Consider the following 72,089-nt stretch of genomic DNA (forward strand, 5'->3'; position numbering starts at 1 on the left):
CCCCCCCCCCCCCCCCCCCCCCCCCCCCCCCCCCCCCCCCCCCCCCCCCCCCACCCCCCCCCCCCCCCCCCCCCCACTTCCTTTCATTTTATTTACTTTGCATTTGCCTTTAACTCTTCAAAAAAACTTTCCTTTTGAAAAATTGAGCATCTCTTGAGATTCTCGTTAGAAAAACCAACGACAATGTCTCAATAGTCGCAACTTTCACACGCCACTTGACAGACCCCCCTCTTCCCCCCTTTGGCAGCTGGTGGTCGTGTGTAGCTGGCACTCTCTCCCTCCCTTGGCTTTGGCCATTTGCATGTGAGTCCTCCCTTGCCTCTCTCTCTCTCTCTCTCTCTCTCTCTCTCTCTCTCTCTCTCTCTCTCTCTCTCTCTCTCTCTCTCTCTCTCTCTCTCTCTCTCGCCTCCATTGTCTTTTTGCCCATTTCCACTTCAAAGGATCTCCAACAAATTCGTGTTAAAAAAAAATGCGTACTCCCCTACTCAATGCCTCACTTGCCTCCATGTTGCCTCTGGCCTCATTGTGCGCCACCTGGTTCTCCAAAGCACCTTGCATGTCATGCGAAAGCATGATTGCTACTCAACTCCTAAACCGTCACTTGCCCTTCAATCCATAGTCGCTTCCTTGGCTTGCACGACACCTAGAAACCCCCCTTCCATTTAACTCTTTAAAACCATTAGAAAGTAAAAAAAAAAGACCCTTAGAAAGTAGACTCAATTACAACAACTTAAAAGATTTGCCTACTCGATCCCCTTTCATTAACTAGAATCTTTCCCAGATTCTACCTTCCACATTAGCGTTCCATGTTCCCCCTTCGCCCCTTCCAATGCTTTGCCCCCTCCACCTCACACCTTGCTCTCCTACGACAACCTGCAGTATCCCCTGTCGGACAGCTTGCATGCACGTCCTACTTAGCTTCCAAGAGGGTCTCAACAGCCTATGATTTTGGACACTCCATTGGCCACCTTCCCTTTGCCATACATTGATCTCTCTCTCTCTCTCTCTCTCTCTCTCTCACACACACACACACACACACACACACACACACACACACACACACACACACACACACACACACACACACACACACACACACACACACACACACACACACACACACATAGATCAAAGAGTACTCTTCAAGATGAGCAATGACAAAAGAGGAAATATGGCGTGTGGCATGTTTCTTCTTGTTGGGCGCAAGCTGGCGGCCAACTGAGGGCCCATGCTCTGATTCACATGTAGGTCGACGATCTTGCTCATACACCGCAGTTTGCTCTGTATTCTCATTAGCGTGGCTACATACAACTATGTATTCTCTCTCACACACACAACCTTATGAAGCTCTTCCCCATCGTCTGACATGCAGAATGAGAGAGAGAGAGAGAGAGAGAGAGAGAGAGAGAGAGAGAGAGAGAGAGAGAGAGAGAGAGAGAGAGAGAGAGAGAGAGAGAGAGAGAGAGAGAGAGAGAGAGATTTTATTATCGTTCTCGGAGGTCAAATATGACCTATGGGACCAAAATTACATGTGATGTAGTATGTGTATGGCTGATGAGTGACTCTCGATGCTCCAAAATTGTGGTGATGAGTCGCAATGGAGAGCCCACACTTTGGCTGGGAGAGGAAAGTGTGTAGGTCTAAGTTATGGCTGAAAATGATACTTGGATGCACCTTTGTCTAGCCGTACTCATTCAGGTTCTTGCCATGCTTCTTATGCATCAGATTGTTATGATTTGGTTGTGTCTAGCTTATGTGATATAGAGGAACCTCTATCTTTTGATGAAGCACAGAACTCAAAAAATTGGATGGTTGCCATGCAATGAGAATATGATGCATTTATAGAAAATGACACACGTACTTTATGTGATTTTCCTCTTGGCAAAAAGGCCATTGGTACAAAGTGGGTTTACAAGTTGAAACGCAAGCCGGATAGTGATGTTGATCGCCATAAGGCTTGACTTGTTGCAAAAGGCTATGTGCAGTAGAAAGGCATAGATTATGAAGAAACTTTTTCTCCCACTTGTCGTATGACTACTGTTCATTTTCTATGTGAATTGGCAAATCATTTTGGCATTTTCTATGTGCATTAGCATCTCATTTTGGCATTTTCTATGTGCATTGGCATCTCATTTTGGTTGGGATGTATATCAATCCGATATTGTTATTGCTTTCTTGAATGGTGACATTTTTGAGGAAGTGTGTGTAACGCAGCCTCACGTTTTTGTCCAGAAAGGACAAAAGGACAAAAGGACAAAGTGTACAAATGTAAGAAGGCATTGTATGGGTTGAAGCAATCTCATCGTGCTTGGTATGAGAAAGCTGACACTCACTTGGTCAAACGAGGCTTTCGTAATAGTCGAGCAGAAAGCACATTGTAGGTCAAGCGTGAGGGTGATATACTTCTCATTGTTGTTCTTTATGTGGATGATTTGCCGATCATTGGGCCCAATGAGGCACATATTGCTGAATTTAAGGTTGATTTGAATGCTTCTTTCAAGATGAAATATTTGGGGCTATTGCATCATTACTTGGGCATACAATTTAAGCAGTATGACGGTGGTATTGCCTTGTGTTAGAAAAGTTACAGAGAGACATTGCTATGCAAGTTTGGACTTGAGGATTGCAAACCTATTACCACTTCCATGGAAACACGTTTGAAGTTGAGTCTACATGATGCTGGATATCTTGTTGATGTCACTCTTTACCAAATTGCTGTTGACTGCCTCAGTTATGTATGCAACACGAGGCCGGATATTCAGTTTGCAGTCTCATAGGTGAGCAAATTCATGCATAGCCTAGGGTCTAAGCATTGATAGACAGTCAAGAGGATTTTTTGCTACTTAAGTGGCACTTTGCATCTTGGCTTGTTTTATCCCAAGGGGGGATTATTGCCGTCAAATTTACATGCTTTTTTGGACTCAGATTGAGCTGGTTGTTATGAAATGCGAGTGTCCACAAGTGGTTTTTGTTTCATGCTTGGAAGTTCATGTATTTCATGGTTGAGCAAGAAGCAACCAACTGTGGCCACTTCCAGTTGTGAGGCTAAGTACAGGGTAGTCTTCATAGATATGATTGAGAGTTTCTAGCTTAGACGCCTTATGGTTGATTTGGGTGTTTGACAAGACATTGCCAACATCATCTACATTGACAGTTGCGATGAACCCAATTTTTCATGCTCGCACAAAGCACATTGAGGTGCATTACCATTATGTCAGGGAGAGGCTCTCAGCAGGAGAGATCAGCTTGGCTTATGTGCCAGCGCAGGACAACCTTGTAGGTCTTTTCACAAAGGCATTGTCTCGTGAGAAGTTTGAAGCTTTTTGCAAAGATTTGGGCTTGCTCCCCTTTGTGGATTTATCATGTCCTGAGGGAATGGCACTTACCTTTACTCTTCGTGCCAGCCCTCGTTCACCACATCAGTCCCAGAGGGGATTTGTTACCATATAAATGTGGAAGTGATGTGTGGGAACACTAGGACCACTGAGGTATTTTTTCCCACTTTAGGAGGTTTTTCCCCCCTTGAATTGTATATACGCCCATCACTCTAGGGCTATCTATCTTTCCATTGCACACTAAGTAATACTCTCTTTGTTGTGTGCCTTGAGCTTCCTTCATCTTCAGTTTGGACTTGAGGATTACAAACCTATTACCACTCCCATGGAAACAAATTTGAAGTTGAGTCTACATGATGTTGGTGATCCTGCTGATGTCACTCTTTACCAAAATACTATTGGCTGCCTCATTTATGTATGCAACACGAGGTTGGATATTCAGTTTGCAGTCTCATAAGTCAACAGATTTATGCATAGCCCAGGGTCTAAGCATTGGCAGGAAGTCGAGAGGACTTTTTGCTACTTGAGTGGAACTTTGCATCTTGGCTTGTTTTACCCCAAGGGGGGATCATTGTCGACAGATTTACATGCTTTTTCGGACTCAGATTGGGCTGGTTGTTATGGCACACGAGTGTCCACAAGTGGTTTTTGTTTCATGCTTGGAAGTTCATGTATTTCATGGTTGAGCAAGAAGAAACCTACTATGGCCACTTCCAGTTGGGAGGTTGAGTACAGGGCAATCTTCATAGCTACGGCTGAGTGTGTATGGATCAGACGCCTTAAGGCTGATTTGGGTGTTGGACAAGACATTGCCAACATCATCTACACTGACAGTCAGAGCGCAATTGCGAGGAACCCAATTTTTCATGCTCGCCTAAAGCACATTGAGATGCATTACCACTATGTTAGGGAGAGGCTCTCAGCAGGAAAGATCATCTTGGCTTATGTGCCAACACATGACAACCTTGAAGATCTTTTTACAAAGGCATTACATCGTGAGAAGTTTGAATCTTTTTGCAAAGCTTTGGGCTTGCTCCCTTTTGTGGATTGATCCTGTCCTCAGGGCATGGCACTTCCCTTTACTCTTCGTGCTAGACCTCGTTCACCACATCACTCCCAGGGGGGAATTGTTACCATATACATGTGGTAGTGATGTTGTGTGAACAAACTAGGACCGTCGGGGCATTTTTCCCCGCTTTAAGAGGTCTTTTCCCCGTGCATTGTATATACGCCCATCACTCTAGGTCTATCCATCTTTCCCATTGCACACTAAGTAATATACTCTCTGTTGAGCGCCTTGAGCTTCCTTCATCTTCTCCAAGCTGTGTGTGTTTCCCTGCAATCGTAATTCTAACACACCATGTATAAATTGTGTATATCGCATGCATTCAAGGACTCTTTCTAAAAATCCTTCTCTGTGAATTTTTGACAAATAAATATATCCTATTCCTATTCAATCTGTATTTTTTTTTCCAAGATCATTTTACGGTACCCTTTTGTATGTGAAAATGTGAGAAAATATGAAATTTAATAGCCCCATCTGTTGCACTCACGTGAAAGTCACATAATTATTAAGCGACTCCCCCGAGAGAACACTACAATAGTGATCCACCCCCATCTACTCCACCAAAGGGTATGTCAATGTACTCCATATTTTTAAGGCTTCCATATTGGAAGTACTTAAACGTTTAACACCTCTTAGATCCCATGCACATATTCAAGAATGTTTCTGACACCCTTTGGAACCGCATTACAAGAAAAAGGTACTCATTAGGGTGAGGGAGGATTTGAGCGCCTTGAAATGTCTCCCCACATGTGCCACTCCACATCAAGGTCCCAATGGAAATATTGTGTTTCCTAAAGCCCCATGGATTCTAATCAAAGATGAGATTGATCAAACAAATGATCCCATCGGCCCTATTTTCAGTCCAACAAGATACATGAAATCATTAAAAGGAGATTTCACAAAGGCAAAGAAAAGTGGAAGCGTTTAATTGTATGGATTGAATTCCCACAATTGGCACAATATGCTACAAGTAATTATTCAAAGTTATGTTGTCTCTCATTTACTTCAGATCTTGAATTTTATGTATGACTAAAAAAATATCTTGTCATAATCTTTTGACATTGTCGTTCATGTTGCCTATGAGTATGTGCACATACTAGGAAAAGAAAGTGAGGGAAGCTATTTTTGAACTTGGTGAGTTAGTAGGATATATCATATCTCTATTCCTTTAAAGTATTATATATATAGTAAATCATCAACATGCACTTTATAACCTTGTAGATTTGTAAGATCCAAAGAAATCGAAATAGATGCTATCCATGCTGCTCAAACGCTCGTCATGTAAACAATGTGTGTCATTGAGGATGCATTTTCTCAAATTTTTCTTGTTAGTCAAGTACACCTCTTGGTTCATGTGGTCAAAGAGATAGCTATATATGGAGTAGTGCATGCATGATGGATGTTCTTTTTAGAGGGTTTTAAAAAACTCTCAAAGATTTTGTTGAACTATGGGCCCAATTAGAGGCATGCATGTCCGAAGGATGGATCATGGAAGAGGCATTTGTATATATTTTTTAGAGTGTCTGGCTTCTATTGATTCCTCTATTCCTTGCATGTGGTTAGATCCCGGGGGATTCACCATGGAAAACTTACTCCACTAGGTAAGTGCAGGGGAGGGAGGTTTCTTACAAGTTACATAAGTGTATAAGTTAGGGACATGCCCCCAATAATTTATCTTTCAAGATTAAAAATAATGGAGGGGGGTATCATACTTATGGGGGAAGAACCTGACCAAACTTGATTACTTGTAATGATTGATGGATACTTGTATCATACTTATGGAGAGGGGGAACCTAACCCGAGTCAATAACTTGTAATGATTGATCACCGGTGTGCACCAGAACTCAGATGAGTTTTGGGAAAGCTTTTTGCTAGGTCACACATCAAATTTTGTATCAAGTCGGTCATAGATAAGGACTGATTTGGAGCACATCAAGGGTTGATTTACACTAGCTTTAGATGGGTCAAAATTGGATGAGTAGCCAGAGTGCAGGCTAATCGAGCACATAGTTTGAAAATCAAACTAAGAAACATTGTGGGTACATCTAGTTATCAATAGAAGTGGTTCCTTTGCACATTGCCAGTCACTATGCTACACACTCTTTGACTAGTTTTACTTAGTTAGATCATGTGAGACCTATATTTTATATGTAAGATAGGGGTATGATATTTTCCTTCATGATTGTCATATAAGCATAGAAAGGGAGGTCATATTCTCGAATATGAGTCATATATAGAGGTTTTATCAAAGTTGTTCGCTCGCAGATGGCGTCCCGTTTTGTATACAGAATGAACCCCCGGGGGTTAGATCAGAAGGATGCAAGGATGAATTTCTAGAGTGTTTGCTTCTATTTATTCCTCTATGCCTTGCATGTGCTTAGATGAGGAGGATGCACGGATGAATCTCCAAGTGAAAAGGAAAAATAACTTAACATGGACATGGATCTATGTTAAGGGGTCAATAATTTTTGCATCCTCAATGCAAAGGTTATGACCAAGTGGATGGAATTTTCGACAATGGAAAAGTCAACACTGGTACAACTAAAGTTGGTCAATACTATGAAGAGTGAAATGCAGCTATGAAGATCAAGGGCAAGAAAGGAGCAACGAATATGTATGCTTGATGTGGTTTTAAGGGCCAAAAATGATTCGCTATGGTGCCTACCATAGGTGGATGGTTGAAGTGTGGAAAGTGCAGAAATGGGAGTGCCAAATGTGGCCCTCAATATGGTCTATATGTTGATTTTACAGATCTTCAATCAGAGCTACAGAGCGAAAGTTATGGCTTAAAGCTTGAAGTGGTTTGTAGATCCTTGCCAGATTGGGTAATTGCAGATGGGTGGTTATTGTTGGAATTAGGGTTGCAGAGAAACGCACACAGCTTGGAGAAGACGAAGGAAGCTCAAGGCACACAATAGAGAGTGTGTTACTTAGTGTGCAATGGAAAGATAGATAGCCCTAGAGTGATGGGCGTATATACAATGCACGGGGGAAAAAACCTCCTAAAGAGAGAAAAAATGCCCCGGCGGTCCTAGTGTGTTCACACACATCACTACCACATGTATATGGTACAAATCCCCCCTGGAGTGATGCGGTGAACGAGAGTTGGCACATGAGTAAAGGGAAGTGCCATGCCCTGAGGACATGATCAATCCACAAAGGGGAGTAAGCCCAAAGCTTTGCGAAAAGCTTCAATCTTCTCATGAGACAATGCCTTTGTGAAAAGATTTGCAAGGTTGTCCTGTGTTGGCACATAAGCCAAGCTGATCTCTCCCGCTAAGAGCCTCTCCCTGACATAGTGGTAATGCACCTCAATGTGCTTTGTGCGAGCATGAAAAACTGGGTTCCTCTCAACTGCCAATGCGCTCTGACTGTCAGTGTAGATAGTGTTGGCAGTGTCCTTTCCAACACCCAATCAGCCATAAGGCGTCTGAGCCATACACACTCAACCGTAGCTATGAAGACTGCCATGTACTCAGCCTCACAACTCGGAGTGGCCACAGTAGGTTGCTTCTTGCTCAACCATGATATACATGAATTGCCAAGCATGAAACAAAAACCACTTGTGGACACTCTAGTGTCAAAACAACCAGCCAAATCTGAGTCCGAAAAGCATTTAAGTCTGGTGGCAATGATCCCCCCTTGGGATAAAACAAGCCAAGATGTAAAGTGCCTCTTGACACTAAGGTAGCGGAAAATCCTCTTGACAGCCTGCCAATGCTTAGACCCTGGGATGTGCATAAATCTGCTGACCTGTGAGACTGCAAATTGAATATCTGGCCTCGTGTTGCATACATAAATGAGGCAGCCAACAACAGTTTGATAAAGAGTGACATCAGCGGGATCGCCAACATCATGTAGACTTAACTTAAAACGTGTTTTCATGGGAGTGGCAATAGGTTTGCAATCCTCAAGTCCAAACTTACATAGCAATGTCTCTATGTAACTTTTCTGACACAAGGCAATACCACCATCACACTGCTTAAATTGTATACCCAAGTAATGATGCAACAGCCCCAAATCTTTCATCTTGAAAGTAGCATTCAAATCAGCCTTAAATTCAGCAATATGTCTCTCATTTGGTCCAGTGATAAGAAAATCATCAACATAAAGAACCACAATGAGAAGTACATCACCCTCACGCTTTACATACAATGTGCTTTCTGTTGGACTATTACGAAAGCCTTGTTTGAACAAATGAGTGTCAGCTTTCTCATACCAAGCACGAAGAGATTTCTTCAACTCATACAAAGCCTTCTTACATCTGCACACTTTTTCCTCTTGTCCTTTTATGACAAAACCGCAAGGCTACGTTACATAAACTTCCTCAAATATGTCACCATTCAAGAAAGCAGTAACAATGTATGATTGATGTACATCCCAACCAAAATGAGCTGCCAATGCACATAGAAAACGCACAGTAGTCATACGACAAGTGGGAGCCAAAGTCTCTTCATAATCTATGCCTTTTTGTTGTGCATAACCTTTTGCAACAAGTTGAGCCTTATGGCCATCGATCCCACCATCCGGCTTGCGTTTCAACTTGTAAACCCACTTCATACCAATGGCCTTTTTTCCAGGAGTCAAATCACATAAAGTCCATGTGTCATTTTCTATAAGTGCATTATATTCTGATTGCATGGCAGCCATCCAATTTTCTGAATTCTGTGCTTCATCAAAAGACAGAGGCTCCTCCACATCATGTAAGCTAGACATAGCCAAAGCATAACAATCTGATGCATAAGATGCATGGTGAGAGCCTGAACGAGTACGACTAGACAAAGGTGCATCCAATTTACTGTCATGCAAAGTGTGCATCATGCAAAGTGTGCATCATCCATTTTGGCATACCTCTAGCCTGCTCATTTTCAGCCCTTTCCTCATCAAGTACATCATGTACATCTGCATTAGTAATAGGCTGATCTAAAACATTTTCAGAAACCCCCATAGGCTGTACATTTGCCTCATTGGAACTTACATTCGTATTTCCACCACTGAAAAGAGGCAACAAAGTGTCATAAATGTCATGTGAGCTTACATTACTGTCTCTAGTACATGACAGCAAGGGCTGAACAGAATCTTCCACAAAAACTACATCCCGTGAAACCAGAATACATTTTGTTTGCAGATGATACAACCTGTAACCTTTGCGCTCAACACTATAACAAACAAAAATACATTTGATAGCCTCATCATCCAATTTTCTGCGCTGCACTTGTGGCACCAAAGCATATGCCAAACAACCAAAAACACGCATCTGCTCAATAGGAGGCTTTCTATCATGCCATGCTTCATATGGAGTAATAGACTGCAAAGCTTTCGTAGGACACCTGTTAAGTACATAAGTGGCACATGTGATGGCTTGAAGTAAAAAAGAATGCGGCAAAGCTTGACTTTTGACCATACATCGTGCCATTTCACCTGCAGAAATAAGTTGCTCATTGATATCCTTGACACTAGCAAGGAAAGTGTCCATATCATCTTCCTCATGCATAATCTTTGACTCCAGCTCTTTACGCAGCAAAGAAATTTTAGCCTCATTGCAGCTTGCATAAAGACCTGCTAGAATATCCCAAGCCTGTTTTGTAGATTTTGCTGAACGGATGTGAGGAACAATGGTGCGCTTCACAGACAACGCAATCAATGCATGAGCCTGTGCATCCTTAACATCCCAACGAGCTTGTTCTGCCGTAGGCAAAACAACTCTAACAGCTGCAATCCTTGCAGCAAGACTTGCAACATCCTCAACATCGCCTACATCCTCAGAACCACGACGTACATCAATGACCTGCACAATGTTCCAGACACCCTTTGACACAAGAACATGTTGCATCATATAAGCCCACATAGGGTAGTTGTCCCCATCCAACCTGTCCTCATCAGCAAACATCTTGAACACATCTGTGTTGTTGTTGTCAACCATGGTAAATGTTGCACCTGATGTGAAAACTGCCTGAAAATAGGAGAAACGGAGCGGGAACAACCTGTGCTATATAGCACAAACCGTAGAAGACTATAAGACACCTGTTATGCAAAAAACGGCACTGACAAAAATTCTACACAAAATGACGAAATAGCCTGTGCAGTACTGCTTGTAGTGGAAACGGAGGCCGAAATGAGCCAAAATCAAAATTCTGAGCAACCTGAGCTCTACAAGCTCACCCAAAATATTTGTTGACCTGCGAACACTTGCCAAAGCTCACTGAAATCGGAGAAAGTGAGCAGGCGTGTACTGGAGTAGCTAGCGACTAAGCCCGGGAGGACGTGACCTACTTTGATACCAATTGTTGGAATTAGGGTTGCAGAGAAACGCACATAGCTTGGAGAAGACGAAGGAAGCTCAAGGCACACGATAGAGAGTGTGTTACTTAGTGTGCAATGGAAAGATAGATAGCCCTAGAGTGATGGGCGTATATACAATGCACGGGGGAAAAAACCTCCTAAAGAGGGAAAAAATGCCTCGGCGGTCCTAGTGTGTTCACACACATCACTACCACATGTATATGGTAACAGTTATAGCTGAAGTGAATACATGGACCTAAAGTGCTCATCTTGTGGTGTATTGTGGGCTTTTCAGATTGACAATCGGAGTTCCAACGGCCAAGATATTAGCAGTTTCACCAAGGCCACTTATGTGCCGGTTTGCTTGCCTCATTAAGTGTGCCATCTGGAGTATTTTCAGCTTTACCAAGGTTTATAGGGGTGATAAGCGGCATGTGGAGGCCATAGAAAGTTACAAAAAGTTGATTGGGATTTAGAGGGCGGAGATATGTCATGTTGAAGTTGGGAGCAGATGCACGATAGATGGTGCCAAACGATTTTTGCTTGTTTTGGTAGCCTTGGTTTGCGGTCCAGGGAGTCTCAGAATGTGGAAGTATCCGAGGAGCTCAAAGTTGACATGGTGGAGATCTTGCATGGTTTTGTGTCGCGAGAATTGAGCATGTGAGCAAGGAGTTACTACAGATCAAATGTGGCACTGCAAATGAGTTTTTTTAATTGATTTCAATGAGGGTTTTAGGAGCCCAAGGGGGAGCTCTATTGTGGAGCTGCTACATGGATCAAGGGTAATCCCACATGTGGTCCCGCCATGTAGATGAGTAGGCTAGTTGGATAGGAGCGTGGCCCATTTGGGGCATGAGAAGTGGAGAGAGAGGGGATATCTCTCCCTCGTGGCCATGGCGAGCTTCTTAGTGCTGCTTGTTGGGTGCTCACAGGAACTTGTGATGGTGTTGGTGACGGTTTTGTGGCTGCATAGTGGCAAAGAGTGGTGTGGTGATTGCTGTTGGAATGTGTTGTATGGTGATGATGTGGTAGGCCCACCACGGGTCAGGTTCACATGGGGGGCCAAATGGCCTCCCCTTTTGTTGAGAGAGAGGAGGGTCACTCCCTCCCCCTTGTCAAGGCGCCATATTTTTTGACAAATATGGTTTGTAGGTAACTTAGCAACTGAGGATAGTTTCTTTCTAATGAAGAGGTATGCAATGGAAATTGATATATGATTATTTTACTACAACTAATAGGTGGAAAAGCATGACCAAGCTATGGGCTATGCAAAAGGACATCACATTTATGTATATTTTATTATTTAAGTGCTCTTTATGCGCTATGGCCATCTATGTCCGATCGACCAATGTGTTTTCATTTTCAACATTCAAGAAATCTATAAATAAATACGTGCAAGAGGAAAATGCTCACTCTTGCACATACTTGTTTGGACTACTATGTTGCAGTTTCTATGACGTGAGTCATGATGGAGTGTGATCCATGTACCTTGTGAGAATGAGAATAGACTTTTTAGACTTGTCCCTTTAGGCCTCGTGAAGCTTCCCTTAAAGTTTCATGACGATTCAAGTTTGTTTAGTCACTGAAATGGCGTGATGACCTAGAGCAGTAAGAAAGGACATAGACATATTTTTTGATCATTGAGTGATGATTTGCTTGTTGGGTTCACTTCTTGAGGTTGACACCTTCAAAGAGTCTCCGTGACCCATCCGAGTCACTTCCTTGAGTATTGACATATTATTAGTGCCAAATAGCTATGCTATAGACGTCCGATCGTGGTGACCCGCTGACACTCTTCTTCTCTTTTCCTTTGGTATTAACCTGTCCAATACTACAAGGCTTAAATATCTTAACAATCACATCCCTGATATCTGTTGCAATCTTAGTCTGGACAAATTGACAACTTTCTTACACCACATCTAGGGTACTCTCCAAGCAAGCAAGCATCTCTTTGCATGATATTCATGATCCTTACAGAAAGGGCACAATATGGAATCTAGCAAGTTACTTATGTGCTAAAAACTTACCTTGTTTGTAGAGCATTGACATGTTTCACTATGTGTACCACAAATGGAGCATGTACTTGGATGTTCTTTTGCATGATTCCCAAACTTGCTCTAGCGCATTCGATTGAAAGCATCACACATTTGATTGAAAGAATCCTTGAAGTATACCATTTGGATATGGTAAATATAGAAGCAAGTATAGCACTCTTTCAATTTCTAGACAAAGAATGGCTTGAGTGTCCCAAAGGACCTAAATGACAACTTCACTGTAGGATATGTGCTCTTAAATCTTTTGTAGAGCTCCATCTATAGACAAAAATGATTCACATGAGATCTCAAAATATTACAACAAAATAATAAAGAACCAAAGTAGTTTATAATCACAAATTTGGTACTATAAACTATCAACTCATTCTAAAATGCCAAATTTGGCACTATGTTGCCAAAAATCAGACTATAGTACCAAATCAGGTGCAAAAAAGCACCAAATTTGGTTCTATGTAACCTATTCAAGTACTGTAAATGCAATAACTCTATTTTTAGAACCCAATTTGGTACTATACTACTTAGAGTAATAACTGGTGCCCAAAAGAACTAAATTGCTCAACTATGCATATAATCTTTGGTAGTATGTTGTATAAAAGCACAAAATTTGGTATTATGGATCCCCTTAGGTACTTAGCAGGCACACTAAAAGCACCCTACATAGTACTAAACTGGATCCATAGTACCCAATTGGGTACCTTTTTGTGAACTATGTAGTATCAAATTGGGTTCTTTTTTTGATACAAAAAATGCCAAAAATGATACTACGGATCCAGTTTCGTACTTGTAGGATACACTAAAAGCACCAAATCTACTTCCAAAACCCAATTTGTTATTATACTACCAAGTGTGAGTGGTGCCCAAAAGTACCTAATTTGGTACTATAAATCCCTAAGGTACTATGCAGGCACACTAAAAGCACCTTGCATAGTACCAAATTGGGTACTTTTTGGTACACTGCATAGTACTAAACTAAATCCATAGTACCAAACTAGAAACTATTTTGCAAATGATATAATATCAAACTGGATCCATAGTACCAAATGAAGTACTTTTTAGTATACAAAAAAGATTTAAAATTGATACTATGCATCTAGTTTGGTACTTTGCAGGATACACTGTAAGCACCAAATCTGTTTTCAAAATCCAATTTGGTATTATACTTCTAAGTGTGAGAAGTGCCCAAAAGTATCAAATGATCATTGTGGATCCCATTAGGTACTATAGAGACACACTAAAAGTACCCTACATAGTATCAAGTTGGATCCATGGTACCAAATTGGATACTTTTTTCTATAATGTATAGTACATGGTGCCAAATTGGGAACTTTTCTAGACACAGACAGTGCCAAAAAATTGATACTATGCATTCAGTTTGGTGCTTTGTAGGATACATTGAATGCATCAAATCTATTTCCAAAACCCGATTTGGTATTCACTATCAAGTGTGAGTGGTGCCAAAAAGTACCAAGAATTGGGATTGTGCATCCATACTTTTGGGCATTGCAACCAAAAAATTATACGTCCTGTATGGTATTGTGCAAAATCCAGAGAAGCACCAAATTTTGGTACTATGGAGGTCAAAATTGGTATCTACAATGATACTATGGAGTTGCACATTGGTACTATGGAGCTGGGAATTGGTACCTATAATGATTCATGCCCAAAAATTACCAAACTGGTATTGTATGTCCTAGAATGATTGTTGGCAAAAAACTATCAATTTGGTACTGTACTACCAAACATGAGTGCTACCCAAAGTACAAAACTTATACTATTTCAATAGAAACCAAGGCCAGCAAGGATTTCATTTTAGGAAAAACATATTACTTGAGAGTCATCTAGAAGATGTATGGGATGTTTCATGACACATTTTGCCTCGATCCTCTGCTTACAAATATCCTTTTCGTTTGGTGAAACTCTCGTCTTGGATTTCTAAAAAGTGGTCACCAAATCTCTAGTTTCGATTGTGATACTTGTACGCAGAGGAAATTTTCTATGACAAGCACTAAGTGGTAACACTTCATCTTCATATTTCATTTCCAGTCGACTGCTTGCTGCCGATATATTCCATCAATGAATACCCAAGATAGCAGCAATTTTGGATTGGTTCACTGACCTTGTTCTCTAATCACCATTGTTTAGTATCATTGTCAAAGAGGTTCTCTTCATAAAAAGATCACTTGTAGAGTGGGGTACTTTCAGCTGAGTCAATGTGTTGCAAATGCTAGAAAGAAGACTCGATTGCATATCCAAAATCCTCAACTCAAAAAATGAATGATGATGTATAAGCTACTTTTGAACTTCTTGTCGTTCTACTGTTGTTAGTCCTTGGGTTCGCCGACGCGAACATCTAGCCATGGCTTTGTGTATATTTTTCCTTGACATGGTTCTTGAAAGTTTAGCTGGCTTAGTAGAGTTGTGCTCCTTGCATCCTTGCTCAAGCTTCTTTTGTGCCCAATCGCCCCACAAAAATTCTTGGTTGTTGATAGGTTTGTGAATGCTCATGGTTTTCATAATAGTATCCTCTGTAAATGCAGGTATCCTTGACTCGAGATTGGTGAAGGGGTCACGCTCAACATCCATCATCGTGTTTGTAGATATAGTATTGGCTTGAGGTGCGAGGGATGTGTGTGTGTGTGTGTGTGTGTGTGTGTGTATATATATATATATATATATATATATATATATATATATAGAGAGAGAGAGAGAGAGAGTAGTGAAATCTACTTTCTTGCATGTTGAAAGTCCCACCTCTATGGGACGTTTTAAAAAAAAGACTAAAGTATAGTACCTCCGGGAATTTTCACTTTACTTTTTCTTCTTTATTTCCCTTTTTCCCTCTTTTACTTTAGTCTTATTCTACTTAGGAAACCCACCAAGCCTATGTCGTGTCAATGACAACCAATTTTGTACCACCACCCCTTGCTTTTAGCTGCTAGGTACTGTGGGACTATTGAAAGGATACTAAAGATCAATTTAAGAACCTTTTATATCTATATCTTCGCGTGCAAGTGATTTGTGAATGTGTCTATATGGCATGAGAATGGGATCTACATGGTGGACTCCAATGTGCATCACACAAGGAGATATGAAAACTTAGTTTTGCCACACAATTGTGAGCAAGTGAGTGATTACAAAGCTTACCTTTATTTATTTGTACCATAGTATCAATGTAACTCACTTTGAGCTTCTTTTCTACACGAGGTCATCTATATCCCATCACTACACCAACCAAAATTTTGGTTCGTTGTCCTAGTAATACCTCAAGGAAGAACCATTTTCGCATCTAATGAAGTGGAGACCATCTTCGACCCTCCCACTTGTTACGTTGGATGAGGAGGAGATTAAGGAGAGAGATATCAATGAATCAAGTCCCACTGCCAATCTTAGCAAGGAGAAGTCATGATGATGATGATGAGATGGAAGATGATGAATTCGAAGATGATAAAGCCAATACATCTACAACTGACAATTCGACTTCTCTCTTTGTTGACTTAGGAGCCATGGGTTTATATTTAGATGATGCCACTTGTAGCGATCTTTTTTAAGATGATTCATAAAGATTTTGTATACTTTATCTATGAGAGCTCTCTCTCTCTCTCTCTCTCTCCCTCCCTCCCTCTAATTTTCTTAGCAAGGAGAAGTCATGATGATGATGATGAGATGAAAGATGATGAATTCGAAGATGATAAAGCCAATACATCTACAAGTGACAATTCAACTTTTCTCTTTGTTGATTTAGGAGCCATGGGTTTATATTTAGATGATGCCACTTGTAGCGATCTTTTTTAAGATGATTCATAAAGATTTTGTATATTTTATTTTATGAGAGCTCTCTCTCTCTCTCTCTAATTTTCTCAAGTATACTATTTTATGCTAATCATATGTATGTGATTAATTTAACGATCAAATATCTACCATTTTCTTTGTCCATTTTTAAATGAGAAATATCATGTAAAAATTTATAATAAAAGAATTACCCAAATTTGAATAATTTAGCTCCAAAGTGTTACACGTTAATGCTAGAGGTAATAAATGCTACCAATAATAACGTCTCTCTCTCTCTCTCTCTCTCTCTCTCTCTCTCTCTCTCTCTCTCTCTCTCTCGCACACACACATACACATCCACCTTCACACATTTTCTTCTGTTGTTGTTCTAAAGAGTTATGGCTACAAGTGGAGTTAGTGTTTTGTGTTATACACAGGGCGAGAGTGCTCCCACTACTATAGAGTGCTATGAGGAAGAGCTCCTTTATTGTGCTCCTTGCTCAACATCTCTTCGCAACCCGAGAGCTCGCCACCAGCATCACCACTGTGTAAAGACTTTCAAAATATACAATGAATACAAGGATACAGTCGCTCGAGTGAAATGCATGCAATGTTCGGAAAAAGAGTGCGAGCCTGTTGTGCTCTGTGTAGGGTTGTCCACATCGGGCTATAATGCATGTCCCACTTGTGGGCCATCATTGGTGACAGAGCGGCCAAATGCCTTGTGCAAGCTAATCTATCCAAAAAAACCATTGTTTCCTACCTCAATACCATTTTCTTTGTCCATTTTTTAATGAAAAATATCATGCTGTATAATTCTTCTATAATGTAAAATAGAAACTACCCAAATTTGAATATTTTATCTCCAAAGTGTTGGGCGGTAATGGAAGAGGTAATCATAGTGATTAAAAATGTGGTAATAATAGCGGTAACATGTACAACAAAATACACGATACTGCTTAATTTACAAAAACACTCTTTCTCGCCCCTTTCTCCCCTCTTTGGCCACCCCTGATTTGACGTGCAAAAAGGGATGCCCCTATCACCTTACGTGCCCCCATCACCTTAGAGAGCCTAAATCCCTGTCCATTTCTCGCCCATGCGAGCACTGAGATGCCCACCTGCAACCAATTTGGTGGGAATAACACACAATGTAAAATATTGTGTTTGAAAATGGGTATCTACTGTGTAAGACCCCCTGCCCATACCAAAAGGGCATGGGTAGCCACAAGGGTATTCTATAAACACCCTTTGATTAAGAGAAGAGGGGGCTTGAGGGTTTCTGGGTTGCTCTACATCTCGCATGTTAGCTCACCCTCTCCCTCACAAATAGGGGGGCTCATAGAAGGAGAGATGTGCGAGAGCAATTGAGATCTTTAGTGGTAGGTCTTCTAGGCGTGGTGGGTGATGAGTCGCTAGCCCTCGATGTGGGATCCCGATTGCCCCGGCCTACACCCTTGGGCTTCCTCTTTGCCAAGTCCTCATTTTTTGGACCCGATGGAGGGCGCCCCTCTCGCTTTGTCAATACGATACCGAGATACTCCTTGGAGGTTTCCATCTTGATTAGACTTTTTGTTGTGTAGATGGATTTCAGTACTAGTTCATTGTGCTGATGTGAAGGATCTTGGGCTACTCTGTGGGGATGGTGGACAAGCTACAGACATGTTGGAGTTTCCCACCAGCTTTGGTGGTAGTAGCTATCTTCCTCCTCCTTTGTCCGTTGAGACTGTTGTCTGGTCTCATACTCGTCTCCTTTTTGGCTTTGTAAGGTTTAGGCTATTGGCATGGATGAACACAATTGTCCTATGTGAGTGGGTCATTTATGATGGAACCATGTCTAACTCGTTTGTGTTTAGTCGATGTTGTGGGCTAGAGGCTTCCTTGTAAATAGTCTACCTTTATGGACTACCTAATGGCTTCAAAGTAAATATATACACTACTTACAGTGTAAGGACACTCTAAATAGAACACAACCCTAAAGGGAAAATAAACAAAGAAAAACACATCACTGTGCACTCTACCCCTCTCTCTTTTCATCATGGACACATAAATTCTTTTGACTTTCCACTTTCATGGGTCTTTTCATTTCCTAAACTCACCCCTCGCTTATGCATTTAAGATCTTTTGAAAGCTCGCCCAGCCTAATTGAGTTGGTTTGATAGTGTCTTGTCCCATTTGGCTTTGTCACTAGAGTGTAGTCGATTCCATTTTCTCTCTATGTTGTACGGAAAGGCCTTGGCCTGTTGGTAGAGGCTTGGGTTAGCTCTTTGGTCGGCCTGGTTTTCCTCATGTGATCGATTTGGTGTTGTAGCAGGCTTTGGTTGCCCTGGTGGGTGCATGTGGAGCCTTCAGAAGGGGCTTGGCCCCCTAAATGGCATGAAATTGTGTGTTTGTCTGCAATTGGTTCCTCGAGTGAAGGCTTGGCTTCCAATTTGGCGTTTGGGGTTTGTTCTCGGGGGAGATTCTATGGGCACTGGCATGGGTGGTGGCACTAGGCCCGTGGTGGTGGTGGCAGCCCAATCTTTCCTCCGATCGGTCTTGATATTTGGGTTGTGATCTTGGTATCTATGATTCTGTTCTTATTTGGCTCTTGTTGGAGGGTTTCTCCGGGCATGCGGGTGGTCTGTGGCAGCGACGCCAGCATGGTGGGACCTTGGGAGGCGTCTTTCGATGATGGGTACTACAAGAGGTTGTGTGCTCTTGTGACGCTGTTAGCAACGGAAATACACTGGGTTTTTATAACCCCCGGCGTCGCTAAAACCGTCGCTAATAGCGTCGCTACGAGAGCGTCGCTATAGGCGTCGCTATAAGCGTCGCTATATAGAGACGCTCATAGCGACGGTTATAGTGACGTTTACACAGAAATCTATAGCGACGCTCATAGCGATGCTACAGAGCCATAAATAGCGACGGTTATAGCGACGCCCGAGAGAATTTTTTTTTGGTGACAGGGCATTGAATGCCCTGCCACCCATCAACCATATTGTACTTGATTCACTTTTTAAAAAAAGTGCAAGGGTAGATAATAGACCCAAAATAGTCACCCACAAGACGCATTGTTTGCAAAATTGACAAGCGTAAAATTGACAATTGTACACATCATAGGCAAAATGAATTGATTGGCAAATGTAATAATGACAATTGTACAACATCATAGGCATAAAGAATTGATTGGCAAAATGAACTGCGGTGACAAATGTAATAATATACATGGTTCAAAAAGACGTATAAAATCCGTCTCATGATACATAAGCTATGAGAAACCCTAAACTAATGCTATCTAGCTACGGCTAAACTGACGTCGTCTAGTCAGACGTCTAATCGCATCCAAGCGGCGTATCTGTCGGATTCTGTAAAAAAAGACAATAAGACAGCTTTCAATAAGTATAAACATATAACGACATTTATAAAACAATACAAAAAATAGAAAAGAGTAAACCCTAATACTAACCATGCCGCCGCGAGAACTGAGAATGTCCATCAGGGCGTTTAATCCCTTCTTGCCTGCGTACTCTCGCTCGTACGGTGTGGGATCACGTCCTGTTATCGACCACTGTCAAAACATACAAAGATTTCATTATGTTAGAATTAAAAAACTCATAAACCCTAAACTATCGAACATAAAGAGCAATGCGAAAACACTTACAAAATCGGCCTCAAATGATGCCCATCCACCGCTCCCCAAGTGGTGCGAGCTCCCTGCCTCTACTCGCGCTCTGGGTGCATCCTTTTGTTGCTTCCACTTGTCGGGATTCTCGCGCGCTGCTTTCTTCGCATTCTTCCAATCTTCTTTGGCCAGCCAATCTGGCCTGTTCCACCCATGCTTGATTGCTTTTTGCACTTCCGAACGCTTGTGTTTGCAGTATTCGCGCATTCGAATCTTCATCAGGTCTTCATTGAAGCGCTGATCCCGTGTTGGAACGGGAAACTCATCATGAAGTATGTTGATGACTATGGCTTTTAAATCACTTGGTACTTCACTCCATTTGTTTAGTATGTAGTGTCTAAATAGCTGAGAGCAAAGACCACGCATGCGCGAGATCACCTTCTTGCCGTCATCATCCATGATGATGCCGCCGCTGAAGTCGACGGAGTAAGGCAAGCCCTCTGGCCGGTGACGCGTGAACCTGGGTGTCCTGGCAGGGGTCTCTAGCGGCGTGTCGATGGGGGTACGGACGTCAGGTGTCTCCACCGGCGTCTGGGCCCTGAAGCGAGGAGTGTCGAGTGGGGTGGCTCCTGGTGGAGTAGGTAGACGTGTGTAGCTTCTAGGAACAGTCAGCCGCGCAAAACCTGGCGTAGATGGTGATGTTGTGGCTGGTGTGGGGGCGGGCAAAGAAGGGGAGGGTAAAGAGCATCGTCGAACACGAGGCGGTGTGGAGGCATCGGCGGCGGAATCCCCACAACAACCGCCACCGCCACCACTAGAGCGCCGGTGTCTAGACGAGTGTGAAGATCGTCTCGTCGACACCGAAGCTTCGGAGCGCGCCGAATGCTCCGAAAGAGAGGGAGATGCGGATGGAGTAGGAACGTGCGATGATGCGCCAGAGCGATGACGCTCCACGTACCACTGTCTCTGCTGCGGTGACAAAGAAGAAAGAAACTCCTCATCATCCATACCTGCATTAAACACACGAATATTTAAACTTAATATTGAATGAATAGAGTAGACAATGACGCAAAGAGCATTAAATACAATGACGTAATGACGCATATAAATACAATGACGCAATGAATTGAGTGATAGAAGAGGCAAGTCGAAAACTCAGAATTTTCAATCAAAAGATGTGAGCGCGAGTAGAAAAGAGAGTTATACACCATGGAAGGTACTTAGAGAGCCAGAGCTTTTACAACACGGAGCAAAATTGTTCAAATACAATATTTGTGGCTTTAAGAGATCTCTCTCTCATCCTCGCATAACTCAACATAACTTCCTATATCTATATAGAGCTCTCCGTTTAAACACATATCCTCTGTTTCATTTTGTAGCTCCTCTGCATGCACCCCATATAGAGTAGTAGCATCTTGATGCTTGTCTGGCACCACCGCAGCGGCTTCTGATTGAGCATCTTCTCTGATCTCCTCCATTGATGCCGTTGTGATTGGCACATGGTAGCCTTCATACATCCTTGCACTACGAGGAGCTACCTCTATGACGTACCACCAGTTTGATGTAGACTTTGTAGGATGAAATATTACCTGCCAGAGCCACATAACTTACATGAGAGCTTTCAAGCACATAACTTGTAAAAGGGGGATGTTAACTATTTACATACTTACTTGTTCACAATGCTCGGGTAGTACGAAAGTGTCTCTTAGGTCAGTCCATTTCTTAGTCGAATCCACTTCAAGAAAACCAAACTCTCCTCTACGCACAGTAGCGTTGCGACCCTCCATGATTATCTTGAACCATTGCACGTCGAACAAGTCGATAAAAAATCCTCTGTAATCGATCCTCAAAATCTCTTGTAGCGTGCCGAAGTAAGTGAGTTCCGCCACCACAGGATCTGCATCAGAGGAACGTCGTCGACTAGACTGTTCAAATTTTGCCATGATTCCACAATCTTGAGTAAAACGCTTTTTGTCGATCCGTTCCACCCTAAAATGTCGACCTTTACACCATGCTGCTGTGTATGACTTATACTACAACGAACAAAGATTATGAGTGGCCGTTCAAACGTTTATAAATAAAGTCACTTGTTAGTCGTACATTGCAAACTTACCTTGGTCGCGCAACCCCGAGAGTACTCCCACTCTTCCTCAGTCACTTCGTCACCGCATTGTTGTGCGCTTTTCAATTGGTTGTGCAACCATCTTAAGCTCATGAAGGTTGGTAGGCTCTCCAGAACCGCTGGATAGTGGATCGGTGGTCGTCTTCCCCGTCTCCACTCGATTCGTGCCCTCTGTCGCTCTTGCTTTGCATCCTCATATTGTGAAATCCACTTTTGCATCACTGGATTGTGAAGCATGCAAAATCGGTTGATTTTAGCCTCTAGATCTTCCGTCATCTTCTTCTCAACACCGAGATTGCACATGACAATCCCAGATATGCGCTCATCATCTATGGTTCGCCATAGCGTGTCCCGGGCTTTATCAAATCCGTCTAGCCACTCTCCAATGTACACTAGGGACTCTGATACCAACCAACCTTCTGCCATGCTACCCTCCGGACGTGCCTTTTGACGCACATATCCCTTAAGCGTTTTCATGAAACGTTCTAAGAAGAACATCCATCTGGAATGAACTGTGCCAACTATTTCCACCTCATCAACTATGTGAACAAGAAGATGCACCTGAATGGTTAGCATGGTAGTAGGAAAATGTTTCTCAAACATGCACACAAGCTCCGCAGCATTTAGTTTGGCGAATGCTATGGAGTCTACGTTGATCTCCTTTTGTGAGATCCATTGCACCAGCTTTGCAAGTTTGTAGATTGTGTTACGGATGTCGAGAGACAAACATCCTTCAATGGCAACCGGTAAAATAAACTGTAAAGTATGTGCAACAATGATATTAAAGTCCACATTTTATGCAATGATATTAAAGTCCACTATGAACGTACCTGACACATTTATGCCAATCGTGTGACTTCAAACCGGTAAGCTTTCCTTCTTTAGTAAAACACGTTCGGAGCGAGTGCATTATGCCAGTGGGGGTCCGCAAAGATCGAATGGTCTCTTTTACTTTGCGTTCTTGGGCTCCTGTGAAAATCCATGGTGCTTTAGGGAGTTTTATCGATCCATCAGACGCTGTTTGCGGCCAATATTGCTCCATACGATCCACATTTCTAAGGTCAACTCTGGCTCCCAAAGTATCTTTCTTGCCGGTCAGATGGTCCCATAGTAGATTACCCACATTCTTGAATATGTGCATTGGATCGAGCAAATGATTGATCATGAGTCGGGGCCTGTATGGTAACTCGTACCATAGAGATAGTCTCTTCATCCCTGGAGGCAATCCGTCATCGCACATCTCCTTCTGCTCTAACCATGCTTGTGCAGACATCCTTGGTGGCTCTCTTCCCAAAAAGCCGTCGCGTAACACATGATTTTCTGGAAGATACGCTTGATGACCTTCGTAGATTTGCTTCTTCAGTGAGGGCGCCCTCCGTGCATTCAGTCTAGGTCCACATGTGACACATGCTCTGTATCCGCTTGTTTGAAGCCCTGCATGTATACACATGATAATAGATCAACTATGGGAAAAAACAAGATTTACAGTGTCTGAGTGAGGAGTGTCAATAGATCACCTGAGCATTCTGTTAGCCTAGGATAGTCATGCATGGTCCACATTAGAATGCCTCTGATCAAAGCATTCCGTCGTCCTGTGTGTCGGCTTATATCCACCACCTCTATGCCAATCCACAATTGTTGTAGCTCTTCCAATAGTGGACGAAGATACACATCCATATTCTCCACTTTATATCGCCCTGGCACAATCAAGCTTAGCCATAGGTGCCCCTTCTTCGTAGTCAACCACGGGGGAATGTTGTAGTTGACGATGAAAACGGGCCATACACTGTAAAATGTTGATCTTTGACCAAATGGATTTACGCCATCCATAGCCAGGCCTAAGCGCAAATTTCGAGCTTCCCTGGTAAAATCCGACCATGTTCCATCTATATGTTTCCAGGCTGCGCAATCTGCAGGAATTCGTAGCACACCATCCGAAGATTTATTCTCCTCATGCCATGATGTTAGGGCGGCCATGGACTTACATTCGAAGAAATGCTTGATGCGAGGAAGCAGAGGAAAATGTCGCAAAACCTTTTGTGGAATTTTTGTCTCGTGGAGATCTACTCGATATCTTTCGGAATCACATTTCGGACACTTCTCCATGTCTATGTATTCCCCTCTGAAAAGAATGCAGTCATTAGGACAAGCGTGGATAGAATTGTAATCCATCCCCAAGTTTCGCAAAATCTTTCTTGCTTCATCTCGGGAATCTGGCATCACATTATCAGCTGGTAGTATGTGCTCTTTAAGCAATCTACACAACATAAAAATACGACACAGTCGTGTAAAAATCTATCAGATCATTATACATTTAGAGTTTTATTAAAGTAAACTAATTGTAATAGATCACCTGAAAAGCGCTGTGACGCTAGTGTCACTCCATCCAAACTTTGCCTGCATGTTGAGAAGAACCAGGAGTGCTTTCAATCTAGACATACGTGCTCCATTATACAATGGCATATCGGCTTCACTTTTCATATCATCATAGATAAGCCTTTCTGAATCCATGATCGTCTCGATCATTTAATCAATCTCGGGCTCAAACATTGCCTCGTTGAGAATGTGCTCTGCATGATCATCCCCCGAGCTGCCAGAGGCTACATCTTGTGGCCTCACATATGCTGCTTGACCAAAGCGCCTGCGAACACGTCTATTGGGTTGCAAGATTGCTCCTTGTTGGCCAGCGTCAGAGTCCGACGAGTTATAATTGGCAACAACTCGATCTATAATAGATGGATCGAACTCGCCAAATTCGCGAACGTGCTGCAAAGAAACACGTCTTGTCCGTCGCACAACATGCTTGCATTGATTACAAGGACATAAGACCCTCGTTGAGAGATAGGTGTTTCGGTTGGACGGTCCCACATCCTCGTCACTACTCATAATGCGGATAAAAATCTTATAACCTGGACAACAAATTTAATATTCTATTGGCATTCTTCGTCTTATCTCTCTCTCTCTCTCTCTCTCTCTCTACCTCACATTCTCTAGTCATGTCCAATCCCCGCACACCTCGGTCTAGAGGTGCACGGAGATCAGAACCACCGGGTTATAATCTCGTCTTTATTGGTCAATACCTATGTTTGTGGGTACAAGAAATCTACAGACCCACGTCTACATGATACTGCATGTAGTGGAAAAAACCCCTTTGCCTCTTCTCTAGCTGTAGCACTTCACAGCATCTTAACATCTTTTCACAGTAGATCTTTTCACTGTTCGTCTAACTCCAAACCTTAAACCGTAAGTAATTCTTGCGTGGACTCGATCTAACGTAAATAAGCGTAAATCTAAATAAACATAAATCTCACTAAAAATAAACCTAAATCTAATTTAACGTAAGTCTACATCTAACCTAATCTTTAACGTCTTTTGGGATAGTTTCCTACGACGTTAAAACTCTCTTTTTCTTGTGTGTGTGTGTGTGTGTGTGTGTGTGTGTGTGTGTGTGGGTAAACCTAAATAAACCTAAGTCTAATCTAATATAACATAAATCTAAATCTAACGTAAATTATGTTCTATTAAAAACAAAGAACTAAACTAACAGGGATTATAAGAACCTTAAAACTGATTTAACACATAATTTTTCACATAACTCGGCAAGAGTTGGCATTCTCATCACTAAAGATGTGAGAGTTAACTTCCGGCGGTGACGCTGCCTCATCTCCATCCACATCTGACGACAGCAATTGGCCCTTTGGACCGTTCTTGCTCTTGTTACTAACTTTGAAGTTGCTGTTGAATGACTAGAGGTTGTCTAGATGGTCATTTTCGGGGATGTAGTGACTCTTGCCGCCCTGAAGATCCACCTCCTTCCCTATCTTCTGAAGACATTTCACCAGTACTTTTGGATCGACGGAGCCCACCATGAGTGAAGGCAGCAATACCCTATATTCCATTGAGGGCTTTCTTCACCCGCTTCATGCAGGCATCGCAGTCTATGGAGACCTAAATCTAATCTAATATAACGTAAATCTAAATCTAGCGTAAATAAATGTAAATCTAACTAAAAATAAACCTAAATCGAATCTAATTTAGCTTAAATAAACCTAAATCTAATTTAACGTAAGTCTACATCTAACCTAATCTTTAACGTCTTTTAGGATAGTTTCCTACGACGTTATAACTCTCTTCTTCTTGTGTGTGTGCGCGTGTGTGGATGTGTGTGTCAATAAAAAGAGATAAATGGTATAACCTTTCTATCACCCATGCCAGGTATGATAGATTGGTTATGCCATTTCCCTCTTGAATAATAGGTCTTGAGTTCAACTCCTCGTCGGCTAGATCTTTAGGTCTTTTAATTTTAATTAGTTTCCTACGACGTTAAATTAGTTTTTCTCTCTTTCTCTCTCAATGTGTGCATTTTTTTGTTTATGCATGTTTTCTCTCTCTTTTCCTCTCTCAATGTGTGCGTTTTTTGTTTATGCATGTTCTCTCTCTCTTTTCCTCTCTCAATGTGTGCGTTTTTTGTTTATGCATGCTCTCTCTCTCTTTTCCTCTCTCAATGTGTGTGTGCATTCTTTGTTTATGTATGTGTGTGTGCGTTTTTGTTTATGTTTGTACTCTTTCTCTCTCTCTCTCTCTCTCTCTCTCTCTCTCTCTCTCTCTCTCAAAAACACTATGTGTGTGTGTGTGTGTGTGTGTGTGTGGAGAAGAAAGAGAGAGAGGGAGAGAGGGAGAGCGTTACCTGCTCCTTGCTTGAGGTCGCCGAAAAACTCAGATCTGAGATCTGAGTTTTTGGGCGCTCTCTGTTATTTTTTTTTAGCCCAGCCGGCGTCGCTATGAGCGTCGCAAATTTACTTATAAATTTGCGACGCTCATAGCGACGCCGGGATTTTTTTTTTTAGCGTCGCTGTGTGAGCGTCGCTAATATGAATAGCCTCTTGTAGTGGGGGACAATGTGCCTCACCCTTTCGATCAGCTTTATGGTACATGTTTCTTGCTATGATCTGTCAACTATTTACTTGGTCGGGGTTTTGCCTGCCGTGTTCTGGCTAGTTCTCCTCTTTTGATCTTGTTGTATCTCGGGGTGATGTTGATGCCATGGCTCTTGTCGAGCATGGCTTACTATGTAATTTTTTGTTTTTAACACAATCCACTCACATATTGTGAGTTTTGCAGGAAAAAAAAAGTGTTTTAAAAGGCTTGAAGCCGGGAGATCTATCAAGCAAGGATGCCCCGTGGACCCTCTTCTCTTTGACATTGGGTCGCATCCTGTAATAAATAATGCAATAGTTGTTGCTACGCGGGGTGAAATTCAAGGTTTAACTTTTCTCGACAACGACTAGCTCCTGGCGCAGACGTTGGCAGATGACTCCCTCCTCTTCTTGAAAGCCTGCCCTCAGGTACTTAGGAAGGCGCAAGAGATTGTGCAGACATTTTCTATGGCTTTGGGTTCAAAGAGCAATATTGAGAAGTCTAGACTAATCTCCCTCACACAAAACGACATCTGGGCGCCCCCTTGGGGGTGAACGTTACAAATAAGAAAGCGTTCCAATGGGTCCTGGAGAAGATCCATAGAAAAATGAGAAGGTGGGAGTATGTGTTGCTTCCCTTCCGGAGTTAGGTTAAAGTGATCAATTCATTTATGCTTCCGTACACCAGCCTCCTCCTCAAATAGCCAAATGTAAGTGGAAGGAGTTTTTTAAAACTTTTAAAAGATTCTTATGGAGGAACAACACTAAAGCCTCGTCACCATGGCAATGGGCCAAGTGAGAAGTTATTGCTCGATCGGTTGTCCAAGGTGGCCTCAAAATTCTCAACCGCGCTGTTCATGTTGAGGCCCTATGTGCCAGGTTTGTGGTCTCAATCGCAAAGCAAGACCAGTCTTGGGCAATCACGACCAAGGATATGATAGGCAAGGCAAAACTTTGCTCTGAAGGTGGTCACTGGTCAGTGGAAAGGGATCGAGTTGCACAACAAACTATTAGCCCCGAGGTGGTCTAGCTTGAGACTGGTGGCATCACGGGAGAGCTCGTGCAAAAGTGCAATAGAGCAACATGGGTACTGGAATGGGAGGAATTGACCACATACTTCCATAACTTTTTCTGGGACAGGTCCCGTTGCCTGTCGAAAGCTGCTGGTGAAATTCTGAACCCTTATTGGGGAGAAATTGCAAGAAGGATAAACAATAAAGCATTCTCAACAGCTACTTGTCGAGACAGAGCTATAGAAGGCCTGGACAATTTTCTTATGCCGATCTGGGAATCTAATTTTGAGAGGAAAAATTGGAAATGGCTCATGAGTAGCCAATTCTTTAAACTTCATACCAAGGGCATCTGCAAGCGTTAATGAATGAGGATGATTGGTTTGCCCCTTTGAACAAAAAATGGAAGAAACAATGGTCGGAATCTCGATGGGTTGAGGTCACGAAGAACATTTCAAATCCACAGTGGCCTCATTTTATGAAGGTATCTGTGGAAGGTGCTTTGCCGACATCCGTCAAGATTCAGACACGTGGTATCGGATCCGATAGATGTTCAGGGTGTAGATTGGCTAGCGAAGACCTCACCCACCTTTTCATGGAATGCCCAGCTATTAGAGGCCTGGGAGGGAAGGTGTGCGAATGGATACAAAGAACATGGAAGATTGGGTTTTTCAAGAAGGATCTATGCCTTGGTAAGAAACGGTTTCACTTCTAATCTATACTCAAATTGTCAGATATTGTTTCTTCAGTAATATCTGGAGTTTTGAGATTGGGGAGACCTAACGAACTAATATTTGCTTTGTCTCGATCGATGGCCCGGATCTATTTGACCGAGGCTTTGCTTGTAATTCCTTTTGGGTGTTAATATAATCTCACTCACTGTTTGTGAGTATTGCTAATAAAGAAAATCATGTCAACAACACTATCGTTCTAAAAGATAAAAATGAAAAGGAAATGTGAATTTTTGATTTACGAGGATCCACATTCCAACTAAGAAACTAAGGAACATCGCGAGGTTGCACAGTGCGCACGCACGTACAAGCAGCTCCACAAGAATAAAAATAATTAAACATTTAAATGTGCAACTAACTCCCTCGGATGGAGAGGCTAAGCCAATGACGTTTAGACAAGTGGAGTATGAGGATAATAGACAAAGTGGAAAGGATTGTTTGCATATAGGCTAGAGTTGGATTTCTTGTAATCTGTTTGATTGCAAGTAAAGTATAGTCACATGTCTATGTCACGTGTTGTACCTTGATTTGTCTTGGGTCACTTGGTCTACCTTGATTGTCAAGGCAACACACATACCTGCACACAAATTCAATTGTGTTTGGGCTCATATTCTTGGCTCACGGTATTCAAACCACGTTTCAACGAACTTTCTATGAAGTAGCTATCGTTTGAAGTCTTGCATATACCAAGTCTTACATTAAGGCCTGCATGACCTATTCTTCTCGGTCCAGGTTTCCCTTTTGCAGGCATTTTACTCAAATTATTGGGGTGTCCTGCTGGGTTGAAATGTGAGCCCCTAAAAACATTAAATCTGGGGAAAATTACCAAAATACCCCTCTAATTTGTGGAAATCCCCAAAATACCCCCAATATTTTGTCATGAATTCCCAAAATGCCCTTCAAATTTTCCAAAATTCCCAAAGCACCCCTGGTTGTGAAATTAAATTTCTCCAAAGATTAAAAAATTTGTAGCTTTCATAAGAAGACTCATTGCTTATCAATATAAGATGCTAAATCCAAAATTTGAGTTGATTATGTAGGCTTTGGAGATGAATTGCTTCATTATCTTTAGACATAATTGCCCTTTAAAAAAAAAACCATAACAAGGCGCGAGATGTGTAATATTAAAGAGAGCAAAATTATAAAATATGAGTCAGACCAAGGTGACTGATAAATACAACTGTTGAGTGGTAATAGAACCCAGAGCTTGTAATGAGTTTCTGATGAGTCTAGTATACACATACAGCTCCAAAACTGAACACAGCTTCACTTCAATCTTAGTCATTAGACAGATTGTTGATCAATTCCTCTATATTTGTGACCAGCCTCAAACCAGTAGCATATAGCTCAACAGCCTTATCTCTCTCTGCCTTGCATTCCTCCATCATCTGATGCAGGTGGTCATTGGACCCCTTCAGGAGGACCTCTTCAATTTTGCTGCGATTAGCACCATTGTAAAACCCCAGGCAGTCATTACGGACTTTGTAGCTGGCCTTGTAAATACGACATTGGCGGATGTAATATCTTTCCTTTGTGGAAGGCTCGCTTGGTAGGTTTGGAAGAGATAATATCGGCCTACCTGGGACCTTTACCAACACCATAATTTTGCAAGACTTTTGAATAGTCACACACATGATGTTATGGCAACTAAGTGGCGGATGTAATATCTTTCATTTGTAGAAGCCTCACTCGGTAGGTTTGGAACACACAATATGAGCCTACCCGAGCCTTAATCTACTAACATAATATGACGGAAGGGGGAGCCCTTTACACGTGTCGCAATCTGCGACCTGAAGGCTAAAGTCCAAAACTGAAAATCTACTAAGCCGTTTACACGTGTCGCAATCTGTAACCTGAAGGCTAAAGTCCAAAACTGAAAATTAAAAAGCCCCTTTGCACGCGAAAGAGGGAGAGAGGAAGAGAGAGCCGAAGGCGATCGGCCGTACTAGTATTAGTGTAAGAATGACTGGATAGCATCTACAAAACAACAAGATTATTGACATGACACGTAATGTGTGTGTGAAAGTGCTCTTAATTCTTTACTGAGTGAAACCAGTACTTTTATGAATATATATTTCTTAAAAATTGTAAAATAGTTATACCATCCCTCATGACTATGAAATCGACAAAAATATTTTGACATCGCAAGATGGTGGCGGCGGCGCCAGTCGTCATGACTCATGAGGGATGGTATAACTAGTATTAACAATGAACAAAATTGGGTCGTCATCCATTAGCTCTGATTAAGCAGAGATTACGAAAACGTAATTAGTGATTAGGCAAGTCCTGGTGGGCTCTGTACATTGTTAATTAGACATCTGATTATTTCATTTGATCGGCTCTTTTAATTAATTCTCAATTGGCTAGCGATTAGCTCTTAATTTCAGCCAGGTAGCTAGTAATTCTCGGGTGATCGTATCTGTTGTTTAGCCATTAAATTGTGGGATTAGCAGCTGATCAGCTCTCCTAATCAAACTGCGTCTAATTACTGATAAGTCCAAGATTTTCAATTATCATGAACGGGACGAATATCGCAGAAGAGAAGTGCCGCACAGATGAGCAGCACATTGATGTGAAGTACAGAATAGTGAAGTATGAGAGTTGGGGCAATCTCTTATGGGCTGCTCTCACATGTCTCATTCCGCCTCTGCGCTTGTCGCCCTTGCTCGCTGATCCAGCTTTGGCCTATCAGACTCATCCCAAGATGGAGCATAAAACCAAGTATGACAAGGCCCCAATATGGCAGGAGAGTGCTTCCCACATCATTCTTGTCCTTCTCCTTGCTGTGAAGCTGCCACTTGCATTGGCCGGCATCTTCCTTGAATGGTTCCTCAACTTCTACCACGCCAATGATGGAGTCATTGGTCTTTTCTCAAAGCTTATTACTCTCAATCTAAAAGGTAATCAAGAAGCATGCAAATGCATTAATCCAGATAAGGTATCATTAATAAAGCAGTACTAATCCACATTAAGCATCATTACAGATGCATTAATCCACATTAGGCATCATTACAAATGCAGTAATCTACATTAGGCACTCATAATTAGGCATCATATCAAATGCATTTATCCACATTAAGCCTCATTACAAATAAACTAATCCACACTAGGCATCATTAGTTTATTAAGAATTAGATCAACCAACATTAGGCATTATTAATACTACTCATTCAAAGGGCTAAATATAATGCAGAAAGACTTTGTAGAAGTAATTTCCTCTGCTTTGTATCCAAATTATACAGCTAGTCAGTTATCTCAACTCATAATTAGTATCATGATTTGTGATTTCCCATATACTTAATCCTTTGTCCATTCCAAATTTATCTCTCGTGCTTGATTAAAACATCTTTTTTCTACATGCCAAATAACTTGCCGCATCTTATTCTTGATTGAAGGCATTACTTTCTTTCCAAGGGAAAAAGATCCATCGGCGTACTATTCCGTTGTAGGATGGTTGGATCGAAGGATGGACTTGATCTATCCGTATTCCTCGCAGCTGAAGATTGATCCAAACACAGGAAAATTTCATTACAATTCCAAGATTTTTGCAGACCTATGTATGATGGCATCCAAGCTTGCGTACGAGTCACGCCATGTACAAGAACCTATAGTGAACAAGCAATGGAATGTGAGAAATATAACTCTTCCTACTTCTGTGAATTTTTCGTTGAGTGCGTGCATAGTAAAGGTCTGCATACATTGGGAGATAGCTTTAATTAATATATGTGAGAATATGAGAGCTCAACAATATATAGTACGTCATACTTAAACTATCATCTTGTATGCTCTGCATTTATGTCTTCGTACAATACGCTAGGCACCCAAAAGCTTTTAGTCACCGAGCTGTGATACCGATGCTTATATTGCCTGTGATAATGACGTGCACACCGATGTTTTGGTGCTGACACTAGTACTGAAGCTGCCACCGGAGTATAAATAGCAGTTCAACCACGTCGGTTAAAGTGTCTATACTTACAAGCTGGCTCCCTTGTAGTGGTAGTTAGTCGGAAAATGAGTCACTCCTGACATTGTCATATCTTTCTCATCTTTGTTGACCAGTTTCATTGCATTTGCAGATGCGTTTTCAACAATTCTACGAGTTTCAAAATGGTACGTCCGGCCATATGGTTGCATATCTTTCAAGTATATTGCATAATGATTCATATCTCTAAATAAAGTGGCCTTGAATTTCTATTTGTAATGAGTTGTGATAATTCTTTATACATTTGCAGCTCATGATAAGCCCATGGGCACTCTGCAGAGCTTAATACATGGGGCTATTGTATTAGCTGAGAAACACCTAGGAAAGATGCCATTCCTTGGACCTGTTCTTGATACTTTAAAGTCATCGACAATACTCCGTCCCTCTACACAGGCCTTCACATTCACTGACAAACCAAGAGACGCAAACCTGGTGGTACTTGCATTCCGAGGAACAGAGCCATTCGATGCCGATGACTGGTCGACAGACCTTGACTTCTCATTTGTGGAACTAGATGATGTGATTGGTAGGCTCCATCTTGGATTTTTAGAGGCGCTTGGCCTTGTCAATAGAGACGATATTGAAGACTCCGGAAGAAGGCTCAAAGAGAACTTGAATGATCCTAACAAAGAGCTCACAACAGGACTCTCTCTACATACAATCCAATCCATGGCAGCGAAAAGTCCGGGAATGACGTCGATGGATTTTCACAAGCATTCTGATATGATGCAGACAGATGACATTGAGAGAATCAAACATGAGCTCGCTTACAGAGTTTTAGGATTTGAAAGGATCAGCACCGACCTAATCCAGCTTTTGAAAGAGAACCCAAAGGCTCAACTCGTAATCACCGGGCATAGCTTGGGAGGAGCCCTAGCCGTATTGTTTGCAGCCCTTGTCTTGTACAACAATGTGGAGGGGAATGAAAAGAAGCTGCTTGTGGAGCACCTGGCGGCGGTTTTCACATTCGGGCAGCCACGTGTCGGTGACAAGGTCTTTGCTAGTTTCATGGCCAGCACCCTTGAAAAGCACAAGGTGCAATACTATCGAGTGGTGTACGCATACGACCTTGTTCCAAGAGTACCATTTGATGACAGGATTTTTGGATTCAAGCACTTTGGATTTTGCTGCTACAACAACATTTTGTACCAGCAGAGGGTAAGTAGATCACGGGTTCGTAGACTCAATATGCATGTAAACTCACATGCAAGCTCGCAACAATTGCTTGTTCAGAAAATGGACACTAGTTCCGCATGATATGCATGCAGTCATTGAAATGCCAAATGTCATCATTTGTGCATGCATGTGTGCAGGCATTAAATGTATGTATGCGTCTCAGCATTACAAGTATGTATGTATATGCATTACATGTATGTATGCATGTCTCGTCGCTTAACAATACACCCACTGCCATTCGTTCAGCCTCTGAGTGACCCATGAATTTATAGATGTAGTAAATTCAGTGACCCATGAGGCTCAATTGTGAATAATATGGATAATTTTCTGGTTATGATGGCACAGGCATTGATTGAGCAGCCCAACAGGAATTTTGTGGATGTCCTGTTCTCTGTAGTTATGCGTATATTCGCAGCATGGGAGCTAGTGACTGGAATGTTGCTGAACAGGGTATTGTATGGCGACGACTTCACGGACTCCAGCCTAATGGCACTTGCCAGGTTCGTGGCCTTGTTAATGCCAGGAGTGATTGCTCATGCTCCCACCAACTACGTCAATGCGGTTCGCTTGGGGCCATCTCAACTCAAGATTGTGCCATTTGATGAACTCTAGCTGTAGAGCAGGACAAAAACACAGGTCTTGCAATTGCACCGGAACACCTAATTGGTTTCTAAGACAAGTCTATTGGCATGATTAGTCATTATTAATTGTGTCTATTTGGCTCAGATTTTTCATACTTGTTGATGCCTTCATCTGCTGTATAAGACCCCATTCATCAGCAGCATTATTTTTTAGATAAAATAAAATATCCTCAACATATAACCTTAGGTTAAGGTCAATTTGTTGTTCAAATCAAATCAAATAATCATAACATGTAACAACACCATCTATATGGAGACATCCTCACAATGCAAACCTTAATGGACATGTACAGTTACGCATTCATAAGGTTCGGCATGTACATGCATACCACAAACTCTTATATAAATGCATACTCCGGATACACACAAATAGAAGTTGTTCTGGTTCATGTTGTCATTGATAGCCTGTACATAGCATGTGTCGATAAAGAGAGAGCCATGTTGACAGGGCACTGGGTATGCTCCCCTTTGCAACAAAACCTTGGAGGTTACATAATCGTCACTTAACAAAATTAACAAAAGAGAGAGCCATGTTGACAGGGCACTGGGTATGCTCCCCTTTGCAACAAAACCTTGGAGGTAACATAATCGTCACTTAACAAAATTAACATGATGAAACTAGGTGTGCAAATTGGGCCATTCATTTCACCAACATTCAGTGCACAGTTCAACATATATAACCGATCATATGGTCAAGATCTTGAAGTGAATACATATGAACTTTTCTGCACGTGTTTGGAACATGCACGAATCCTATCAGACTTAAATTGCAAGAAGGCCATCTGCAGTAAGACCACTCCAGTTGGCATCACCAAATTTATACTATGCCTTGAGATCTCATAGTGGCATCAGAAGGATCAATTGTTCAAAATGCACCAAGGTATCCAATGTTTTCATTGAGCACAGCTTGCTCATTCCAAGAAGCCTTTATGGAAATACCCTGAGCTATTGGACATTGCAATACCCTCAAATAGCCACTCCATTACAAAGGACTTTAAAAGAACAATTTGAGTGATGCCACAACATGTCAGTAGTGAACGCCATCAGATAGAGCACAAGACACACACACACACACACACACACACACACACATACAGAGGCAACGATATTTGGCCCTTGAAATGCTTACAATAATATTTGGCCCCTGAATTCTAAGTGAGTGCATCATCTTGTGGAAAGAACAGAAATTTATTCAGAAACTTCTCAGCACGATTGGATCTTATCCTAGGATCAAAGCAGGAGATAAGGTTGAACCGAAGCACATTCAACGAACAAGCCGAAAGATGCAAGACAGAGAAGTGAAAGAATGGTGCTGCTGGTGCCAGCATCTCAAATATGCGCTGCCCTTCCTTGTAACCCCTTGCGCAAGGATTGCCACTGAAATTATGGCAAGACCGTTCAAGGCTTGCTTGCACGCCACTACTGTGATGGTGGTTGATCCTTCGATGACTTCAACTGTCTTTCTATCATGCAGGAAATAAACGTCTTTCATACGGTCAAACAATCCTTGGACCCTTCACACAGGTTATGGAAGCATGGTTTAAAGGGTCAAGCTCTAGAATGAAATACCCACAGTATGAACTCAGAGTTTGTCGTGCCCACAGACACTACATCCTCAAAGCATGTGGTTTGATCAGAGACACTGAGAAAAAAACCAAATCCAACAGGCATCGATCACCATGGAAATTTAGCAGGCAAGACATCGCTCTGCATGTTTTTAACCATTCCTTAACATTGCTCATTTTGAGAGAACTCTTTGGTGCAAACCATGTCAGGAGAGGGCAGCCTCCCTACAATGCTTCGAGCCTTAAGAACGGCAGGCATACATGTCCACAAGATGAGCACCGCGTACAATAATAGCTCCGTTGCTTCAAAACCTCATCAGTTTTACAAATCCTTGTCAATGGCCAATCCTAAGCAAATGCTTTGAGACTGCAAGCAAAGCTGGTCATTGCATATGCAAGAATGCCCTCCTATTGTACCGTATTATGTGGGGCTTTTTGAACATATCTTTCTACCACCAAATCACTCCAAACTATGTTGTTGTGAAAAGATAGCTTCAACTACAACACTTTTTGTCGCGAGCAGAGTAGTGCAGTTTCGACAAGCGCCGCATGCAACAGGGAGCTTTAAATCCCAGCACCAAAATCTGATTTTGTGTTTTTCCCATGGCACTGAAACAGAGCAGTCGATCACGGCATCCAAAGAGGACAATACTGCCTTTTTCAAATTCTTCTACAGCCACAGATTGGCCTTACGTAGTTTGAGCGTAAAGCTTTGGAGGAAGCCATACTGCGACATCTCCGAGAGAACGAGCATCAGAGGTAAACAGAGTTTTATCCGATGAGTTTTGAGGTTATTTTAGAGGCCTCAGGTTTATATGCCAAGGCACAGCATCGTCGTAAAGGTAAGGACAACCCCAACCAAGTCCACTGTTACCTCTCATCGTCTGTAGTGGCTAATTGGCATGAAGGACTTTCTCAATTTTATTGCGGACAGAAGATGAGGTTAGATAATAAAAAGGGTATGGTTAGAAATGTTAGTGGCATTTCTTTTCGAGTGGGGAATGGGAGGTGGACTTCCAACCTGCCTTTGGCGGCCTCTCTCTCTCTCTCTCTCTCTCTCTCTCTCTCTTTCTCTCCCTCTTTAACGCGTGCATTGAAGCTTGCCTTATTTTTGGAATGTAGCCTTCATCTCACAAATGTCGACATGTGTAAAGGGCGCTCACTTCCGCCATATTATGTTAGTATAGATGCTAGGGTAGTACTAGGGTTTGAAATGCTTGTCTCTTAAACTTAGAAAAACCCCATGCAGATAAGAATAGAGGTATTTTAATATATTTTGGAAAATTTCCATGGAAAACAACATAGCTTCTACTACTTTTTTATTGAAATTATAGATCTTGGCTTACAAAAACATTAAAATACTTTAGATAAGGTTATTTTTCAATCCTTGGCTTCTAATTGGAGGTGCAAACTTAGAACTTTTCAAGCCTAAACCTAGGTTTCTTCAAGCCTTAGTTAAGACGGAGGGGCGGCAAGAGTCCCTCTCTTTTTCTATTGGGTCAAATGGAATAAGGAATCACTCACAACTAAAAAGGCCAAGATAAGGACATATAGCCTAGATTGGGAAGTCTACATTCGCTTTAAGAATAGAGATCCCTCCAAACCCTAACTGTGCTTGTGTTACTGACGCCTCATCACCTTATCTCGTAGATAAGTTGTTGTAGGTTCTCTGACCATGTCGCTATTTCTGGCCACCCCCTCTTGCCTGTAGATAACTATCCTTGTCTGTAATGGAAATGGCCTATGAACTTTGAGAACAACGGAGTTAAGAGAATTAGAGTGAGCATTTTTGTGAGATTACTTTGAGAACATAGAGGGTGAACTTAATTGATGGTAGCAACATAAACATAGTACTTAATTAACTTGGCATGAACAATACTTTGCAAGAGAGAGTATTAGAGAACATACAATAGTTGAGGACCGGATTTACTTAAGGCCGGTCCCCCCTCCAAAAGGCGTTTATATTATAGATTCTCCCATCAAGAGAGACTTGGTACAATACAATTTTTGTGTTCCTTGTGACCTAGGTGATGCAATGAAGATGGAAAGCTTCATGCATCACGAGTATAACATAAACTTTACAAAAAGCATCAACTATCTCAAGCCTCAGTTCGAAGGCCTCAAACACCTTCGAAGGTGGAGAGAGCTAGCGGGGAATGAGGGTAGGGAAGAGGAAGAAGAATCATTCATAGGAGAAAGAAATAGTTCTTCACTTATCATCACTCTTCTTGCTTAGCATAACATAATAGCATAGTAATGAAGATGAAGAAGATGACAAGCTTAATCATTGAAGCATGGCTCTTGGTTGGATTTTCATTCCATAGTCAAGAGTGTTGGTGTAGGCTCTCAACTTCTCAACAAGCTTGGAGAAGGAGATGGAGCTCTTGCACTTGCACTTCAAACAATGAGAGAGAGAGAGAGAGTGTGTATGTGCGGGAGAGTATACCCCCTCTCATGCTTGATCCACCTCTCTCTCTCTCTCTCTCTCTCTCTCTCTCTCTCTCTCTCTCTCTCTCTCTCTCTTTTATATTATTTAATTATATCATTTGGACATCTGTCTTCTTTTTCCTCTTTGAGAGAAAGAACTTAATTATTTATTTTTATGCATCTAAATTCTCATTGGAATCCTTTAAAGCCTATCCAATAGGATTCAAGCTCATTATAAGGGCCAAATGGGGAGGATCTTGACATGTGTCTTTTATGCTTGTTAAGATATCATGTTTGAATTGAACACTTCAAGTACCTTAGTCATTTAAGCATGAAAATCGTTTATGTCTCTGGAGAGATCATGTTTGAATTGAACACTTCAAGAACCTTAGTCATATAAGCATGAGAAGCACCTCAAACTTGGGCGAGGTTCCCACAAACACCTTAAGCACCTTAGTTAGCAAGCACGATAAGCACCTCATGCTTGGGTAGGATTTTCACCTCAAGGTCAGCCCTAGCTTGCCTAAGGTCAAAGGACTTTTTAACACTAATTTTTGGAGGTCTTTAATAAAGCTAACCCTAAGGTATTTAAGCTCCATTAGGTAGCATTGCTCTTTAAAATACCATCTCTCATTTGGACCCCTTTAACCTTGGCCCCTTGTTGAGACAGATCCATAAGCACATGTCTACATTCTAACCCTTGTTCGCGTTTATTGTCCCACATTAAATGATCAGTTTAATATGAGAAAATCATTTGGGTTGGTTAGATATTAGATTTTATGACATTGTCTGCCTTAGCCTCGGCTCTTGAAAAAAATCCCGTCCATATTATGAGTTGAGGAGTCCGGGTCTTACCACAACCTTGCAAAAAATATAGATTCAATGAGAAGTGTAGAAATCAGCCTCGTAGATATGGCTGCCATCAAACAAATAGCCCACTTGCGTCGAAGCTAAAGAGGGTTGCAGAGGTAGCTTGCTGCAGAGTAGCTTGTCATGAATTCAGAGATGCTTGTGTAAAAACATGCTATCTAGCAACACCATCAGGGCGTAGAGCTCCTCCTTGGAGTAGATTGTTATGGCCTCCAATGCATTCCGAAAGCTGAGCTTGCATTCTCTTTGAGACTCCTGGTAAACTTTTCTTGCTTCTCATTCTTCTGAGTGTCCGCCCTACCAGCTTCACCACTATTGTGGGGTAGGAGATGGAATTTCAGATGGTGACGAGAGAAGCACAAGTGGTGTGATGAACAAGGTGCAGATGCGAGTGATGATGGAGGTAGGTGGTGGCGAGGAAAGAAACAAGGGTGCCACTCGTGATAATGGGTAGCACTTGCACGCGACAAGATCATGGTTGCTTTTTTAATGTCAATGTGCTATCACTACATGATAATATTTTAATTTAAAAGCATGTCAAGAGGGCCATCCGATTTTAGTTGATGGAAATGGCCTAGATCATCCAAAGCAGATGGTTCTAGGCTCAAGGAATCAGAACAACACATCAGGCTTACGAAGTAATCATTACTTTATGCTTACAAAATAATGATCACTTTATATATAGAAATCTGCCATCATGTTTTTCCTTGGTTGTTCTTCCCATTGGTTTTACAATTAGGTTACCAAAGGCTTGCAAGTTATCGAAATATATGCATGTTGTGATTGCTCTATGTGAATGTTGAAGCTCAAGGAGGAGTGCAAGTTCAAACTGCCCACAAGCTATTAATATGTTATTTGTTCCTAGCAAGGGACACACGTTACAACTTAAAATCTATCTAAACGATGTTATTTTGCACTGCATGAGCTATATCTATTGATCATGAGAGGATCTTTTAAAAATAGTATATGTAGAAAATTTAAGACCAATTATAAAAAGCTCTAAATTTTTATTAAAAGTTCTAATTAAGATGCTCACAAAGTTATAATCCCCCTGCACTGACAAGGTGAAGCTTCACAAAAGCATTCTAAAACAAAGTGCAAAGGAAGACAAGTGAGGCCGTTAAATGAAGGTATCCATTCACTAACAAAGAAATGCAAACATATATTTGTATTCCTTTCTTCCTTGTCCTTTGTGGCATGCCAAGCAATTGATGTCACTTTGCTCAACCAATAGCGGAGCGTATCTCAAGCAAGATGCTCTAACTGATAAAAACGTATTGATTTCTCTTCTTACAAAACAAAGAATGAGATATCTTGATCTCTTGCAAGCGCGCACGCACACACACACACACACACAGAGAGAGAGAGAGAGAGAGAGAGAGAGAGAGAGAGAGAGAGAGAGAGAGAGAGAGAGAGAGAGAGAGAGGGGGAGAAGCAGGCTAAACCTTCTTCTTGTTCTTCTTCACTAACTCAAGATAAGAAGTCTACAACGCATAATAGGATAATACAATAGTAAGGGAAAAATATTACAATGATTTAGTGTGAACCATAAGTGAGTGAGCTAGCTAGATGGGGGCTAGATAAGTGTGCCATCACTCCAACAGGTTGGCATAGTACACCTATAGTATCACTAGCGAAGATATACGTATCCACCAAGGTGTTCCAATGATGAGGATTGTCGATGATACTCATCCAGGAGCAGCACATATTGAGTTTTACATCTCAAAAATTCCCCTCAAGCTCAATGCTATCTCCCATATACCAAGCATCACTCAAAACCATCACAACTTCTGCAACTTGCTCATGTTAGGAAATAAGACGTAGCTAAATAGATAATTGAGTAGATTACTTAATGGAGAGAGACAGATTTATATACACGAGATTATAGAGTAGAGAGAGAGAGAGAGAGAGAGAGAGAGAGAGAGAGAGAGAGAGAGAGAGAGAGTACACACGATATACGTGGTTCACCCAATGTGGGCTACGTCCACGGGAAAGCAGCCACTCAATGGCTTTAGTACTTCAAAACAAGAAGTAGTTTACAAAGGGATTATACCCTTAATGGAGCTCCCGCCTTGCTTCACTCTCACCACCTCACACTCACCTTGTTGCATCAACTTCACACTATGAAATGTGTGTAGAAATGGCCTCCTTTTATAGGCCAAAAGGGCTGCCCTCTCTTATGAGAGACAGCCATGTGTAGCCGCCCTTGTGCGAATAAGTCCAAATCGGACCCTCCAATCCGCCCATGACGTGTGGCCGCCCTTGAGAAGACAAGTCCGCTTTTGAATTCGGCCACCGGCCACCGGCCATTGACTTCCGACTATCGGCCACCGGCCATTGACTTCCGACCACCGGCCATCGGCCATGGACTACCGGCCACCGACCAACCGACCGGTTGTTTTCCAACCACTTTCCGGCCGCCGTCCGGCCATAATATTCCGGCGAAAAAAAAGTCTCGGGGGCCTCCGCCCCCGAGGCCTTTAAAGTTGCCCCTGATTCTTGTCCGTGAAAATTTTGGTTTCTGGTGAGTGATTTTCCTTCATGCACGATGGCTTCTCCTCATAATGGGGGCCTTACAAATGTGCGCTTTTACCACAGAAAATTACAAGGGTAAATCAGGCTCCATACTTAACAATCTCCCACTTGGAGACTGATCTCCAAACCAAACCTGTGACTGCTTTCCATTCTGGCTTCTTATCCTTGAATGCCGATTGAAGATGAGAAAAAGCTCAACTTCTCCTTGTTGACCACCTTTGTAAACATGTCTGCAGGATTTTCACTTGTATGCACCTTTCCTAGCTTTAGTTGTCCCTCGTCCAAAAGAGTGCGTATGAAGTGATATCTCACCTCAATGTGCTTTGTCCTTGAATGAAAGGCTGAGTTCTTCGCAAGATGGATAGCGCTTTGGCTATCATTGTACAAGACACAATTGTCTTGTTTGAATCCAAGCTCTTCTAAGAATCTGTGAAGCCACAAAATTTCTTTGCTTGCCTCCATCATTGCTACATACTCTGCTTCCGTGGTAGAAAGTGAAACCACTTTCTGCAGCTTTGAAGCCCAGCTTACTGCTGTGCCTCCAACCGTGAACACATAGCCAGTAGTGCTCCTTCGAGTATCTTTGTCACCTGCCATATTTGCATCAGCATACCCTTCTAGAAAAATATCAGTTCCTCCAAAATACAAAGAATTTGTTGTTGTCCCTTTTAGATACCTAAGTATCCACTTCACAGCTTGCCAATGCTCTTTACCTGGGTTGTCCATGAACCTACTCACAACTCCCATTGCATGTGCAATGTCTGGCCTTATCCAGACCATAGCATACATTAGAGAACCTACCGCTGCAGCATATGGAACTTTAGACATATAGGCTATCTCCTCTTGTGTCTTTGGACACATATCCTTCGTTAGTTTAAAATGACCAGCCAAAGGTGTAGAGACTCGTTTTGCATTTTGCATTGCAAACCTTTCTAGTACCTTCTTGATGTAATCTTCTTGAGATAGCTTTATTGTCTTCTTCGTCCTGTCCCTTGATATTTTCATACCAAGTATCCTCTTTGCAGCACCTAAATCTTTCATTGAAAAAGATTTGGACAGCTCCTCTTTTAGGTCTTTGATGTCCTGCATGTTAGCACTTGCAATCAACATGTCATCAACATACAACATTAGGATGATGAACTTCCCATCTCCCAAATTCTCCGTGTAGACGCAGTGATCCGAGTTGCATCTTGTGAATCCATGATCCAACATCCATCGATCAAACTTCAAGTACCATTGTCTTGATGCTTGCTTTAAACCATACAAGCTCTTCTTTAATCTGCAAACCATTTTCTCCTTACCTTTTACTTCATACTCCTTTGGTTGAAGCATGTAGATTTCCTCCTCTAAGTCACCGTGAGGGAATGCCGTATTTACATCCATTTGCTCGAGATTTAGATCATGAGCAGCCACAAGGCTTAAGACAAGCCTAATTGAGTTCATTTTTACAACAGGAGAAAATATTTCATTGAAGTCAATACCTTTCTTTTGAGAAAAACCTTTTACCACAAGCCTAGACTTGTACCTTTTCTTCCCACCTTCTTCTTCCTTTAGCTTGTACACCCATTTGTTTTGAAGTGCCCGCTTACCTTTAGGCAACTCAACCAACTCCCATGTTTGGTTGCGATGTAGTGAGTCCATCTCCACTTGCATGCTCTTCGTCCATTCTTCTTTGGATTCATGTTGCATAGCTTCTTCATATGATTCCGGCTCTCCAGAATCTGAGATCAAGAGATGGTTGAAGGAAGGAACAAACCTTTCTGGAGGTCTACTTGCTCTTGTAGATCTTCGGGGAATAGGTTGAGGCTCCTCATTTGGTTGACGTTGTTGCACATTGTCACCGTTTGCAGTCCTTGAGTCTTCACCGTCCTCAAGCTCCATGTACTCATCACCTGTTTCTTTTGTTTGTTTTCTTTCCAAGTAATCTTTGTACATATTTTGTTCGTTAAAAATTACATCCCTACTCCGTAAGATTTTACCATCTTCAGGATTCCATAGGCGATACCCAAAGTCTCCTTCTCCATAGCCAATGAAGAAACACTTTTTGGACTTTGCATCTAACTTTGATCTTAGGCTTCTATCTATGTGCATGAAAGCCTCACACCCAAACACTTTGAGAAATGCATAATTCACCGGTTTACCTGTCCATGCCTCTTCTGGAACTCCCCCATCCAATGCCGTTGAGGGTGACCGATTGATTAAGTACACAGACGTACTTACAGCTTCCGCCCAAAGCTCAAGCGGTAGGCCTGCATGTAGCCGCATGCTTCGTGCTCGTTCCATGATTGTCCTGTTCATCCTTTCCGAAATCCCATTTTTTTGAGGTATCCTCGGGGTTGTCCTTTGCCTCCGAATGCCATTGCTAGCACAAAAGCTTGGCTGCAATATTCGCCTCCATTGTCCGATCTGAGGCATTTAACCTTGGTACCTGTTTCATTCTCCACAAAGGCTTTCCACCTTTGAAATATGGAAAATACATCGGATTTATTCTTCATGACATAAACCCATGTTTTTCTAGTCGCATCGTCTATGAATGTTACATAATACAATGAGCCACCAAGTGATGGTGTACTTGTAGGACCCCAAACATCAGAATAAACCAACTCAGGTTTTTTATTTTTTCTTTCATTTCCTGATTTTTGAAATTTTACCCTCTTTTGTTTACCATAAACACAATCTTCATAGAACTCTAAGTCCACTTCTTTCAAACCTGGTAGAAGCTTCTTTGTTTGAAGGATTTGCATTCCTTTGGCACTCATATGCCCAAGTCGGTAGTGCCACAGCGCACTCTCAACTTCTGTAGTTGCTGCACAAGCTGAAGGTTGCGTGCTAACAGTACACAAGTAAAGTGTACCGACTTTTTCACCCTTGGCAACCACCAAAGATCCCTTTGAGATCTTCCAGCGTTTGTTTCCGAATGCAATGTTGTGACCTTCATCGTCCAATTGTCCTGTAGAGATCAAATTTTTGCGAAGAGAAGGAACATGCCTAACATCTTTAAGCTTCCATTCATTTCCGTTAGCAGTTTTGACAGAAACTGTACCTTTGCCGACAATCTCACAAGCTTCATCATCTCCCAAGTATACATACCCAAAATTACCTTTGGTGTAGTCTTGAAAATGTTGCTTGTGTGGTGTCGCATGGAATGAAGCCCCGGAATCTACTATCTAGGAATTAGACACATTGTCTAATGAGAGAATTAGAGCATCTTGCTCTACTTTACCTGCCACATTGGCCTCCGATGTTGGCTTGTTGTCTTGAGACTCTGTCTCCTTCTTCTTCTTGGACCAAAAATCCTTCTTGACGTGGCCCTTCTTGCCGCAGTTCCAACATTCAAGAACTGACTTTGTGCGTGACTTGCTCCGCCTTGAGCGATCACGACCCTTTTGGTTTTTGAACCTCTTCTTAAGCCTTCCTCTTGTTTCCACTGATAGTGCAACACTTGATGATTCTCCTGTGCTTCTCCTTCGCATTTCCTCGCTTAGGAGAACACCCACAACATCATCAAACTTAAGAGTATTTGTGCCAGAGATAGAATTACTTATAGCCATCACAAGGCTGTCCCAACTATCCAGTAGAGATGATAGTATAAGGAGAGCTCGCACTTCGTCATCGAAATTGATTTTCACTGATCGAAGTTGACTTATGTTTGTGTTAAAGTCATTTAGGTGTTCTGCAACTGAACCATTCTCTGCCATCTTTAGATTGAACAATCACTTCATAAGAAATACCTTATTGGATGCCGATGGTTTCTCGTAGAAGTCGTCAAGTGACTTCATCAAGTCCTCCGTGTTCTTCATCTCCGAAACATTGAAGGCCACCGTTGATGCCAAGCTTAACCGGATTGTTCCCAGTGCCTTTCGATCAAGGACAATCCATGCTTCATTTGCCATTGTTGCGGACTTCTTCGCAAGACTGCCTAGTGGCAAATAGAGGTCCTTCTGGTAGAGATAGTCTTCAATCTACATCTTCCAATGTTGGTAGTTTTTGCCGTTGAACTTCTCAATCTTGAGCTTCCCTTCCTCCACCATAACTCCCACTCAATTCAAGGAATCCTTTCCTTGAGATAATTTAGCTATGAGCAAACCTTGCTCTGATACCAGTTGTTAGGAAATAAGACGTAGCTAAATAGATAATTGAGTAGATTACTTACTGGAGAGAGAGAGATTTATATACACGCGATTATAGAGTAGAGAGAGAGAGAGAGAGAGAGTACACACGATATACGTGGTTCACCCAATGTGGGCTACGTCCACGGGAAAGCAGCCACTCAATGGCTTTAGTACTTCAAAACAAGAAATAGTTTACAAAGGGATTATACCCTTAATGGAACTCCCGCCTTGCTTCACTCTCACCACCTCACACTCACCTTGTTGCATCAACTTCACACTATGAAATGTGTGTAGAAATGGCCTCCTTTTATAGGCAAAAAGGGCTGCCCTCTCTTATGAGAGACAGCCATGTGTAGCCGCCCTTGTGCGAATAAGTCCAAATCGGACCCTCCAATCCGCCCATGTGTGGCCGCCCTTGAGAAGACAAGTCCGCTTTTGAATTCGGCCACCGGACACCGGCCATTGACTTCCGACTACCGGCCACCGTCCATTGACTTCCGACCACCGGCCATCGGCCATTGACTACTGGCCACCGGCCAACCGACCAGTTGTTTTCCGACCACTTTTTGGCCGCCGTCCGGCCATAATATTCCGGCGAAAAAAAAGTCTCGGGGACCTCCGTTCCCGAGGCCTTTAAAGTTGCCCCTGATTCTTGTCCGTGAAAATTTTGGTTTCCGGTGAGTGATTTTCCTTCACGCACGATGGCTTCTCCTCATAATGGGGGCCTTACAAATGTGTGCTTTTACCACAGAAAATTACAAGGGTAAATCAGGCTCCATACTTAACAGCTCATATATCATCACATACTCAAAGTTCTCTTAGATGAAGTGGTAAGGAACCTCAATGTGCTTTGTCCTGGCATGAAACACTGGGTTCTGAGCCAATTGTATGCCTACTAAAGTTTTCACAATAGATCTACTCTCAAGTGGAAACATGAATCTACTAGTAGATCTGCAATCATATGTGCTAATAGCCCAATTTTCATCTGTGTCACCATAGAATTGCAACTTAGCATCAATCCTATAAAAGATTACATGATTCAAAGTAGCAATCACATAGTGCAATGCCTATCTCATTGCATCCAAGTGTGTCTATTTGGAGATTGCATAAACTGACTCACCAATCTAATTGTGTAACTCAAGTTTGGATGTGAGATAGTCAACTAGATCAAACCACCCACAATCTTTGTGTGCATGGTAGCATTTTCAAGTATTTGATCTACATCATTCCCCAACTTTAAAATTTACGATGTGTCCCACTACAAGAGGTTATTCATATTAGCGACGCTCACACAGCGACGCTCATAGCGACGCCGACTGGGCTAAAAAAATAACAGAGCGCCAAAAAACTCAGATCTCAGATTTGAGTTTTTCGGCGCCCTCAAGCAAGGAGCAGGTAACGCTCTCCCTCTCTCTCTCTCTCTCTCTCTCTCTCTCTCTCTCTTTCTTCTCCACACACACACACACACACACACACACACACACACACACACACACACACACACACACACACACACGAGGAGAAGAAGGAGAGCCAGGTATGCTCCTTCCCTCTCCTCACTCTCATGTTCCCTTCCCCTCTTTCTCTCTCTCTCTCTCTCTCTCTCTCACACACACACACACACACACACACAGTGTTTTTGAGAGAGAGAGAGAGAGAGAGAGAGAGAGAGAGAGAGAGAGAGAGAAAGAGTACAAAGATAAACAAAAACGCACACACACATACATAAACAAAGAATGCACACACACATTGAGAGAGGAAAAGAGAGAGAGAGCATGCATAAACAAAAAACGCACACATTGAGAGAGGAAAAGAGAGAGAGAACATGCATAAACAAAAAACGCACACATTGAGAGAGGAAAAGAGAGAAAACATGCATAAACAAAAAAACGCACACACATTGAGAGAGAAAGAGAGAGAAACTAATTTAACGTCGTAGGAAACTAATTAAAATTAAAAGACCTAAAGATCTAGCCAACGAGGAGTTGAACTCAAGACCTATTATTCAAGAGGGAAATGGCATAACCAATCTATCATACTTGGCATGGGTGATAGAAAGGTTATACCATTTATCTCTTTTTATTGACACACACATCCACACACGCGCACACACACAAGAAGAAGAGAGTTATAACGTCGAAGGAAACTATCCTAAAAGACGTTAAATATTAGGTTAGATGTAGACTTACGTTAAATTAGATTTAGGTTTATTTAAGTTAAACTAGATTAGATTTAGGTTTATTTTTAGTTAGATTTACGTTTATTTACGCTAGATTTAGATTTACGTTATATTAGATTAGATTTAGGTCTCCACAGACTGCGATGCCTGCATGAAGCGGGTGAAGAAATCCCTCAATGGAATATAGGGTATTGCTGCCTTCACTCATGGTGGGCTCCGTCGATCCAAAAGTACTGGTGAAATGTCTTCAGAAGATAGGGAAGAAGGTGGATCTTCAGGGCGGCAAGAGTCACTACATCCCCGATAATGACCACCTAGACAACCTCTAGTCATTCAACAGCAACTTCAAAGTTAGTAACAAGAGCAAGAACGGTCCAAAGGGCCAATTGCTGTCATCAGATGTGGATGGAGATAAGGCAGCGTCACCGCTGGAAGTTAACTCTCACATCTTTAGTGATGAGAATGCCAACTCTTGCCGAGTTATGTGAAAAATTATGTGTTAAATCAGTTTTAAGGTTCTTATAATCCCTGCTAGTTTAGTTCTTTGTTTTTAATATAACATAATTTACGTTAGATTTAGATTTATGTTATATTAGATTAGACTTAGGTTTATTTAGGTTTACCCACACACACACACACACACACACACACACACACACACACACACACACACACACACACACACACACACACACACACACACACACAAGAAGAAGAGAGTTTTAACGTCGTAGGAAACTATCCCAAAAGACGTTAAAGATTAGGTTAGATGTAGACTTACGTTAAATTAGATTTAGGTTTATTTTTAGTTATATTTACGTTTATTTAGATTTACGCTTATTTACGTTAGATCGAGACCACACAAGAATTACTTACGGTTTAGGGTTTAGAGTTAGATGAACAGTGAAAAGATCTACTGTGAAAAGATGTTAAGATGCTGTGAAGTGCTACAGCTAGAGAAGAGGCAAAGGGGTTTTGTCCACTACATGCAGTATCATGTAGACGTGGGTCTGTAGATTTCTTGTACCCACAAATATAGGTATTGACCAATAAAGACGAGATTATAACCCGGTGGTTCTGATCTCCGTGCACCTCTAGACCGAGGTGTGCGGGGATTGGACATGACTAGAGAATGTGAGGTAGAGAGAGAGAGAGAGAGAGAGAGAGAGAGAGAGAGAGAGAGAGAGAGAGAGAGAGAGAGAGAGAGAGAGAGATAAGACGAAGAATGCCAATAGAATATTAAATTTGTTGTCCAGGTTATAAGATTTTTATCCTCATTATGAGTAGTGACGAGGATGTGGGACCGTCCAACCGAAACACCTATCTCTCAACGAGGGTCTTATGTCCTTGTAATCAATGCAAGCATGCTGTGCGACGGACAAGACGTGTTTCTTTACAGCACGTTCGCGAATTTGGCAAGTTCGATCCATCTATTATAGATCGAGTTGTTGCCAATTATAACTCGTCGGGCTCTGACGCTGGCCAACAAGCAGCAATCTTGCAACCCAATAGACGTGTTCGCAGGCGCTTTGGTCAAGCAGAATATGTGAGGCCACAAGATGTAGCCTCTGACAGCTCGGGGGATGATCATGCAGAGCACATTCCCAACGAGGCAATGTTTGAGCCCGAGATTGATGAAATGATCGAGACGATCATGGATTCAGAAAGGCTTATCTATGATGATATGAAAAGTGAAGCCGATACGCCATTGTATAATGGAGCACGTATGTCTAGATTGAAAGCACTCCTGGTTCTTCTCAACATGCAGGCAAAGTTTGGATGGAGTGACACTAGCGTCACAGCGCTTTTCAGGTGATCTATTACAATTAGTTTACTTTAATAAAACTCTAAATGTCTAATGATCTGATATATTTTTACACGACTGTATCGTATTTTTATGTTGTGTAGATTGCTTAAAGAGCACATACTACCAGCTGACAATGTGATGCCATATTCCCGAGATGAAGCAAGAAAGATTTTGCGAAACTTGGGGATGGATTACAATTCTATCCATGCTTGTCCTAATGACTGCATTCTTTTCAGAGGGGAATACATACACATGGAGAAGTGTCCGAAATGTGATTCCGAAAGATATCGAGTAGATCTCCACGGGACAAAAATTCCACAAAAGGTTTTGCGACATTTTCCTCTGCTTCCTCGCATCAAGCATTTCTTCGAATGTAAGTCCATGGCCGCCCTAGCATCATGGCATGAGGAGAATAAATCTTCGGATGGTGTGCTACGAATTCCTGCAGATTGCGCAGCCTGGAAACATATAGATGGAACATGGTCGGATTTTGCCAGGGAAGCTCGAAATTTGCGCTTAGGCCTGGCTATGGATGGCGTAAATCCATTTGGTCAAAGATCAACATCTTACAGTGTATGGCCCGTTGTCATCGTCAACTACAATATTCCCCCGTGGTTGACTACGAAGAAGGGGCACCTATGGCTAAGCTTGATTGTGCCAGGGCGATATAAAGTGGAGAATATGGATGTGTATCTTCGTCCACTATTGGAAGAGCTACAACAATTGTGGATTGGCATAGAGGTGGTGGATATGAGCCGACACACAAGACGACGGAATGCTTTGATCAGAGGCATTCTAATGTGGACCATGCATGACTATCCCGGGCTAACAGAATGCTCAGGTGATCTATTGACACTCCTCACTTAGACACTGTAAATCTTGTTTTTTCCCATAGTTGATCTATTATCATGTGTATACATGCAGGGCTTCAATCAAGCGGATACAGAGCATGTGTCACATGTGGACCTAGACTGAATGCACGTAGGGCGCCCTCACTGAAGAAGCAAATCTACGAAGGTCATCAAGCGTATCTTCCAGAGAATCATGTGTTACGTGATGGCTTTTTGGGAAGAGAGCCACCAATTAGGATGTCTGCACAAGCATGGTTAGAGCAGAAGGAGATGTGCGATGACGGATTGCCTCCAGGGATGAAGAGACTATCTCTATTCTTCTTAGAACATTTCATGAAAACGCTTAAGGGATATGTGCGTCAAAAGGCACGAGTTGAGCTAGTGACTTTATTTCTAAACGTTTGAACGGCCACTCATAATCTTTGTTCGTTGTAGTATAAGTCATACACAGCAGCATGGTGTAAAGGTCGACATTTTAGGGTGGAACGGATCGACAAAAAGCGTTTTACTCAAGATTGTGGAAGCATCGTAAAATTTGAACAGTCTAGTCGACGACGTTCCTCTGATGCAGATCCTGTGGTGGCGGAACTCAGTTACTTCGGCACGCTACAAGAGATTTTGAGGATCGATTATAGAGGATTTTTTGTCGACTTGTTCGACGTGCAATGGTTCAAGATAATCATGGAGGGTCGCAACGCTACTGTGCGTAGAGGAGAGTCTGGTTTTCTTGAGGTGGATTCTACTAAGAAATGGAGTGACCTAAGAGACACTTTCGTACTACCCGAGCATTGTGAACAAGTAAGTATGTAAATAGTTAACATCCCCCTTTTACAAGTTATGTGCTTGAAAGCTGTCATGTAAGTTATGTGGCTCTGGCAGGTAATATTTCATCCTACAAAGTCTACATCAAACTGGTGGTACGTCATAGAGGTAGCCCCTCGTAGTGCAAGGACGTATGAAGGCTACCATGTGCCAATCACAACGGCATCAATGGAGGAGATCAGAGAAGATGCTCAATCAGAAGCCGCTACGGTGGTGCCAGACGAGCATCAAGATGCTACTACTCTATATGGGGTGCATGCAGAGGAGCTACAAAATGAAACAGAGGATATGTGTTTAAACGGAGAGCTCTATATAGATATAGGAAGTTATGCTGAGTTATGCGAGGATGAGAGAGAGATCTCTTAAAGCCACAAATATTGTATTTGAACAATTTTGCTCCGTGTTGTAAAAGCTCTGGCTCTCTAAGTACCTTCCATGGTGTATAACGCTCTTTTCTACTCACACTCACATCTTTTGATTGAAAATTCTAAGTTTTCGACTTGCCTCTTCTATCACTCAATTCATTGCGTCATTATATTTATATGCGTCATTACGTCATTGTATTTAATGGTCTTTGCGTCATTGTCTACTCTATTCATTCAATATTAAGTTTAAATATTCGTGTGTTTAATGCAGGTATGGATGATGAGGAGTTTCTTTCTTCTTTGTCACCGCAGCAGAGACAGTGGTACGTGGAGCGTCATCGCTCTGGCGCATCATCGCGCGTTCCTACTCCATCCGCATCTCCCTCTCTTTCGGAGCATTCGGCGCGCTCCGAAGCTTCGGCGTTGACGAGACGATCTTCACAATCGTCTAGGCACCGGCACTCTAGTGGTGGCGGTGGCGGTTGTTGTGGGGATTCCGCCGCCGATGCCTCCACACTGCCTCGTGTTCGACGAGGCTCTTTACCTTCCCCTTCTTTGCCCGCCCCCACACCAGCCACAACATCGCCATCTACGCCAGGTTTTGCGCGGCTGACTGTTCCTAGCAGCTACACACCTCTACCTACTCCGCCAGGAGCCACCCCACTCGACACTCCTCGCTTCGGGACCCAGACGCCGGTGGAGACACCTGACGTCCGTACCCCCATCGACACGCCGCTGGAGACCCCTGCCGGGACACCTAGGTTCACGCGTCACCGGCCAGAGGGCTTGCCTTACTCCGTCGACTTCAGTGGCGACATCATCATGGATGATGACGGCAAGAAGGTGATCTCGCGCATGCGTGGTCTTTGCTCTTAGCTGTTCAGACACTACATACTAAACAAATGGAGTGAAGTACCAAGTGATTTAAAAAACAGAGTCATCAGCATACTTCATGATGAGTTTCCCGTTCCAACACGGGATCAGCGCTTCAATGAAGACCTGATGAAGATTGGAATGCGCGAATATTGCAAACACAAGCGTTCCGAAGTGCAAAAAGCAATCAAGCATGGGTGGAACAGGCCAGATTGGCTTGCCAAAGAAGATTGGAAGAATGCGAAGAAAGCAGCGCGCGAGAATCCTGACAAGTGGAAGCAACAAAAGGATGCAGCCAAAGCGCGAGTAGAGGCAGGGAGCTCGCACCACTTGGGGAGCGGTGGATGGGCATCATTTGAGGCCGATTTTGTAAGTGTTTTCGCATTGCTCTTTATGTTCAATAGTTTAGGGTTTATGAGTTTTTTAATTCTAACATAATGAAATCTTTGTATGTTTTGATAGTGGTTGATGATAGGACGTGATCACACACCGTACAAGAGCGAGTACGCATGCAGGAAGGGCTTAAACGCCCTGATGGACATTCTCAGTTCTCGCGGCAGCATGGTTAGTATTAGGGTTTACTCTTTTCTATTTTTTGTATTGTTTTATAAATGTCGTTATATGTTTATACTTACTGAAAGCTGTCTTATTGTCTTTTTTTGCAGAATCCGACAGATACGCCGGTTAGACGCGATGAGACGTTTGACTAGACGACGTCAGTTTAGCCGTAGCTAGATAGCATTAGTTTCGGGTTTCTCATAGCTTATGTATCATGAGACAGATTTTATACGTCTTTTTGAACCATGTATATTATTACATTTGTCACCGCAGTTCATTTTGCCAATCAATTCTTTATGCCTATGATGTTGTACAATTTTCATTATTACATTTGCCAATCAATTCATTTTGCCTATGATGTGTACAATAGTCAATATTACGCTTGTCAATTTTGCAAACAATGCGTCTTGTGGGTGACTATTTTGGGTCTATTATCTACCCTTGCACTTTTTTTAAAAGTGAATCAAGTACAATATGCTTGATGGGTGGCAGGGCATTCAATGCCCTGTCACCAAAAAAAATTTCTCTCGGGCGTCGCTATAACCGTCGCTATTTATGGCTTTGTAGCATCGCTATGAGCGTCGCTATAGACTTCTGTGTAAATGTCGCTATGAGCGTCTCTATATAGCGACGCTTATAGCGATGCATATAAGCGACGCCTATAGCGACACATATAGCGACGCTCTCATAGCGACGCTATTAGCGACGGTTTTAGTGATGCCGGGGGTTATAAAAACCCAGTGTATTTCTGTCGCTAACAGCGTCACAAGAGCACACAACCTCTTGTAGTGTCCGAATAATCTCAATGTCCAAAAAGTAACATAAGTAGAGTATGTACACCCTCTACTTTAGCCACATTATCACTGCCAACAATCAAGTCATCCACATATATATAAATAACACAATTATTGCATCATTCTTTTGTGTGTACAAAAAATAATCTGCATCAGACATCCAAAAGCCCAAAGAAATAAAGAATGCCACAATCGTCTCATACCAAGCTTCTTTGCCTAGTATAATCACAATTCGTGCATTTACATGCACAAAGAATAATTTCCATCAGACATTCAAAATCCCAAAGAGGTAAGGAATGCCACAATCCTCTCATATAAAGATCCTTTGCCCCATATAATGCTTTTTAACTTACATACAACGTCACTTAGACTCATATTCACATAACCCTATGGCTACATCATATACACAACTTCCTCCAAATCTCCATTCAAACAAACATTCTTTTCATCTATCTAGCTCAACACCCATCCTAAAGTTGTAGTCACTACAATAAACAGACAAATGATAACCATCTTGGCTACAGAGTTGAACATCTTCTCATAATTGATCGCATATAACCCTTGTCCATAAGACTTGCTTTGTACCCACTCACACTCCCATTAAAACTATACTTTATCTTGTACACCCCTTACCTCCAACTGCCTTCTTCCCCTCTAATAATGGCACCAAATTCCTTGTTCCATTTTCATGAAGGGTACCCATCTCCTCATCCATAGCTTGCCACCATTTTGCATCCTTAGCAGCATCCTCAAAACAAGTGGGCTATATTGCCTCTTTAATCTTAGCCATATATGCGCAATGGCAAGCCACATGACCATCGTAAGTCAATCTTTGCATAGGCTCTTTTACTCTCTCAGATCTATGTGGTCCACGATCACTTCCGAGAGACTTATTCCCTCCTTGCATCGTTCTTGTGCCCGGATTCTTCATAGAGGGTGTGCCAAACTCTTCATCTAAACTTTTCTTGGAACCACTATTGTCACCATCATCATGACCTATACTCAAATTTGGTGTCTTAGGTGCATTATCAACTTTTTCCTTCCTTTTTCTTGACACATTTGATGAGTTAGCAGAACTCACTCTTTTACGCAACCTGCCACTCCATGGGTTCTCACCATAACTTGCACTTTCCATGTCATAAAAAATATCTTTGGTTACCCTTACTTTACAATTGACAGGATTGTAACACTTTATACCCTTTCTGCTCAAGAGAATAACCAATGAGAATACATATTTAAGCCTTTGCTTATCAACTCATCTTGCACATGCACATAAGAAATACAACCTAACGCATTGAAATTTGACACATTAGGTTTTTCACAATTGAGCTTTTCTATAGGTGTCATATCATGTACTACAGTAGTAGGAATCCTATGCATAATGTCAATGCCTGTAGAAATAGCCTTAGTCCAATAACAATAAGGCATGTTATTCTCATTCATCATATCTCTAACAACTTCGGATTTGTGCCTTCTCTTCCACTTTGTAACGTTTTTTTGCTGCTGCGAAGTATACCTACATGAAAACTGTCTCTAAATTGCATACTTTTTTAGAAAATTGATGAGCTCATTTGAGAAGAATTCTCCCCCTCCACTTGACTATGGGATTATGGCCTTTGGCCTAGACCTCTCCTACCTCTATGGGTACTACCTCTTGTACATTCAATAATCCAGTCATCCTATGAACATGTAAAAGCCACATGGCCGAACACATGGCATAGTGAGTTTTACAAGAGTCCTCAGTCACCCCCCATTTGCTAGAATTGACTCCCTTATTGTGGAACTAGTTTTTGCTTTTGGTTGATACCCCTTGACCCTTAGGAAAGATACTAATGACCCTTTAGAGGTGCACCTAGACACATGCTAATACTATTTAAGTAGTCACACATTATACACACTTGTTAGTGTTGATTGTTCATTTTATAATCAAAGCTATTTTCTATTGTATCATCTCAGGGATGGTATTGGGAGAGCTTTTTGAGCAAGCCATGTTTCTCAAAATGCTTAACATGTGGAGTGCATCATGTGTCTTGTTCCTCCACTACGGAAGAAAGATCTAGACTCTCTAAAAGCCTCTCCATGTTTTTGTCATTTGTCGTTTCTTGTAGTTGTAGCACTTCAAATGGAGCAAGAACAAATGTGTATGTTGTATATGGCATGTATATATGGATTTTGAATTCAATTGGGAAGAGAACCTTGCCAAGGGGTCATTGGATTTTCACTTTTTGCCCCAAAACTAAGGGTTTTTGGCATCTAGACTGCCTTGATAACAAACATGCGTTCTCAATACATTAGAAATATATAGCTTATGTATCTCGTTTGTTCCTCCTCAATGGAAGATAGGCCAAGACTCTTTGAAAACCTTTGTGTTTAGGGTTTGTCATTATTTTTGGTAGTTCCAATGATCCAAACAAAGCAAGATCCACAGTGTGTGTTGTACATGCCATGGATATCTAGACTCTAAGTTTAGTTAGAAAAAGAACCTTGTCTAAATATCATTTCTTCTCTTTTTGGGTAGTTTTCACATCAAGTACATGCAATCTCCATGGATGAAAACAACATAAATGTATTCAAGTTGTTTGCTACTGAGGATAGATTGGATGGGGACAGTTATCCAATGTGGGCTTACATGATGCAGCATGTTCTTGTGTCAAAGGGTGTTTAGAATCTTATGCAAGGCATTGATGTACGTCTTGGTTCTATGGATACATGCAATCTCGATGGCTGACAACAACATAAATGTATTCAAGTTGTTTGCTACTAAGGATAGATTGGATGGGGACAGTTATCCAATGTGGGCTTACATGATGCAACATGTTCTTGTGTCAAAGGGTGTTTAGAATCTTATGAAGGGCATTGATGTACATCCTGGTTCTATGGATACGGGTGATGTTGAGGATGTTGCAGGTTTTGGTGCAGAATTGTTGATGTTAGAGCTATTTTGCCTACGGCTGAATAGGCTCGTTGGGATGTAAGAGATGCGTAGGATCATGCATTGATTGCATTATTTATGAAGAGCACTATTACTCCTAACATTCATTTAGCTAAATATGCAAAACAAGCTTGGGATAATCTGGCTGGTCTTTATGCACATCGCAATGAGGTTAAAATTGCATTACCGTGTAAAGAGCTGGAGTCAAAGATTATGCATGAGGAAGATGAAATGGAAACTTTTCTTGTTGGTATCAAGTATACTAATGAGCAACTTATTTATGAAAGCAAAGTCATTTCTCCTAGTTCCCTTGTGTAGGCTGTTCTTGATAATGAATTTAATGCATTTCTGGCTAGTCGTGGGACAAACCACCAATGTACAGTGACATATAACCTAAAAAAAATGGTGTTGCAGAATAAAAAATTCAGGTCATTTACAAAAATTGCATGATGTATGGTAAAAAGTCAAGCTTTTCTACATTTGTTTTGTCTTGAGACTATCATGTGTACCACTTATAAACTTAACAGGTTTCCTATGAAAGATTTGCAGTCTATGACTTTATATAAAGCATGGCATGATAGAAAGCCATATTGATCACATGCGTTTTTTGCGTGCCGTGGAGACACCCTCATTGCAGAGTGCAGAATGGCCAACTCCAGACCATTGGGCCTTGCTTTCTTTCAAGTGCAAGGTGCTCCAAGATTTCAAAGGGTCCCTAAAGTTTGGTAAGGAAACCACATTGGTGGGTCTCAGTTGGCATTGTCCCATCCATTTTTTTGTGCATGCATTCCGCTCTTTGCCGATTGTGGAAACACCGACAATGTTTGTTTGCAAAGAAGTTGACGTAGATGCAATGGACACCATTCTAGGTGTCAATTGGGGCTATGTTGACGGTTTGCATGATGGTGACTGCTACAAGTGCAATGTGTCCCCCACACACCTTTGCCTTCGATATTTGAAGGCAAGGTGCACTTTGTATGCACGGTTTAGCTACGAAAGGTGGATGCACAAACGTGGCAAATGGATACCCTTGCAACTGACAGCCGAAGAGGTTCAATCCTTTGAAATTTGTGTCCGCATGCCCAATAATGAGGTGGAGGTGGTTGCAGTGAACCCGCATTGGACTCTTGCCAATCTTTGGGAACATTTTGTCATAATGGAATTCGAGGATGTCGGCAATGCAAGTTTCAAACTGGAACAACGCAAGGTCTGCTTTGTGCTTGATTAGCTACCTTTTCTTAATTTTTATGGGTATTTGTATCTTGATTGCCCATTTTTGGTTGTGTAGATTGGAAGGCGGATGGAGGCCACTATGCTTGTTTCCAAAGATTGGGCTACATACGAAGTCATCTTGTCTAAGTTAATTAGCTTTATATACTGGATATTTTATTAAAGATTTTGAAAATTTTTAGGGTGTTGTACTTGATTTTGTACTTGAGTTTTAAGGTGTTTGTAATTTTATTTTTAAAACACATATTTTTTATTTTTTTCAAGATGGAATATGTCTATAAAAGGGGGACCACCTCCTCATTTTACGATTTTCATCCCAGCATTGTAGAGAGACCTAGCATACCCAGTTACGCAAAGAGAAAGCATGGCTGCAACTAGTTCTTTAGATGCATTCCTTAGTGAGGTTGGGCATGCAAATCACCTTGAGCTTCATGCATTTTTCACAACCCAACCCGTTTTGGAAACCACCTTGACCCTCCACTCTCAATCTCTTGAGCACATCACTTCATACATTTCCACGTGCATGGGGAGATTCATTGTTGAGTTGCCAAACCGGCAAGGGCAATGGGTCCCTGAGGGCCTTTTGCACCACATCTACAAAGGGGACAGGCCATTTCATCAGTGGCTTGCATGCTTTGCCACCATAACACAACCCGCCGGACAATATGTTTGGCTTGAAGATGATGATGTGCAAGCAATGAGTAAGGGGAAGATCGGAAACACATTTTTCTCTGTCAAGGCCATAATGATCTTCCTCCTTCACGAGTGCCCAGCAGGCCCTGACGTAGTGCTACCACACTTGCAGATTGCTGGGGTCCTGGTGGATGTGAAGGACCCCATGCCCGCGCCCATTGACACATCCGCAGAGGAGAGGACACTTGCCTTGACCTACTCTGTAGGGATTCAAGGCCTCTTGGAGGCCTCTCCATTTGTCGGTTCGTCCTCGGGGCTGCCATAAGGAACCAGCACTCGGGATGCCATCCCTGAGGTAGAGATTACCTGTTTCTCCTCCATTGTGGTGGGTGGGGAGGAGTTTTTTGTTTTTACATGATCTGGAGAAATCTTTTGAGCTTTGCATGGATGAGTGTTTCACCATCCTCGATGCCCATGGCAAGTTTGAGGTTGATACCACCACCTCCCATGACGATGATCTCCTACTGCCCATGGGGAATATTGTGGCGGACACAGTGGCGATCGCACAAGCTGAGGTGGTAGCGGCCGAGCATGCCAAAGTCTCTGAGGAGGAGTTTGTGGCCATGCAAGCCATGTGTTTGGCTAAACGCACAAGAGTGGATTCACCATCACCTGCTACAACACCTGTTTTGCTGGATCAAAAGGGGAAGTCAAGTGTGGATCTTTACTTGCACCCGGATGCTGATGAGGAGGATCGTAGACAAGAGGTATAGATGCTCGCTTAAATTTGATTGTTAAAATTGGTTTTGTTAATGTTATAACTAATTTTTTGCCATATTTCTCACACAAATCCTATGTTTTACAGGATGTTTTGGAGGTTGACGCCTAGGCGCAACGGTCAGGGGGAGGAGGACGGAGTTTGGACGTCAAGCGGCACTTGCTCACTACCTCGGCACACTTCTGACTGGTGACGTGGTGTTTGTGCATGCCGACTACTCCCCCAAAGGATGCTACAACATTTTTTCCCTCCGTTCACTCTCCAAGGCCTTGTGCTTAACAACCCTTGCCCAATCGGCCAACCTTGTAGTGCTTGTAAAGAAAGATTTTGCAATATCCACTTTCGGCGTCAACTTTTGCGGGCGTCTCATCGCCCATGTCGGCATGAACCAAGATGTAGGGGTTAATGACACCCAAGAAATTACAACCACTTTGCTTAATAGGGAGCCACCCCAAAAGGCCAAGCGCCAGAAAATTGTAATTCGAAAGATCCTAAAGCAAAAGCCGGATGTCATGTAAAGCGTTGATTTCCTTAATGAATCTACTTTTTGGTGTCTATGAATCTCTCTTAATTGCAAGCTTTTGAATTTGTTATATGTTTGGCTTCCAATGTTTTATGAGAAGCACCCGTGATTAGTGAATCATGCAGTTTTTGATGCATGCTGTGTTGGAGAGCATGTTGGCTAGCCAACTTACATTAAATCATGGGGAAAGTTATTGATATGCCTACAAAAGGGATTGGGAGGCCCCAAAATGGTCTGCCACAAGGGTGCGCATCTGGGTCTTCCATAAGCATATGGAAGGGGCAAATGCGCGTCCTTGTGGCAACCCATTTTGGAGCATCTCAAGCCCTTTAAAAGGCTTATCAATACCTTTCTCCATGAATTAAGAAAAAATGGCTAACCAACATTCACTCCAACCATAGATCCTTTCATAACCAAGCTTCTGTACAAGCCCAGATAAATTTCAGTTGCAAAACCAAAACTAATTACATGTATGCTTCAAAAAATCTATGCTACATTGACTTAGTGGGGCATGCACTTCCTGATGCATCCAAGCTATTTGAAGCATTGAAGCAAGGTAAATATCCCGAATGCAAGGCAAAACATCCTGGAAAGCTTTGGAAAGACCTTGGGAGGCCCTAAAAATGGCTGCCACAAGGGCGCACATTTGGTCCCTTCATCGGCCTGTGGAAGCACCAAATGCGCGTTCTTGTGGCAGCCATTTTGGGGGCATTCCAAGCCCTTTCCAAGGCTTTCCGGAAACTTTTACCATGCATTCAAGATATTTGGGTTGCATCAGTGCTTCACATAGCTTGGATGTATCAGGAACTGCATGTTTGACTTAGCCAAGGTGCTTAACGTAGGCAAATTTTCCCAATGCCAAGCTTTAAGCTACATACATACAAAAGAAGGTAGACAACACATGGACCACTACTACATCGCATGGTACACAATTAAAGCAATACAATGCACAAAGAGTGGAGTATACAATCAAAAGACGATTGTATTCAAATTCTTCCCAATCTTGGAAGTTTCGTAAATACAAAAATGGTTTGATGACTAATTACAAGCTAATGCTCATGGCGCAAACGACGAGCAAGCTGCATATCCTTGGTCATAATCGTTACACGCTTTCCATGGATGGCACATAGGTTCGCATCCTCAAATATGCTAGTTAGATATTGCTTTGCTACCTCTTGAACTGCCTCTATGGCCATGACGCCCATCCGAAACTCAATGTTGTACATTTGCAAAACCTCTCTGCAAAGCCTTGCAAAAGAGGCCCTCCGAATCAAGAGCTTGGTGCTCTTCTGATAGTGGCGAATCTCCGCAAATGCACGGCTGTGATTTCGAACCTTTTGAGGTTGACGGGGAGGTGCATTTGTTGCAAAAGTTGGGGCAGCTTGCTTCCTCTTCTTGTAGACAATGCTCTTTCTCTTTTTCGGCCGCACAGGCACCTCTAGCACCTCATATTCTGAGTCCACCCACTCTTCATCTGATTCATGCTCTTCACTATTGTGCGGATGTGATGGTGTGGGTCCACTCCCTTTAGGGAGTGTCTTACCCCCAATAGACATGTGAGAGGCATAAGTTTGTATTTCGACGCCAACCCACAGGGGATCATCATCCATTTGCGTCTCTTCGGAGCCTTCTGACAGCTGTTTGTGGTTATTTCTTTCTTTTCCTTGGTCGCTCTCATCATTCTCACCCTCAGAATCATTGGAGTCCGATGAATAGACAACAAGGCGATGCTTCCTTCTCTCTTTTCCTGATGTAGAGGTCTGACCATGTTGATTTGAAGCTCCAGCTTCTTCTGTGTGGAGCTCACCTTGAACTTTTGAAGTTCCAGCTTCTTGTGCTTGAGTTGGGATTCGTTGTCCATCTGGGCCCTCTGGATATTTAATCCTTGCCGTTTGTTTTGTTCTTGCCATGGTAGCACCTAGTATGGAAAATGACAAAATGAGCGCCTTCAACCTTTAAATAGGGGTTTTTGGGATTTGGGCCCTTCACACTATGAGGCCAATTAAGTGAAAAACTCAAATAAACCAATTGAATTTAACAAGTAAACCTGGATCATGCGGACGGCTGACGCGGCACCCAAATGCTGCCTTTTCGATCCTTAGTTGCACGCCAAGCCTCATGGCCCAGGGCCGCTCGCAAGCGTTTCCACTTCTTGGATGCTGCAATACGGGAGGCCTTGCGTAACTGCTTTGCTAACATCGACTCTCTTTCCTTCTCAATAGTGCGAGTTATCCCAAAGGTGTGCCTAAAAAACTAGTTAAGCATCTCTTGGAGTAGTTGGAGTGTGAACCATCACCACCATGCCGAGTATTCTTGAAGTAGACTTCTTTTGCTCGATAGTGGGACTTCTCCATGCCTTGTGTACTCCATATATCAAGCGAACCATAGCGGTCCATGTAGTATGCACCATGCACATAGAGAATGTGCTAAAACAACAAAAAAGGAGATAAGGCAATAGAAAAGTTGCATTTTCAAACATTGCATGTCTATTAAGTCCGTTAGAACAAACTACGTAGTGTGTAATCTTGCTTTCAGACCATCCGTCCTTAGCGGCTTTTGTGAACTCATAAAGCACCTTCTTGAACTCCTCTCGCTGATCAACGGTGGTGCTTGAAAGATTCATCAATTGCACAACCTTTTGAAAGGATGACCATACTAGCTTGCGTTGGTTAGCAACCTCCACATTGGGATCTTTGTCCATCGTGCATGAACACAAATCTTTCCACAACTCCCACCGCTTCTCACTTGCTAGATTGATACTTGCCTTGTGTACCTGCATTGGAGACTTTGACATCTTCGTGAAAAATCAACGTGCCTTGGCTCCATTCATGGAAACCTTGAAGTCGCGGAGCGGAGCGTGGATCGACTCACACACACACACACACACACACACACACACACACACACACACACACACACACACACACACACACAACACACACACACACACACACACACACACACACACACACACACACACACACACAGATACACAGAGAGCTTACACAGTACGCAGAGAAGTCGTTTGAAGGGTTATCTTCCAAAACCTTATTATCCACAAAAGTATAAGTGAGATATACAAAGAGTTAGTGATAAGTGAGTTAGGCGGGCGGCCGACCATATCCGTATAAGAGGCCACTTGGGCTTTAATCCCCTACAACCTCCCACTTAAAGTCCAATGTGGCACTTTAAGTAACTGTAAATCTATGAACATAAATGAACAAAGATTTACATGGCTGCCATCTATCTAATGCCCAATAACTCACGACAATGCACAAAGCCCTCTCCTGGAAGTCCCTTTGTGAGTAGATCAGCAGGATTGTCCTTGGTGTGGATCTTCAGCAATTGTATCTGCTTATCTTCAAGCACTTCCCTCATGAAGTGATATTTCACATCAATATGCTTAGTCTTTGAATGGAACATTGGATTCTTTGCCAATTGTATAGCACTTTGACTATCACAATATAACTCTGGCATATCTACTTTGATTCCCAAGTCTGCTACCAATCTACCAAGCCAAATAGCTTCTTTGCATGCCTCATTTTCTATAACATACTCAGCTTCTGTAGTAGATTGCGTAATACAATCTTGTAATCGAGATCACCATGATATGGCACCTCCAGCCAATGTAAAGACATAGCCTAATGTAGATCTCCTCTTATCCAAATCTCCTACATAATATGAGTCAGTGTATCCTTTGACACTCAAATCCTGACTACCATAGCATATGTGCATACTCTTTTTTTTTGTATGTTTTAAGTATCTCATGATACCTTTCACTGCCTCCCAATGTTTCTTGCTGGGATTTGACATATATCTGCTAACCACTCCCACTGCAAATGCAATATCCGGACGTGTAGCAATCATTGCATACATCAAACTACCCACTGCAGACGCAAATGGAATCTTATCCATTTCAGCCTTTTCGTTGTCAGACATAGGACAATATTGTTTGCTAAGTTTCACATATGGTGGCAATAAAACACTCAATGCCTTTCCCTTCTCCATATTGAAACGTTGCAAAACCTTGTCAATATACTCTGTTGGAGATAACCAAATCAACTTCTTTGATTTGTCTCTCTCAATGCGCATACCAAGTATATGACTTGCCTCACCCATGTCTTTCATGTCAAACGATTTTGCCATCTTTGACTTCAAAGCTGAAATTTCTTCCAAGTGTTTGCCAGCAATCAACATGTCATCCACATACAAAATAAGGATCAGCCAATTGCCATCCTTGGCCTTCTTTGTATATAGACAGTGATTGAACTAAATACGTTTGTAGCCTTGAGAAAGCATAAACTGGTGGAACTTATGGTACCATTCCCTCAGTGATTGTTTTAAGCCATAAATACTCTTTAACAACTGGCATACCAAATCTTCCTTGCCTTTCTCAACAAACCCTTCTGGCTGCTGCATGTAAATTTCCACATCTAAGTCACCATGCAAGAACACTGTTTGACATCCATTTGGTGCAACACCAAATCCAGTATAGAACCCAATGCAAGAAAGCATCTCAATGTAGTCATCTTGACCACTGGAGAGAAGACTTTATCAAAGTCAATGCCTTGTTCTTGCTTAAAGCCCTTGACAACAAGCCTTGCTTTGTACTTTGGCTGACTATCATGAGTGGTGATCTTATACCTGTAAACCCATTTACAAGGTAGAGCCTTTTTTCCCTATGGTAATTTAACTAGCTTCCATGTCTGGTTTTTATGCAGAGTTGTCATCTCTGACTGCATGGCCAACTACCATTTTTTCGAGTCAACCACTTGTAATGCTTCCTTGTAACAAGATGGTTCTCCGCAATCTGTGAGCATGACATAATTTAGAGATGGCACATAACGATCAGGTGGTTTGGAGACACGCTCAGAACGTCTGAACACAACTGATTCTGCCTCTCTAGCCACTATAGGCTGTTCCTGAGCCTGACCATGTTGTCTTGATGTTCTAGCACTAGGTCCATCTTCCCTGAAGACAACTCTTCTGATCTCCTCTGTCTTCTCTGGCTAAGCGTGAAACTTGGCTTCATTGAAATTCACATCATTGCTACGAATAACTTTTCTGGACTCAGGATCCCAAAGCCGATAACCCATCTCGCCCAATTCTCCGTAGCCAAGAAATATACACTTCTTGCTCTTTGGTTCTAATTGATTCCTGAACTCCTTAGGAATATGGCTATAAGCTTCACAACCAAAGACTTTGAGATGCTTATACAAAGGTGCCTTGCCTGTCCATAGAATCTCGACCACTTCACTCTTATCCAGAACCCTACTAGGAGACCTGTTGATCAAATGGACTGCTATAGCCACTGCTTCCGCCCAAAATTCATCAGGCAACTTAGCATTTGGAAACATGCTTCTGACCTTCTCTTGTATGGTCCTATTCATACGTTCTGCAACCCCATTCTGTGAAGGATGATATGGTGCAATAAGTTCCCGCTTAATCCCTTTTGCTTCACAAAAGTCTTGAAAAGCTTTGGAAACGTACTATCCACCATTGTCAGTTCTCAAGCACTTCAGCTTCTGACCACTCTAATTCTCCACAAGCTGTAAGAATGTCTTAAAGACCTTGAGCACCTCATCCTTGTGCTTCAAGAAGTAAACCCATACTTTGCGAGAATAGTCATCTATGAATGTACAAAAGTACGCTGCTCCCCCTACTGACAAACTAGGCAGTGGTCCACATAGATCATTGTGCACAAGAGCTAACCGTTCGTCCCTACGATTCCTCTTTGATCTGTGTGGTTCGTGTGTTTGCTTACCATAAACACAATGCTCACAAAACTTGAAATATTGAAATGAAAAGTCAGGCAAATAACCATAATGAGAAAGTATTTCCATTCCTCTTTTTGACATATGTCCCAGCCTACGATGCCACAATGACACACTTGGCTGCTCAATCACATTAATTACATGGTTTTTAACCTCTGAAACATGTAAAGTATACAGAGTTCCTGACTTGCTGCCATGTGCTACAGTCATCGAACCTTTGGAGATCTTCGAAGCGCTGTTCCCAAAAACTGTCACATAACCCGCATCATCCAACTTCCCTGTACTGATCAAGCTCTTTCGGATTGCTGGAACATGTCTAACATTCTTGAGCCATAAAGAAGAGCCATTCTGAAACTTCAACTGCACATCTCCCACTCCAAGTATTGGCACAAACCTGATCATTGCCAAGTCTGACATAATCTTTAGTAGTCACATATGATGTAAACCACTCTTTGTGCGGAGAAACATGTAAAGATGCCCTTGAGTCGATAATCCAATCACTCATAGCATGTCCATCCTCTGCAGTCAAGAAAACAGAATCAAGATTGCTTGTGAGGAAGATGTCACCAGCTGCTATACCAGAATCACTGTCTGAACCAGATGCAGGTTTGAGTGAGGGATGAAGAGAAATGGGTGTGTGTGTGTGTGTGTGTGTGTGTGTGTGTGTAGAAGTGTGAAAGGAGGTGAGAGAAGACTAGAGATGACTTGTGAGAAAATGTAGGCAGACTGGGGTCCACCAAAAAAATCATATCTCACCAAAATGCCAGTTTTTCGTCTTGCAAAAGTCTTCAATGGCCCTCCTTTTGTTGAATTTGCATAATCCTCCAACAGTGAGCCCCTCCTTATATGAGAGCATGACCTAATAGATCCTTAGGGGTTTGAAAACATGCATGTATGTGGATTATTCACAAATATGATATATAAATATGATGAAAAATAAACAGGTTAGTATATAAACAATTCATGGAATCTAGAATAGTGTCAGTTGTATATAAATATAATATGAAAAATTTAAATATATCACAATTAAAGGGGAATCCAGCGAGGGGGCCATCATTTGTTTTTCTGACTATGGTGAAAGGTATTTTTGTGATTTTTTCTTAGAGTGGGTTCACACCAAATTTTGAGAGGCTTGCATGAAAAGGTTTCTTTATATAATAAAGATTATGCACATTGATAAGAAAAATTATGGTAATAGTGAGTTAATGTATATAGAATACTTAGGCAAATAACATACACCTAGGTATAAATATTTAAATAAATTTAAAGATAATAAAAATATAAATATCCTTATATTTAGGCCCTATATACAATGAAATACACTACAAGAGGTTGTGTGCTCTTGTGACGCTGTTAGCGACAGAAATACACTGGGTTTTTATAACCCCCGGCGTCGCTAAAACCGTCGCTAATAGCATCGCTACGAGAGCGTCGCTATATACGTCGCTATATGCGTCGCTATAGGCGTCGCTATATGCGTCGCTATATAGAGACACTCATAGCGACGCTCATAGCGACGGTCATAGCGACGTTTACACAGAAGTCTATAGCGACGCTCATAGCGATGCTACACAGCCATAAATAGCGACGGTTATAGCGACGCCCGAGAGAAATTTTTTCTGGTGACAGGGCATTGAATGCCCTGCCACCCATCAACCATATTGTACTTGATTCACTTTTTTAAAAAAGTGCAAGGGTAGATAATAGACCGAAAATAGTCACCCACAAGACGCATTGTTTGCAAAATTGACAAGCGTAAAATTGACAATTGTACACATCATAGGCAAAATGAATTGATTGACAAATGTAATAATGACAATTGTACAATATCATAGGCATAAAGAATTGATTGGCAAAATGAACTGCGGTGACAAATGTAATAATATACATGGTTCAAAAAGACGTATAAAATCCGTCTCATGATACATAAGCTATGAGAAACCCTAAACTAATGCTCTAAACTGACGTCGTCTAGTCAGATGTCTCATCGCGTCCAAGCGGCGTATTTGTCAGATTCTGCAAAAAAAGACAATAAGACAGCTTTCAGTAAGTATAAACATATAACGACATTTATAAAACAATACAAAAAATAGAAAAGAGTAAACCCTAATACTAACCATGCCACCGCGAGAACTGAGAATGTCCATCAGGGCGTTTAAGCCCTTCCTGCCTGCGTACTCGCGCTCGTACGGTGTGGGATTACGTCCTGTCATCAACCACTGTCAAAACATACAAAGATTTCATTATGTTAGAATTAAAAAACTCGTAAACCCTAAACTATCGAACATAAAGAGCAATGCGAAAACACTTACAAAATCGGCCTCAAATGATGCCCATCCACCGCTCCCCAAGTGGTGCGAGCTCCCTGGCTCTACTCGCGCTCTGGCTGCATCCTTTTGTTGCTTCCACTTGTCGGGATTCTCGCGTGCTGCTTTCTTCGCATTCTTCCAATCTTTTTTGGCCAGCCAATCTGGCCTGTTCCACCCATGCTTGATTGCTTTTTGCTCTTCGGAACGCTTGTGTTTGCAGTATTCGCGCATTCGAATCTTCATCAGGTCTTCATTGAAGCGCTGATCCCGTGTTGGAACGGGAAACTCATCATGAAGTATGTTGATGACTCTGTTTTTTAAATCACTTGGTACTTCACTCCATTTGTTTAGTATGTAGTGTCTAAACAGCTGAGAGCAAAGACCACGCATGCGCGAGATCACCTTCTTGCCGTCATCATCCATGATGATGCCGCCGCTGAAGTCGACGGAGTAAGGTAAGCCCTCTGGCCGGTGACGCGTGAACCTGGGTGTCCCGGCAGGGGTCTCTAGCGGCGTGTCGATGGGGGTACGGACGGCAGGTGTCTCCACCGGTGTCTGGGCCCCGAAGCGAGGAGTGTCGAGTGGGGTGGCTCCTGGCGGAGTAGGTAGAGGTGTGTAGCTGCTAGGAACAGTGAGTCGTGCAAAGCCTGGCGTAGATGGCGATGCTGTGGCTGGTGTGGGGGCGGGCAAAGAAGGGGAGGGTAAAGAGCTTCGTCGAACACGAGACGGTGTGGAGGCATCGGTGGCGGAATCCCCACAACAACCGCCACCGCCACCACTAGAGCGCCGGTGTCTAGACGAGTGTGAAGCTCGTCTCGTCGATGCCGAAGATTCGGAGCGCGCCGAATGCTCCGAAAGAGAGGAAGATGGGGATGGAGTAGGAACGCACGATGATGCGCCAGAGCGATGACGCTCCACGTACCACTCTCTCTGCTGCGGTGACAAAGAAGAAAGAAACTCCTCATCATCCATACTTGCATTAAACACATGAATATTTAAACTTAATATTGAATGAATAGAGTAGACAATGACGCAAAGACCATTAAATACAATGATGTAATGACGCATATGAATACAATGACGGAATGAATTGAGTGATAGAAGAGGCAAGTCGAAAACTCAGAATTTTCAATCAAAAGATGTGAGCGCGAGTAGAAAAGAGCGTTATACACCATGGAAGGTACTTAGAGAGCCAGAGATTTTACAACACGGAGTAAAATTGTTCAAATACAATATTTGTGGCTTTAAGAGATCTCTCTCTCATCCTCGCATAACTCAGCATAACTTTCTATATCTATATAGAGCTCTCCGTTTAAACACATATCCTCTGTTTCATTTTGTAGCTCCTCTGCATGCACCCCATATAGAGTAGTAGCATCTTGATGCTCGTCTGGCACCACCGCAGCGGCTTCTGATTGAGCATCTTCTCTGATCTCCTCCATTGATGCCGTTGTGATTGGCACATGGTAGCCTTCATACATCCTTGCACTATGAGGGGCTACCTCTATAACGTACCACCAGTTTGATGTAGACTTTGTAGGATGAAATATTACCTGCCTGAGCCACATAACTTACATGAGAGCTTTCAAGCACATAACTTGTAAAAGGGGGATGTTAACTATTTACATACTTACTTGTTCACAATGCTCGGGTAGTACGAAAGTGTCTCTTAGGTCAGTCCATTTCTTAGTAGAATCCACCTCAAGAAAACCAGACTCTCCTCTACGCATAGTAGCGTTGCGACCCTCCATGATTATCTTGAACCATTGCACGTCGAACAAGTCGACAAAAAATCCTCTGTAATCGATCCTCAAAATCTCTTGTAGCGTGCCGAAGTAAGTGAGTTCCGCCACCACAGGATCTGCATTAGAGAAACGTGGTTGACTAGACTGTTCAAATTTTTCCATGATTCCACAATCTTGAGTAAAACGCTTTTTGTCGATTCGTTCCACCCTAAAATGTCGACCTTTACACCATGCTGCTGTGTATGACTTATACTACAACGAACAAAGATTATGAGTGGCCGTTCAAACGTTTAGAAATAAAGTCACTAGCTAGTCGTACATTGCAAACTTAAGCTCATGAAGGTTGGTAGGCTCTCCAGAATCGTCGGATAGTGCATCGGTGGTCGTCTTCCCCGTCTCCACTCGATTCGTGCCCTTTGTCGCTCTTGCTTTGCATCCTCATATTGTGAAATCCACTTTTGCATCACTGGATTGTGAAGCATGCAAAATCGGTTGATTTTAGCCTCTAGATCTTCCATCATCTTCTTCTCAACACCGAGATTGCACATGACAATCCCAGATATGCGCTCATCATCTATGGTTCGCCACAGCGTGTCTCGGGCTTTATCAAATCCGTCTAGCCACTCTCCAATGTACACTAGGGACTCTGATACCAACCAACCTTCTGCCATGCTACCCTCTGGACGTGCCTTTTGACGCACATATCCCTTAAGCGTTTTCATGAAACGTTCTAAGAAGAACATCCATCTAGAATGAACTGTGCCAGCTATTTCCACCTCATCAACTATGTGAACAAGAAGATGCACCTGAATGGTTAGCATGGTAGTAGGAAAATGTTTCTCAAACATGCACACAAGCTCCGCAACATTTAGTTTGGCGAATGGTATGGAGTCTACGTTGATCTCCTTTTGTGAGATCCATTGGACCAGCTTTGCAAGTTTGTAGATTGTGTTACGGATGTCGAGAGACAAACATCCCTCAATGGCAACCGGTAAAATAAACTGTAAAGTATGTGCAGTAATGATATTAAAGTCCACTATGAACGTACCTGACACATTTTATGCCAATCGTGTGACTTCAAACCGGTAAGCTTTCCTTCTTTAGTAAAACACGTTTGGAGCGAGTGCATTACGCCAGTGGGGGTCCGCAAAGATCGAATGGTCTCTTTTACTTTGCGTTCTTGGGCTCCTGTGAAAATCCATGGTGCTTTAGGGAGTTTTATCGATCCATCAGACGCTGTTTGAGGCCAATATTGCTCCATACGATCCACATTTCTAAGGTCAACTCTGGCTCCCAAAGTATCTTTCTTGCCGGTCAGATGGTCCCATAGTAGATTACCCACATTCTTGAATATGTGCATTGGATCTAGCGAGTGATTGATCATCAGTCCGGGCCAGTATGGTAACTCGTACCATAGAGATAGTCTCTTCATCCCTGGAGGCAATCCGTCATCGCACATCTCCTTCTGCTCTAACCATGCTTGTGCAGACATCCTTGGTGGCTCTCTTCCCAAAAAGCCATCGCGTAACACATGATTCTCTGGAAGATACGCTTGATGACCTTCGTAGATTTGCTTCTTCAGTGAGGGCGCCCTACGTGCATTCAGTCTAGGTCCACATGTGACACATGCTCTGTATCCGCTTGTTTGAAGGCCTACATGTATACACATGATAATAGATCAACTATGGAAAAAAACAAGATTTACAGTGTCGGAATG

General features: G+C 42.2%; 2 protein-coding genes across 2 annotated transcripts; both read left to right on the forward strand.

The window, feature by feature from the left end:
* The first annotated feature begins 31,080 nt into the window (after positions 1-31,080).
* On the forward strand, positions 31,081-34,763 carry LOC147419700 (triacylglycerol lipase OBL1-like). The gene is made up of 5 exons (XM_086506090.1): positions 31,081-31,791; positions 32,287-32,519; positions 32,968-33,001; positions 33,124-34,031; positions 34,395-34,763. The coding sequence occupies exons 1-5, from the start codon at positions 31,407-31,409 to the stop codon at positions 34,659-34,661; spliced, it is 1,827 nt and encodes a 608-aa protein (XP_086362216.1). The 5' UTR covers positions 31,081-31,406; the 3' UTR covers positions 34,662-34,763.
* Positions 34,764-47,447: 12,684 nt separating this feature from the next.
* LOC147419701 (uncharacterized) lies at positions 47,448-53,960 on the forward strand. Its single transcript, XM_086505838.1, has 7 exons — positions 47,448-47,466; positions 47,553-47,594; positions 52,495-52,546; positions 53,303-53,465; positions 53,559-53,660; positions 53,762-53,779; positions 53,928-53,960. Exons 1-7 carry the CDS (start codon positions 47,448-47,450, stop codon positions 53,958-53,960), a joined length of 429 nt encoding a protein of 142 aa, XP_086361964.1.
* The last annotated feature ends 18,129 nt before the right edge of the window (positions 53,961-72,089 follow it).

This window comes from Adiantum capillus-veneris, chromosome 29, assembly GCF_014529385.1.
Source record: "Adiantum capillus-veneris isolate H3 chromosome 29, ASM1452938v2, whole genome shotgun sequence".
Classification (NCBI taxonomy): domain Eukaryota; kingdom Viridiplantae; phylum Streptophyta; class Polypodiopsida; order Polypodiales; family Pteridaceae; genus Adiantum; species Adiantum capillus-veneris.

Excerpts from the sequence above, each read along its gene's own strand:
- LOC147419700 (XM_086506090.1), top strand. The coding sequence starts at position 31,407 with ATGAACGGGACGAATATCGCAGAAGAGAAGTGCCGCACAGATGAGCAG. Across the intron at positions 32,520-32,967 it reads TAGTGAACAAGCAATGGAAT|ATGCGTTTTCAACAATTCTA; the intron begins GTGAGAAATATA and ends TTGCATTTGCAG. Across the intron at positions 34,032-34,394 it reads ACATTTTGTACCAGCAGAGG|GCATTGATTGAGCAGCCCAA; the intron begins GTAAGTAGATCA and ends ATGATGGCACAG.
- LOC147419701 (XM_086505838.1), top strand. Across the intron at positions 47,595-52,494 it reads CGCCCTCAAGCAAGGAGCAG|GTATGGATGATGAGGAGTTT; the intron begins GTAACGCTCTCC and ends TGTTTAATGCAG. Across the intron at positions 53,466-53,558 it reads CATCATTTGAGGCCGATTTT|TGGTTGATGATAGGACGTGA; the intron begins GTAAGTGTTTTC and ends ATGTTTTGATAG.